This window comes from Polypterus senegalus, chromosome 10 (genome assembly GCF_016835505.1).
Source record: "Polypterus senegalus isolate Bchr_013 chromosome 10, ASM1683550v1, whole genome shotgun sequence".
NCBI classification, from domain to species: Eukaryota; Metazoa; Chordata; class Cladistia; order Polypteriformes; family Polypteridae; genus Polypterus; species Polypterus senegalus.
Window position 1 is genome coordinate 37,899,440 of NC_053163.1, and position 63,846 is coordinate 37,963,285.

At 36.5% G+C, this 63,846-nt stretch overlaps 1 protein-coding gene across 3 annotated transcripts; it reads left to right on the forward strand.

Annotated features, from left to right (window-relative positions):
- The first annotated feature begins 11,567 nt into the window (after nucleotides 1–11,567).
- On the forward strand, nucleotides 11,568–57,088 carry LOC120537091 (palmitoyltransferase ZDHHC15B-like). 3 transcript variants are annotated; one of them, XM_039765736.1, is made up of 12 exons: nucleotides 11,570–11,723; nucleotides 14,312–14,338; nucleotides 17,147–17,241; nucleotides 26,431–26,551; nucleotides 29,879–29,948; nucleotides 33,001–33,033; nucleotides 36,738–36,858; nucleotides 41,579–41,711; nucleotides 43,469–43,595; nucleotides 47,144–47,253; nucleotides 48,978–49,062; nucleotides 56,846–57,088. In XM_039765736.1, the coding sequence occupies exons 1-11, from the start codon at nucleotides 11,606–11,608 to the stop codon at nucleotides 49,022–49,024; spliced, it is 1,002 nt and encodes a 333-aa protein (XP_039621670.1). In that variant the 5' UTR covers nucleotides 11,570–11,605; the 3' UTR covers nucleotides 49,025–49,062; nucleotides 56,846–57,088. The 3 variants fall into 3 exon arrangements, with proteins under 3 accessions (XP_039621671.1, XP_039621672.1, XP_039621670.1); XM_039765737.1 differs by lacking the exons at nucleotides 48,978–49,062; nucleotides 56,846–57,088 and adding an exon at nucleotides 44,782–44,815 and having other exon boundaries at nucleotides 11,568–11,723; nucleotides 47,144–47,234; XM_039765738.1 differs by lacking the exons at nucleotides 47,144–47,253; nucleotides 48,978–49,062; nucleotides 56,846–57,088 and adding an exon at nucleotides 44,754–44,815 and having other exon boundaries at nucleotides 11,568–11,723.
- The last annotated feature ends 6,758 nt before the right edge of the window (nucleotides 57,089–63,846 follow it).

Sequence of the window (63,846 nt, forward strand, 5' to 3'; positions counted from 1 at the left end):
AAAAGCAAATAATAAAACTCATGCTTGGGAAGAGTTGAGATTCCCAGCTTTTTCATGCAAATGCTGGATTTGCCTTACTGTTTTCAAATGTATAGGAATTCCTAATATGACACTCAAATTGTGAATTTTTGGAAAATACTGGAAGAAATTATTTAAAGAAGAAAGAAACTAGTACTTGTTTGGGAATGGTTCATAAAGGAGACTCTTTTAAGCAGATAGAAAGAAAAAAATGGCGGTACCAACATGACCCAGAATATCATTACAAGCAAGGAAAATATAAGGACAATATCAAAGTAATGTGACAAATAAATGCACATTGCAGGTCTTGACATCCTTAACAGAAAACAGACACATGAGAGAGGAAAGTAGGCAGAACTCAATGTGGACATTTTGTGTTGGTGTTCTCAGTGAAAGACCTCACTGTATGTAAAAGTGACTTTAAGGTTTCAATAGTTTTTCTGACAGTTATACGTAAAGTGTAACTTCTTAACGTCAGAATGTCAATACGCCCATCAATAATATAATCTTTCCATTACAAAAGTCAGTTTCTTTACTGGGCCCCCCATATATTTAATGGGTTTTTTAATTAAATAGTTCCAAACTGCAGAAATTCAGTTTTCATAATGAAAAAAATCCATAAATGCAATATATACAACACTATCCATCCATCCACTATCCAACCCTCTATATCCTAACCACAGGGTCACGGGGGTCTGCTGGAGCCAATCCCAGCCAACACAGGGCGCAAGGCAGGAAACAAACCCTGAGCAGGGTGCCAGCCCACCACAGTATACAACACTACCTACATTTTTATCTGCTACATGCTATAAATTCAAATCAGTTCAGTTTACTCTTGAATAGCACACTTTTTTAACTATCTTCTATGATGATGATTTTCAAACCACAGAAAATGGTTTGCAGTGACTTCAATTGTTTCATCATTCAGTTTTGAAAAATAAATACCATAAAGTACTGGACACTATGCTCTCCATTAACACCGGACAACACATTTTCAAAATCATTTAGTTACTTTTCTGAAATTCCTTTTTTCATATCATATCACATATAGTGAACTCAGATGTACACCCAGAAAAAAAATCTCTAGGTAGTTAGTAGATTGTTTTAAAACAATACTTATATTAGGCAATTATTATCCATAAAATGAATAATATGTAGGTGTGGCATTTTTGGTAAACAAAGGGAAAATGAATACTGTACTTTCATAACACCTGCCATTTGTAGCCATCTTTAAGGGCATTGCTTGCCACGGTCCAGTAGTAGTCAGCAACATTACACTACTACATTTCCTTTGGTTCCCCAACTCCACTGCTGAGATTTCTTGGAAATGTTTCCCATGCTAATCAGGCACTGCACCAAAGTTTTTAGGAAAAAAGTCCAAATGGGTGTGAAGAAAGTGAATTTTCAGAGACGTTCAGCAGCCTGTCTTTGTGACAGGATGAATGAAAGCAGCTTCTCAACAACGTCTTTGTAGTTTTCAGCTCTCTTGATTTACCAGAACATTTGCACAAACTTGTTTAAAAGAGTCCCTGAGACACCTTTTCTCACCATAGAGAATTTCATCACAGTGATCACCCCAGTGACGTTCTTGTATCTGAGCTCCAGTGAAAATCCCCTGCTTTAGTTTTACCTCACGCAGCCTTGGAAACCCTGTCCTCTCTCATATGATGTTCTCTGTATCTCAAAATCTAGAGCTAAAAATGATCATATTCATGTCCAGAGGTCAGTGTTAGGGGAAATTAGCTATTTTGGTCCAAGAAACATTTTGTCTGTTGACCAGTGTAACAGGCCCAGGATGTGTTACCTGTAGTTCACATGGCATGTAAAGGACTTTAAATCTGAAATATATATGTTTTTAATGGGCCTTTGTGTCAGAGTTTTGTGATTTGTTTTTAAAGTTTATTTATGTTTTGTATCCTGGTCTCAGAATTGATGCTTTTCATCCTTAATGGTGTATGTTGTGTACTTCCTCTGAGAGTAAGAGGCAACAGTTCTGATGTCTTTACGCACACCATTTGTCTTTCTTATGATGCAGTCATCCTTTTTCCAAATTTGCTTATTCAGTTACAACATACTTGGATGCACAGCAGTATAGAGCATTAGATAGAAAACAATAGTATATAAAAAACAATTTACATCACAGAACACAAACATACAAAAATCACATCTATATCTCCATTCCCTTGTACATTAATTGAATTTACAAAGTGTGGCAAGTTAATTCCCAAAATGGCCATGTAGTGTGTATGGGGAGGATGCTATGCTATGCTATGTTGCTATGTTTGTGTGACATAAGAGATTCAAGGAAGGACAAGAAAGATTTGAACACCAAAGCCAGAAATGGATCGTCCATCATGACAATCCGTTAAGCCATGATGCACTGTGTCCATGACTTCCTGGCTAAGAAATCAATTACCAAATTGGATTATCCATGCTGTTCACCTGAATTTGGAACAGCCCCTTGAAATTTCTGGGTCTTGACTGACATGAAAGGACAAAAATGTTTGGACATTTCTGACATCCAGCATAACGTGATAAGAAGGGAACTCAAGGATGTTCCAGAAACAGAGTTTCAGGTATGTTTCCTGCATTGGCAATGCCAATTAAATAAATGTAGCACTGAGGAAAGACATTGCTTTTAAGGTGATAGTAGGGGACACAGTTGGAAACTTATTAAAGGCAGAGTCTACACAAATGTTTGAATGTTTTTCTTCACACAAAAGAATCCTAGACATATAGAAAGAATTACCGAGTAGTGTGGTGGAGAGTAGGACTATAGGGACCTTTGAGTCTTGACTATTTTGGACAACTTAGGTGAATAAGATGGATGAGCTTGTTGTATGTAATTGCCTGTTGTCATCACAATCGTTCAATGTTCTAATTGAATAAAATTGAATGTCCTAGCCTTAATTATATAAAAGTGCTCTCGTCATTAGAACTATCAACATACATTTTGAATCTCATTTAATCCAATTCAGAGTCACAGGGGAGTGGATCCAATCCCAGCAGCACCGGTCACAAGGTGAAAAATAACACTGGACAGGAACCAGTCCTTCATAGGCATCATATCTGGGCCAAATTTGTAGTTCATCTTAATAAAAGGATAAGTGTCTGTGTGTGTTTCGGTCTGGTTGCTAAGTCAGTCCAAAAGACCATTTTCTTCTACTTTTTAATATAGAAATAATGATAAAAAACACTCATGAGAAGCATATTGTTAAAAAACGCTTCTTTGACTCGGCAGCAGCTTTAAAACTTACAAACATTCTAAGCAATCAGTCCGTTTATAGTGCCAACTACAATAGTGAGGATAATGTAAATAGTAAGGTGGAAAGATTTAATACTAAAGTGAGAGCTGCTGTTGACAGAGTTGCACCTGAAAAGACAGTGAAAAAATCTTCTAGCATTGTTATACCATGGAAGACCCAAAGAGTGTCTGATTTAAAGAGAACATGCCGCAGAGCTGAGTGTCAATGGAGGAAGACTAAACTTACTATCCACCATGAAATATTAAAAGTCAAAATAACAGAATACAATAACACTGTCCGTCTTGAGAGACGCTGCTATTTCTCTAAGATTATAAATAACAATGCTAGTAATCCTAGAGTCTTCTTTTCTACAATTGATCACCTACTAAACCCAGGTAACTCAAAGGAATGCCTCCTAAGTACTTCCAGTAAAACCTGTGAGGCTATTGCTGTATTTTTCAATCAAAAAATTAATGATATTAGAAATAACATAATATATCCCTCCAACACTAAGGATCCTCCTAAACCCCAGCATTCAATTATAAACAAATTAAACTCTTTCACTAGGATAGATTTACCTGATTTACAAAAATAATTCTCAATTAAAACCTCCACCTGCGTCCTTGACCCGATACCAACAAGGTTTTTCAAAGAAGTATCGGGCGTGCTAATTGATAATGTTCTTGACATAGTAAATTCGTCACTAGATACTGGGGTCTTCCCAGACTGTCTTAAGACTGCTGTAGTTAAACCCCTACTTAAGAAACATAATCTTGACCCTCGCTCTTGAAAATTTTAGACCCATCTCTAACCTGCCTTTCTTAAGTAAAGTTCTGGAGAAGGCAGTCATTATGCAGTTAAATGACCACCTCAATAAACATGCTATTCTTGATAAATTTCAGTCGGTTTTAGAACAAATCACAGCACAGAAACTGCACTCGTTAAAGTAGTAAATGATTTGCGGTAAATGCAGACAGAGGCCATTTATCTGTTCTCATCCTCTTAGATCTGAGTGCTGCATTTGACACCATTGATCATAATATTCTTAGAAATCGCCTTAGTCAATGGGTGGGCCTCTCTGGCAGGTCTTAAATTGGTTTGAATCCTACCTGACAGGGAGAAAATTTTTGTTAGTTGTGGGAATTACAACTCAAGACACATGATATCCAATATGGTGTTCCACAAGGCTCTATCCTGGGTCCGCTGCTCTTCTCAATCTACATGCTTCCGTTAGGTCAGATTATCTCAGGGCACAACGTGAGCTACCACAGCTATGCTGATGACACACAGCTGTACTTATCAATAGCACCTGATGACCCATTCTATTGATTCACTAACACAATGTCTGACTGTATCTCAGAATGGATGAATAGTAACTTTCTCAAGTTAAATAAAGAGAAAACTGAAATCTTAGTGATTAGCAATAATGGATACAATGAGGCTATTAGAAATAAACTGGATACATTAGGATTAAAAGTCAAGACGGAGGTAAAAAGCTTAGGGGTAATTGTTGACTGTAATCTGAATTTTAAATCACATATTAATCAGATCACTAGGACAGCATTTTTCACTTAAGAAACATAGTAAAGTTAGACCTCTTATATCACTGAAAGATGCTGAGAAATTAGTTCACGCTTTGTTTTCAGTCGACTAGATTACTGTAACGCTCCTCTCAGGACTACCCAAAAAGACATAAATCGTTTGCAACTAGTGCAGAATGCAGCTGCTAGAATCCTAACTAGGAAAAGAAAATCAACACATTTCTCCAGTTTTGATGTCACTACACTGGTTACCTGTGTCATTCAGAATTGACTTTAAAATTCTGCTTATGGTTTATAAAGCCTTAAATAATCTCGCCCATCTTATATATCGGAATGTCTGACACCTTATATTCCAAATCGTAACCTCAGATCCTCAAATGAGTGTCTCCTTAGAATTCCAAGAACAAAACTTAAAAGAAGTGGTGAGGCGCCTTCTGCTGTTATGCACCTAAAATATGGAAAAGCTTGCCAACAGGAATTCGCCAGGCTAATATAGTGGAGCACTTTAAAACACTGCTGAAAACACATTACTTTATCATGGCTTTCTCATAGCTTCATCTTAGTTTAATGCTGATGCTCTGTATATTTAATTAATCGTCATTATTATTCATGGTATTCATACTAAAAATCCGTACTAACCCCTACTTTCTCTTCTGTTCTTTTTTCGGTTTTCTGGGGTGGCGACCCGCGCCACCACCACCTGATCAAGGCACCGTGATGTCCCTAAATTGCTGGATTAAAGACCAGAAGTCCACATGACCATCATCATCAAGTTCTTCCATGAGAACCCTGAATACCATGAGGACTGATTGAGGTCATTTATGTTAGGTCTCATGGCCTGGAAACCCTGCAGATTTTATTTTTTTTCTCCAGCCGTCTGGAATTTTTTTTGTTCTTTCTATCAATCCCTGGCCATCAGACCTTACTTTTATTCTATGTTAATTAGTGTTCCCTTATTTTAATTCTTATTTTATGTTGCCTTTTTTCTCTTTCTTCATCATGTAAAGCACTTTGAGCTACATTATTTGTATGAAAATGTGCTATATAAATAAATGTTGTTGTTGTTGTGTCTGCAAATTCATTGAAGAGGTCTGAGCTGTGTTTGGCCACAAATCCATTGGTGACCAAGGAGGACAGAAGAGGGCTCAGCTCTTTAGCCTGTGGCGTGCCTTTGTTGAGGATCAACACTGAGGAAGTCATCCTGCCAATTTTCACTTTCAGGAGTCTAACACAGGGCCATCTTACCTGCATCATAGGCCCCCGGGCAAAGTAGTGCACTGAGGCCCCTGTTTTGATAGCAAAAGAGAAACATAGGCATCAGAAATATCGTGGGCCCCTATGCTCCTGGGGCCAGTGCCCATTGTGCCCATACGTTAAGATGGCCCTAATCAGTTTAGAAATCTAAACTCCAGTTGCAGAGGGTGGTACTAAGACTCAGGTTTAGGAATATAGTGAGTCTTAATGGAATAATGGCAGTAAATCCTGAGCTTTAGTCTATAGGCATTACTCTAGTATGGCAGTTTGAATTATCTAGATGCACAAAAATAGTACAAAGTGAGAAGGACTTAGAATTTTTTGATGACTTCTTCTGATGATAAGCACCCAAAGAGTAGTGCAGACTATATGGAATATTACATTTAACATTCTTGCAAAACATTTCATCATAATGGGAGCAAGTGCCTCTAGATGATGTAAAATGGCTAGTTAGTCTACTTGTGTGTGCTTAGGGAGTGGAATGAAAATGCAGTACTTCAAGGAAAATTCAGGCAGATACAAGAAAAAGATGCAAACACCCAACAAGTAGCAGGCAGGACAGGATTCTCATCTCTGGAACTCTGAGACTACCATGCTGGCCATTCTGCTGCTGTGCTACAACAGTCAGTCAGTCAGTTATCGTCCAACCCGCTATATCCTAACACATGGTCACGGGGCTCTGCTGGAGCCAATTCCAGCCAGCAAAGGGCACAAGGCAGGAAAAAACCCCAGGCAGGATGCCAGCCCACTTCAGGGCACACACACACACCCTCACACCAGGGACAATTTAGAATCGCCAATGCACCTAACCTGCATGTCTTTGGACTGTGGGAGGAAACCAGAGCACCTGGAAGAAACCCAAACACACGAGGAGAACATGCAGACTCCACTCAGGGAGGACCCAGAAGGCAAACCCAGGTCTCCTTACTGTGAGGCAGCAGTGCTACCACTGCGCCACCATGCCACCCCGCTACAACAGTGAAACAAATTTAAATCTTGATATATTGTGACCTGCTTTAGTGCTGGTGTGTTGCTACTGTTTCCTCCCTAGTAATTGATAAATCAAAGTGCACAATATTGCTGTAATTGGATGCATGGCATTATTAAATGACTGGTTGTTCCATTTTTTATACCTTTATCCATCCATTCCTCTTTTAAACCTGCTTATCCTGAGCAGGGTCACAGCGAAGCTGGAGTCTTTCCTGGCAAGCATCAGGCACAGGAACAATCAGTGGCGAGCACGCCAGCCCATCACAGGGTGAACACACACACATACATTGTGGAAAAAATATATTCAATCCAGAACCTGTTTTAAGCAGATAGAGACACTGTGTTTAACCATTACAAGATGAAAATTTTACATTGAACCAATTCCAAAACCCCAGACCCTGTGTTTTTATTGGGAATGTATAGTTTTGTACATTTTTTGCAGGTTTTCATATAATTTTCATTAATAAATAGGGAGCTCAGCCCCCTGCTCGCTTTGCTTGCCAACCCCCGGGTTTGGTTAACTGGTAATACAATTTAAAGAGATTGTTATTTTCATGGGAATTTTTACATATGCATTATTTTCACTTTTACTTTAAAACTTCAGTTAAAACAATATTTGGAATTAACTTTTCTTCAAGATCACATTGAATTTTGATTCCGTGTTTGGATTTACATTGTGACAATGCAACGTATAACTACCCGTGAGTGAATTTCGTTTCTTTCTCTTTAATAAATAAACCGACTTTTTCAAATGTTTGTCCCTGTGATTTGTTATTTGTCATAGCAAAAGCTATTCTAACAGGAAACTGTAAATGTCAATACGAATGGCATATCAAGATCTCCTTTTGTGTCTAATGTTATTCGCGGAAGTTGTACTACATTACCTTTCTTGCCGCTTGTTAAAATTTTATATGTCAGAATTGTTCAACCAATTTTGAATACACCTAATCTTGTTCCATTGCATAATCCATCACATACATAAATTATGCAATAACATTACGATACATCCTTCTTTCAACAGTAATTTGGCCGGTGGAAGACTGGACAGTGTTAACGCTTGTAGATTTTCTATGGGATATTGTAAGTTTATGTTTTCATCTTACGATCATACGATCACCGCCAACTACTTCAGCATAGTCTGTTGATACACATTTAATCAATCTGCCATGTAACTGATCGACAATTTTTGCGTTAATTCGTTTGACTTCATCGTTTCTCGCTACCATATTTAGATGAATGGGTGATGCTAAACTGGATCTTCGTAAATGTGTGTGTGTTCATAAGTAAGCCCTTTCATGGATTGTTGTCTGTCCAAGTTAAATGCCAGCATGCACCCAATGACCGTGATCTTGTTTGAAAATAGTTGTAAGTACGGCATGACTTGAAAGAATCTCATGGTAAAAGTATCCATCTCGTGGGACTGCCTTCCAAAACGTCTCTTCAAAAAGTCACGTCTCGTTGCAAGATTTGGCCTTATACTTTGAAATTTTTGTATGAAAATGGGCTATATAAATAAATGTTGTTGTTGTTGTTATCTGCCATTTGAGATGAGGGTTTATAGCACCAAAATGCAAAAAAATATCAAATAATCAACTAAAGATAAAATTAGATTTTGAATGTTAACACCAGGAGTGATAAATATATCTTACATATAAAGTTAAAAGTAAGTAGAACACCTCCCACCCACACACACACACACACACACACACATATATACAATTTAAGACATAAATTATATAATAAAGCAGGAACACAAAACTTTTGTCAAGGGTGTTCTTTTATAAATTTATGTGAACATCAATGTTGCTCAAAAAATGACTAGTCGTACCCGATATCTAATTCACATAACTGGTTGATGAATTCAACTGTGAGTGAGGGATGGCTGTGGACTTTAGGTGGTCCCCTCCTCCCACTCTCTCAACAATAACTGAATGACAGAGAGTGGATATGGTTGAGCACAACAAACATTGATAACTGGCTAACTTTAAATCTCAAAACACATCTGTAAGAAGAGGCAGACATGGCTTTTCTTTCATCACAAACACAGCTGTTTCAAAGCAGCAAAAACCATACTGACACTTTTTTTATATAAATCTTTTATTAAATCTGTTGTCACATTTGGTTTTATATGTTGGTTTGGCAAACTCAGAGTTTTGAATATAAACTATCTTAACAACACTGCAAAAATTAGCAGTAACATTATCGGTTTGCGACAGACCTCCGTCACTAAGCTATATCTCAAACAGATTTCAAGTAAGACCAGCTCAATACCATCAGACAGCTGCCTTCCTCTCTTCTCTAAGTTTCAACTGTTGCCATCTGGCTGCATATTTAGGTTTCCGAGGGTAAACAGCAACAGTTTTAAGATCTCTTTTATTTCCAGAGCTACAAATATATTGAATTCTGTTACTTGTACAGAAACTGCTGAATTCTAATTTAATATTTTATGTACTCCATCCATCCATTATCCAACCCGCTATATCCTAACTACAGGGTCACGGGGGTTTGCTGGTGCTAATCCCAGCCAACACAGGGCGCAAGGCAGGAAACAAACCCCGGGCAGGGCGCCAGCCCACCGCAGGTATTTTATGTACTGTTAAAGGTAATTAATCTTCTTTACAAGAATCTTGAATGTGTGTACGAATGATAACATTAGCTGTCATTGGCTTATTTTCCTATACATGTGTAACAATACCTTATGTTTTTTACTTTCCTGCTGCAAAAATATTTCCCTCTGGGATAATAAGGTCTGTCTACTACCTACCCAAAAAATCATTTCTAAATAATAAAAGATATTAAAACTGATACCCAAATATATCATGTGTGCCATTGGATGCATGACTGTGCACTGAGGTGATTCGGCATCCCATCCCGGGCTATAGTTAGAGTTATCATTGCCCCAGCTGGTAGTGCTAAACATACTGAAGTTTATCTGTTTTTCCCACAAGATTTAAGGCGCTGAGAGCATAACTGAACAAGTGGTATAGGAAAAAAAAGGTAAGGAGTACAGCGGGTAAGCTAATTTCTGTTTTCTGTTAAATAAAATGGAGCTATGTATTTTGAAATGTTCATGTTTGTTTGACATGCAGGTAATTTCATCATCCTTTGTAAAGATAGATATGAAAGGCACTATATAATAGATAGATAGATAGATAGATAGATAGATAGATAGATAGATAGATAGATAGATAGATAGATAGATAGATAGATAGATAGATAGAGATAGATATAAGATAGATCGATAGATAGATAGATAGATAGATATAGATAGATAGATAGATAGATAGATAGATAGATAGATAGATAGATAGATAGATAGGAGAGGCAATATAAGATAGATAGATAGATAGATAGATAGATAGATAGATAGATAGATAGATAGAGATAGACAGATAGATTGATATGAAAGGCAATATAAGATAGATAGATAGATAGATAGATAGATAGATAGATAGATAGATAGATAGATAGATAGATAGATAGATAGGAGAGGCAATATAAGATAGATAGATAGATAGATAGATAGATAGATAGATAGATATGAAAGGCAATATAAGATAGATAGATAGATAGATAGATAGATAGATAGATAGATAGATAGATAGATAGATAGGAGAGGCAATATAAGGAGAGGCAATATACGATAGATATATAGATAGATAGATAGATAGATAGATAGATAGATAGATAGATAGATAGATAGATAGATAGATAGATAGATATGAAAGGCAATATAAGATAGATAGATAGATAGATAGATAGATAGATAGATAGATAGATAGATAGATAGATAGATAGATAGATAGATAGACGCGCGTGCTGCCGACAAAGGATAGTTTAAGGATGTGCATACGTACAATCAAGTGACAAGAACTGAACAAAAGGCATGTGTATGCATTTAATTCTGCATGTGCTGAAATTTAATCCGCACAGTCTGTCAAAGAAAGCCAGTGATTATCGCAGTAGACCTTACGCAAGAAGAAACAGCTACCGCTGCGGGTGTTGTATCCAGTTCAGTCCCCCGGGACACCAACTGAAAAAAAATATAGGCATACAATTCATTCTGTTCAAATAAGAATGTAGTACATTTATTACGGCATCACTGCTGAGCACACCAGCTAATATCTTTGGCGTAATAACGTAATAACAGTTTCTAATTAACGCTATACATTTGCAAAATAACGCAGATCTTTTGCGAAACAAAGAATACATTTTTTGAATGTCGGGAATAAGTTTCTATAATGTAGTCATTTAGATAAAAAAAAGAATGGGAAATGTATATAAACATGTTTGAGCAATTCAGTTCAATAAAGGTATGAAATAATACATAAACATGAATACTTATTGTTGAAATGGCTTGTGATGATATAGCTTACAGTTTAAATCAATCGTTCTGTTGCAGTACTGAGCGATTTTAAAACGAAAGACCTCGCTGTGATTTATTTTGTGAGGACTTTTATTTTGACATAGTTGTCTCTCGCTACAACAGGAAGTAGTTCTTTTATTGACATTACCGTCGCCGTCTTCCTAGGCATTTTGTAGTTCATTGCGCACAGAATGGCTCTCTCCAGAGGGCTCAGGTGCTGTCAGCGGATTTTCTCTTGGGTCCCTGTTGTCATCATCACCGCTGTGGTGCTCTGGTCTTATTACGCTTACGTCTTTGAGCTGTGCCTTTGTAAGTGTGTTTTTTATTTTGCCTAATTAGTATTAGTAAGGAGGATGCTGTATGCAGTTTGATACGATATGCTATCAGGAAGTGTGTAATAGTCGAGAATCGTCATAAACCAAGCACGTATTGGCCCTAATTTGATTAAATTCTACCATTTGATATATCATACAACAATCGATCGAATATTCCGAATTTGTCAAATAGTTTTTAAAACGTAGTATCCCTCTTCAGATATTTTTCCTGATTCTGGTGATCAGTTTGTTGTATTTGTTTTAAGCAACGCAGTAGTTTTTATTTTAGTACGTCGATGCGTCTTTTTAATTTGTTAGTATATCACGAATAAAAATCAATTAGTATAACTTAATTATTTCAAGTGATCACTGCGACGTATTCATTTGTTTTTGCAAATCATGCACTTCAATCAAAGGTGGTGCAGTCTTACACCCTTTATTGTTGTTGTGTTGACATTACAGTTGTTACCATTCTGAGCGCATTTACAACAATCGTTTTTTAGGAAGCAAGCCGATTTAAGTTAGATGGTTATTTGTATTGCACGATCCTTTACACTTTGTGTGTGTGTGTGTGACATTTTCATATATCTTGAATCAGGGCTTATTTACCATTGTGTTAAAATGCATATATGCATGTATGTGCATAGTAAAACATTTATGGGTGGCACAGTGGTGCAGTAATTAGCCCTGGGATCCTAGGGTTGGATTTCCACTTGGTGACTGTCTCTTGTGAAGTTCACAGAGTGTGTTTTCCTCTCACATCCCAAAGACTTGTGAATGAGTGTGATTAAAAATACCAATCCATCCTAGAGTATCTTGTAGTAATACTTATTTTATTATGTTTTTTGTTATGTTTATTTTCAAAAATTGCTTACTCTCCATGAAAATGCATTTTGTGCTAGTTTAGGCATAGTTGCTAAGTAATTATTAGCCTGTAGATCAAAAGGCTGTTGATTCAGACTCACGACTGACTCACTTAACCTGTCTCAGCAAAATAAATAAATACAATAATTTCGATTAACATTTCATGGTGTTTATTTACTTTAGAAAGGTGCTTTGTAAAGTCAATTTGTTTTGCTTTTTTTCTGTTTCCTTAGGAATTAGACTGAAAATGATTTATTCTATTTTAATCAATAATGAAATAAAAAATTAAGGTAAATTGTAAAGCTAACATTTCATACAGAACAGACACGAAGTTGATCATACCTACTAGAATTGTTTGGCAGTTCCAGACATATTATGCCAAGATTCTGCAGTTATACTGTTTTGTGTATTAAAAACACATTCTTTTTCCTAATTACACTTTATTAAACAATCAGTTGTTAGCTGTATTTTAGAGACTAAAAGAGATCAACCCCTCCTGAAATGGGTGGGAAGGTGTAGGAGTGTCAGAGTGTGTGACTGCACAGGCTGCCCAATTTCCATAGTTATCTGCATGTTAAATTTGGAGAAACAATATGAGAAGCCTTTTTACGAACAGTAAAGGGAATTTGCTGAAATTATTATTACTATTATTTTCAAATACAGTACAAAGGGATATTTTTACATTCTGATTTGCCTATTAAGTACATTTGTTTAGTTTATTAAAGTATATCAGTTGTTGACCAACAAAGAATCGTATGAAGCATTATATTCCAATAACTATTTGGACTGTTTTGCTTTTTTGAACAATTGCAGTCCAAGCCTTAGGCAAAAACAAAGTTTAACATTTTCAGCTGTGTTCTGTACAAATAAAGTGCTGGTGTTTTCAATTCAACGAAACATGGTTATATATGTTTATTATTCTTGTTTATGGTGGTGCCAGAAAGTGTTGCATGTTGATCAGATATGTAATTAAACATTTCACATGAGAGTACACTATGATCTATAAAGTTCATATATTTGTTCAATGCCTGAGCTTGTTTATTGCAATCCAGTATCACAGAGTGCTGGCTTTTTTCCTTGCCCCATGGGGTACAAGGCATGAATGAACCCTGAATGGTGTTGCCAGCCTATCACAGGTTACCAGCCCCCAGTGGGGGTACCACAGCAGATAATTTCCCTGAGGCTAAAAGAGCAACTATTAATTGATTTTTTTCATAAGCATTTAATTGTTTCTTAAATAAATCTAGAATTAATTCATCCTATGTTATTTTATCTAAAAGGAGAAAACTGAAAATGTATTAAGCAATTTCTTCTTATAATTTAGATTAGTTTGCATTACTTTTTGTTTTCTTTATTTAGTATCACCAGTTAATACCGATTTATAAACTTATTAGTTTATAACTAGTCAATTGCATTGCATAGATAGACAGTGGTTAAATAATATTTAGTTTAATAGCTAAGTTTTCATCTTTAGACAACACTCAGTAGATTTAGTTATTTGTCTAAATGACTCTTAGCATGGCTGAGAAAGTGAACACTAAGCTACAGGTAAAAAACAGAGACTTTCTTCTGGACTGTTAAGGAGGTATGGTCTATTTATCAACTGTAGTCTAACCTAAACAAAAAAGTAATGCTTTTAGTATAATAAAGAAAACAAATTTTAAGTTTTGGGGAAAAAACTAATAAGTAATGTTCTTCTTTTCTCACTCTTTTTTATAGTTACTTTGAGCAACACTTTGGAAAAAGGTAAGATTTAATGTTTAGTATTGATTTGTATGCTGATTACAAATAATTATAGATACCCTGTAACCCTGAATTGGAAACCTGGACTTATAAGTCTAAAATGTAATTATACTGTTTTCATAAATTTTTATTTTAAATATTTTTTATATAATCAGTATTTTTCACTTGTTCAAATGAAAAAGCTTTTAATTACTGATATATTGTTCAGCATGAAAACAGGTTTAACACTAGAATTACCAAAGCCTACAAAAAACTCGTAAACCAGGCCCACCTTAAATCCGTTCGCACCTCTCCGTCAGCGTCTTTTGTCTTGTAAATGTGTCGATAAGCGCAAGCAGCCTGCTATGCAATCCCCCTGCCACCGCAAAACAGGCAAGAAGTTCTCTCAGTTCAAGCCTGGGAGTGAGCTACTTAGAATTGTATTGGGAAAATAATTTCATGTGTGTTCTGTGTCTACAACAATCTATGTAAACACATCGTTAAAAAAAATGTTTTTCATGTTTTAGTAATAAATGACAAAATGTATACATAAGGGACACCACTCACATCTACAGTTATTCCCTGTTTCATATAAAAACTAACAGCATCAGATCTGGGGTGGGAGGGGGTGCATGTTGTATCGTGATTGTGACTGAGAGAATAAAAGTAAAAAAAAAAACAAACACTAACTTTTGCAAGTACTATACATTTACACCAGCTGTTACAGACACAAATCAAATGTATGCTTTTATTGTATAATATTAACAATAAGAGCAGCTCAGTACTCAAAACAATAAACTTGCGGGGAAGCTGGTTTCGAATTCACAACCTCTGGATTATAAATCAGCAGTCCTTACCGCTGCACCACGGAAGCTGTTGTATTGTACTTATACCTTTTGTGAAAGTGTTTATTTGATATTTGGCCATCAGCCTTCACACATTATACAGTTCATGTCTACATTTAGTCATTTATTACTAAAACATGAAAAACATTTCTGTTTTAATGATGTGTTTACATAGATTGTTGTAGACATGGAACACACATGAAATTATTTACTCTATACAATTCTAGGTAGCTCAATCCCAGATAATCAAGTATTGAACTGGGAAAACTACTTGCCCGTTCTGCGGCGGTGGAGGAATGGTATAATAGCAGGCTGCTTGATGCCTGGGCTTATCAACCCACTTACAAGACAAAAGACGCTAACGGAGAGGTGTGAAGGGATTTAAGGTGGGCCGCGTTTAAGAGTTTTTTCGTAGGCTTTGGTAATTCTAATGTTAATAATAAAGCACCAGCACTAACCATTACTTTATAATGACACTATGGTCTATACAGTATGTGTAATGAAATATTGTTTAACAAACTTGTTTTCAACAAAGTAAAAATATATTTTTTTTATTATTATTATTCTTATAAACGAATAAATAAAGAATTGTGTCAGGTCAGAAGTGAAGTATGGATAATCAAGAATATACGTAACTATCAGTTACAAAAGACCACCATAAACCTTGAACATTTCCAATAAAATATAGCCAATTGATTTTAACACTCTTTGAGAAGCATTAGATTAATCCAGTTGCATATTTGTCTGAAAGCATTTCTAATGATCTTACGAAGTCACAACCTGGATACTACCCATGTGTTTTTATTTGTCTAGATATCACATATAATAAAAATCTCATTCTAAACACACACATCCTAAAGTAGCACTGCTATTAAAAACCATTCATTTGCAAAACTTAAAGGAGGAGTGAAAAGTAATTAGGAGTATGTCGTCTTATACTGAATTTTACAACAAAGAAATTTGTTGGAAGGTAGTGACTGAACTAGACTCCTAATATATATATCTTCATGTAATATATATTAGCATCACATTGCATTGAATAGGTATACGAAGCATGATTGCACCTTGTAAAGATGTCATGTGTAAGGGATAGCCAGCAGCCCAAGCAATGGAAGGATGGGGGAAGGCAGCTTCTCTAGCACACTGCCTCATCCAGAATGCTAGATTGCAGCCCCCCTGGTTTACAGCAGTACCTCAGATTCCCGCAGGGCTCCATGAAAGTTGTATTCCATAGGGGCTGCCAGGGGAAGCTGCAGATCCCTACTATGAGTTTCCAATACACCAGGGAGTAATTCCAGGTAATGCTGATGAGCCACCTGAAATGCTCCCAGGTGTAATATGAAAGGGGCCACCTCACCTCATTTGAGGAAAAGGAGGAGGACAACAACAACAACAATGCTTGCGAGAAGAAGTGGAGGAGGCACTGACCCAAGAGAGAGAAATAGAGAGAGACAAGGAGAAGAAGGGGAGCGAGGGAAATTGCTTCCCCACCTAAATAATGAACATCTGTGTTGCAGAGATTTGTGCCTGTGACTGTCGTGTCGGGTGTTTGGGGAGCTGTGCGCCCCCAGGTCTTCACACATTTGTTTATGTCACATAAACCTTCAAGCCCTGCAGATAGCTAAGGAGTACAATTACTGTATAGGTAAACCGATCACAACATGAGCTTCTAACACAGTTATTGTGACATATGCTGAGTTTTGGAATGGGAAAATTAAGGAAAGAATTTATATTAGTTAAATAATTTTAGTTTGTCCTGGTATAATAGTTATTGGCTGCATTCCCACCAAAACACAGTTTTCAGTGTTCTTTTTTTAAACTGCAAATTCTGATTTTTTTTCAGTTCCAGAGCCTTGTTTCAGAAGAGAAGAGACATTTTGCTCAGGCTCCACTTGAAACAGTACTTTAAATCTCAGATGCATTTGTGTATGCATTATGTATTTACTTGCTGGTTAGCAACTTTCTCTCCTCTTTTTTTCTTTCACAGTTTGCTACCTCATTGCTTTCCATGTCTGCTTTGCAATGTTCATTTGGACTTACTGGAAATCCATTTTTACATTGCCTTCTCGGCCGTCAAAAAAGGTAAAATCTATTATATGAAAATAATTCTTAGCTTCAGTGGAAAAGAATTCTTAGCATTCTATTCTTTTATGTTTTTTTCACTTACAACAATAAAGCAGTGAATGCAAATATTTACATTTTTTTATATAACTGCTGAAGTGAATCGCACAATTAAACTCTATCTGCTGTCTCTCTCTGTACTGTTGCTGTGTTGCAGAATAAGTCATTTCTATTGGGATAGTTTCCCATCCATGCTGAGCATGAGAAGGGTATACAGAATATGAATGAATTATTACTTTGTTGATGTTATTCTGTTCTTTGATTTATATCACATTTTCAAATGGTGCTATAAAACTCAGTTTCCTGTATTTTTAAAATAGATTACTAAAATTTACACCTAAAATGCAGAAACTGTATACAGTGGAACCTCGGTTCACGACCATAATTCGTTCTAAAACTCTGGTCGTAACCCGATTTTGTTGTGAACCGAAGTACTTTCCCCCATAGGATTGTATGTAAAAACAATTAGTCTGTTCTGGACCGTATGAACTGTATGTAAATATATTTTTTTAAAGATTTTTAAGCACAAATGTAGCTAATTATACCATAGAATGCACAGCGTAATAGTAAACTAAATGAAAAAACATTGAATAACACTGAGAAAACCTTTAACAACAGAGAAAACGAACACTGCAAGAGTTCACACTATGGCGCTAAAAACACTTTTTTTTAATAAGTTTTAAGCACAGGGAAAAAAATTAACATTTGAAAAATCCGTAATTTAATAAACCACCAAGAAAAGTAACATTGCAACAATGCACGCTACGAGCTGATCGCTGTAAACAGAAGTGAAGTGGAGGTTAAAATCCAATAGAAAAAAGTCTTCATTAAATACAATGAGGTTAAAACAATGCTCGAATCTGTCTCTTTAAAAACAAGCCCGGTGCATTCTTTAACTGCCTTCTTGGCTTTATGTGTCCAGCCCTCTCTCACTCGCTCGTTCGCTTGCTCTCTTTCTCTCTCACGCGTGTGTCTTTCCCTCTCCCTCTCTCTCTCTCTCTCTCTCTGTCTGTCTGTCTGTCTTTCTCTCTCTCTCTCTCTCTCGCGCGTGTGTGTGTGTGTGTGTGTGTGTGTGTGTGTGTGTCTCTCTCTCTCTCTCTCTCTCTCTCTCTCACATGTGTGTCTGTGTGTGTCGCTCTCTCACGCTCGCTGCACATGGCACAGGGAGAGACTGAACACCTGCGGAAATCATCGGTGCGCACAAACCGAAAGATAAACTGGCTTGTTCTTATACCGAGTGTGTGGTCGTGAACAGATGCAAACGTTTGGCGAACTTTTTGGTCGTAAACCGATTTGTATGTGTTCCAAGGCATTCGTGAACTGTTATAAGTTATAAGTTGGGTTTTCTGTGCAGCACTGAAAAGAGGAATTGTTTTTTAATATTTAACTGATACTCTTCCCCTCACTGTTCAGCTCACTGTTTATTTTTACATGTTAACAGTCATGCATTGATATGTCAGTTTACATTTTCTGATAGCTGAATTCCTCCAGTCCATATCTTACCCGAATTGTTTCTTAGACTAAGGTGTTGCTGGTGAGCCAGGGTGGTTTGTTTTCTTGACTCAGTGAAACCATAATTGCATAGTTTTCATTTTGGGTGCTCATTAAATGTGAGTGTTAAGTTTTTCAGTCATTTTTATGTTGTTTCTTTAGTGTTAACCATTGTATACAGTGATGAAAAGTGCATGCAACACGAATATAATCTCTAAATGTTGCTTAATTTAAGATCCAGAGCCTTAGAACAATTTTATTTTTTTTTTAGCAATGAAATCAACAAAAATTTTTTCTCCAAAAAAACCATTATCTCCAAAGAACCTGATATCATAACCCCAGAAATAGTGGTAGCAGAGGTGGTGTTTTTTTTAATTTATACAGAAATATGGCTAAACCTGTGTATTCAAAAGCATATTGCTCTCAACCCTCAAAAATATAGGAAGTGTGATTACCAGTTAGTGCATGTTCTTTCAATTAATTTCTAAACTGTGTGCTGCCCACCTAAATATATTGCTGTTGTTAAATATCATTCCCTCTAACTGCTGAGAGAATTATTGATAATATAATTAAATTATGAAAATTAATGATGCCACTGTTTGAAATTTTCAGCAGCCTAAGTATGTGTCCCAGCTGTACTTTTGCCATTTTTTTTCCTGAACTTACATTTTCAGTGCAAGTTTTGATATACGTACAAAATTGGATTATGAAAACCTTCAAGAACAAAACTTATTTGAGCCCTGTGTGTACCATTGTTTTCAACTGAACATATTTTAAGCATTTCCAGGTACTAAGAAGTGATCCCCATTTTTGTTCAAAAACCACATAGACTGACATAATTAGTTTAATAATAACATTAATCATCAAAACAAACACTAATAACACATTCCCCTTCAGTAAATATTATTTAATAAAGCTATTTCTTAATGCTTTATTACTTTAAAAGTTTTTACATTCAGAGGAATGGCCTCTCGATCTTTTTTGGTCTTTTTCAACTATTTTACTATATTTTTGGAATCGTAATGCTAGCAATCATGCAAGAAGACACATTAGCAACACATCTGAAAAGCTAAGTGAATTATAAAACATGAATGCACAATTACACCTCACTGTAGCTTGCAGATGTAGCCCCACACTGTTTTGCAGGCTGCTGCAAGAACGGTCCCTGAAGGCAGCATAAGCTGTTAGAATAATTGAGACTTACGATTGCATGCAGCCAACATCTACTCTTGCCTGAAACATGCAGCTGCACTTCGTTATGCAGGGTAAAGCAAAGTGTACTTGAATAACCACGAAGATGATGAGGTGTTGGCGCTAGCAGTACATGCTTTTCAGACTTATTCTTCATAATAAGCTCAGCTTCTTTTTTGTTTGTAAGAAGAATAAACGTATTAAATATCTCTGTATGTAACCAAATTTACATAAGCAATTGTTTGCGATTCAGGGAATCCTGTAATAGAATATTCAGAGGATTTTTGACACTTCAGTATGAGGTTTTAAAAGGTATTTCAATCTGATAAGTCACACAAAGCCCTTTAACAACCTAGAGACAACAGCAGGTATCTGCATGTTTGTAAAAAATTTGAATTTATTTTGGAAAGTCGTTTTTTTGATGAATAACTTTTCACTGTCCACTTCTTTATATATCTATTGATCCAGTCATTTTCCCAAACCCACTTATCCAGGGCAGGGTCGCAGGGCAGCTGCAAAAATTAACAAAGGCTGCAAAGAAACTCCTCAGGGCTAGGATGCAGTTGATAGTAGACTTCTTAGGCTTAAAACTAGACTGCAGGTGATCATGAATCCTATTGAGGATGACCCTAACAAGGACCTTACCCAGTACCGAGAGCAGCGTTATCCCCTGGTAGTTGCCACAATCCAGGCGATCACTGTTCTCTTTCCAGATAGGGATGATAAGTGCCATTTTACAGCCAGTTGGGATGATAGCAGTCTCCCAGATGTAAGTAAAGATTGTTTGCAATGCCAGGAGGAGAGCCTTACCGTCTGCCTGGGAAAGTTCACCCCGGATATATCAAAGATTCCTGCAGCCTTCCCTACCCTCAAATGGTTCACCACCTGTGCAATCTCAGTGAGATTGGGTGGTTCACAGCTAATTGGAGGATCAGCCTTAATAACCGTGGACCCAGATATGTCTAACGTCCTAGCCAGAGGATCAGCTTTAAAGAGCTGCTCAAAGTAGCCAGCCCAGCGGGTCACAACTGCAGTGTCATCCGTAAGGGCCGTTCCATCATCTGCCCTGACTACAACTCTCTGAGAATCAGATTTAGATGTGCGTAATGCTTCGATTCAACTGTAAGCAGCACATGGATCAGTGGACCACAGATGGTGTGTCACTAGCTCACAGATTTCCCTAACAAACGTCTCCTCATCCCCCCTCAGAACACTTGCTGCCATCCTTCTCAGGTCCCAGTACAGACCAGAGTTGCCATCAAGCCTTGTGCTGCGACTCCTCTTGATGATTTCTGGGGTTCCCTGCAAGATGAAACACCACCTTCTAGGAACACTGGCAACACAAACACAGCCCTTAAAATCTTTCATAGTCTTGTCAGAGAACATTTCCCACATCACATTAGGATCGGCAGTCATACCCAAGTCTGCATTTACAATAGCATTTTTTTCTTCTGGTTTGGCAGTCTCAGAAATATGCCACTCATGTAAATGAGGAGGTGTGAGAAAATTTAAGGTGGTCAAGCATTGTGAATATTTTCGTAGGCTTTAGGGATTCTAGTGTTAAATAGCCTTAGTCAAGACAGTCTTCACCCCAACCTTTAATTTGTGTTTTTTACTTGGTCTGTAGAAGAGAGAGAGAGAAGGAACAGGATCAAAGGAGAGCAGCAGAGACAGCTCAGTGTGCCAAAAAGAGAGAGCATCTTTGAATTAATTCTGCCTGAATTAGAATTTACAGATATTGTTTTTAAGGAGCTTTTAAAGTGAGTACATGTTTTAGATAGCAGCCCAGAAGTTAGAATTTTTATAGTTAAAGGAATACTCAAATTATTACTTTAACCTAAAAGACCATTTCAGAGCTGCTGTTGTTTTTAGTTTACTAATTATTTCTGAACAGATTTAAATTATTTTTTACAAAGAAGGTTAGGGCTGTTGGAAGTTCTTTAACTAAATAATTTTTGAGTCATTTTATTAATTTTTTAATAACAATATTAAAAATTTCAAATTATTTTTTAGCGTTTACAAGAATTTTGATACTCTAGAGTGCATGCAGAATTTCCTGCTTGTGTTTGTATCTGTATGGTCCAAATACAAGTTTGAAAGATCTTTCTTTTTTGTTGTTGTTTTTGTTGCTTATTATAAGTTTGGCCAGCTGTATTCAGTACACTTGTGCACATTTTAAAAATCCAATTAAGAGTGATACTGACTGCATTCTTTAGTACTATTAAGTATTATCCTTACCGTAAATAATAAGTTAAGCCAATGTCACATTATAAGACTTGTAGACAGAGGTGATATCAACTTTGTCAGTTCATGTGACTGACTATAAATTGCTGGCCATATCAAACCATGTGATTGCATGACAGCTTTTCAACACAGTTTCACACTTTCAAAGAATCATGTGCTCACCCCTTTTTCTGACAGCCAATAACATGCTGCCTGACCAAGAATGTGCTATATAAAGGGTTTACAGGCACAGTGAGTTCAGCCAGAGTCTCGGGCCTAACCCACCCCCGCCTTTGGTCATTGAATATAAAACACAAGATCTTAGACACATGAGCCTCTCTTCTGTTTGATAGATCCAAAACACCCATGTTTCATAATCGTCGTATCTGCATTATATACATTATAATTCTGGCTGAGCGCTCATTTGTTGTCAATTTTCATGCACACAAGAACTGTCCCAGCAACTTAAGCCAAAATCAAATCTAATTGTTTTTGTCAGGGTGAGTCATGCACTAGTTGGAGTGAGTCACTGGGTATGTCTGACTACATGACTAGACTGTCTACAACTCGCTAAGATTAGTAAATGATGTCCATGGCTGAAAATCTCTGCAAAAGTCATGTAATGTGACATGGATTTTAGCTGTGAGCTAGGTCTAATTTAGTCCACTTCTTTAGAATAAATCAGATTTGATAATTGTGGGATTTAGTGCATATGCAAATGAATAATGATCTTTTAGCCACCTATTCATATTGCATTATATAAGGTCATCTGTATCCTGCAAATGATGCGTATGTACTTTTAAGAAGACGCTTATTGAACTTTGTTTATTAATTTGCTTCTTAAACAAATGCTTCTAGCTGCCCATGTAATTGTAAATTGGCTGCTTTCCAAATAATATTTAGAATGCACATTGTAATAAAGGAACGAAAACTAGCATAAAAGTAGACAACAATTTTATATGTGGAAGGTTTTTTACACGTGATTATACTACTACTATATATTTGCTGTCGTAACATGAATAGAAAGACATTGAATTTAATTAAAGATTACATTTCATAGGGGATAGGCTAAGAAAATTCCTTTATGGAAAATGGTAATAGGTATTTAATTTAAAAAATATTTGAAAGTTTACTGCTAAAGAATTTATTTCTGTTTGTTCAGCATATGTACTAGACTTCCACAGCATCGATTTTTAGGATACGTTACTACTAAGTACCACAGCTCATTTACTGTGATCTTCAGAATTTAACGGGTACACCTTAGAAGGTAATAAGAGTAGCTATTATTTTGAAATTTGTGCACACAACCCTTGGACACATACTCTGGTCCGCATTCTAGAAGTAGCAAAACTAAAATCTGTGCCTGACATAAATAAACAGGGTAAAAACTTGACTTATATGTGGAGGACTGAGATAAATGGTTTACCACTGAGTAGACATGCCAGGTGTTCTGGCTAGTAATTTTTGTGATATCAATAACTATTTTGGACAAATGCTGTAGATTTTTCCCCAAACACATTCACTTGAAACACTTTTCCAACAATGTCTTAGCATAATGCTTCTCCACAGTAAACATACTGTAACATGATTGCAGAACAGTTGGAAACACTAGCCATACCATTTCATTTTTTCAGGTGTATTGAAAAACTTTTTTAAAAAGTGAAATTTATGTTTAAAAATCAATACATTAAAATAGTTCAGAAATGTAATAGTAATTGTGAAGTTGTTTTGCATTATTTTTTGTTAATAAATTTTTGTTACACTGTGAACAAACATACACAGACAGTGATCATGCCAGATACTGTATAGTCAAATCACCATGTTTACAGATACCTAAAATGTGCAAATCCATCAACAACACAGCTCAGAATGTTTGGCTCCGTTATGGCTGATTTATACTTCCATGTTGAACCTACTCCAATACAGTTTATACTTCTGCATTGCGTTATGCTGCAGGCACATGCCTGAACGTTAGTCGGCGGTGTTTGTAGCACACAAGAAAAGTGAATAATCTGTTAAAATGCAGACAGTTTTTACCCTCCAAGATCACAGTTTTTGTTGCAACACACTTTCTTCTGTAGTTGAACATGTTTGTCCCACAAATATTTAGCAAATTATCTGCTGTGTGAGTGTGGGTGTGTGCATTGGTGTGACTTTGCACAGGACATTGTGAGGGTATGGTCTTTTAAAGATCCTATAGAACTACCGATTGATTAGGTGCTGGTGCCCATATAATGTTCCATGGTAGTGCAAAGACTTGATGCAACAAGTGGTGCATGTTGGTGAAATTTATTTCAGTTTATTCTTATGTAGTAGCCATCTCAGAGCAATCTCAAAGTATAGAAATTGGAATGGAGAGGTATGTGCCGTGTGATTCAAAAATTTGAATGTGCCCTGTCATTTCCCATTTCCTCATGTTATGTCATTTATAGCTTTACACGGATTGCTTCTGTGCTTCATTTTCTACAACAGAGATGTAAAATAACAATTAAAGAAAAACACTTTGAAACAGAAAAAAACAAAAAGGTTTCTGTAATGAGAAAAGTAGGTTTCAAACAATTAGATGAAATAGACTATTTGGAAAATATATAAAATTAATTAGAAATGAACAAATATATCTTCAAAATGTTGATGTAGATTATATTTTAGATTAAATTACATGTCAATTAGGCTTATTATTAAGATGAATCCTTCTTTATTAGTGCTACTTTAATACAACCTCTGAAGCTTTATTTACTTACACAAGTGATATGATCGGTGAAGGATGTATATCAATATCACCGTTGCTAAAAATGTATTGGGAAACGGTTGTCTTTTTGTTTGTGCGGGTGTAAACCCATACTACTACATGGATTAGCAAAAATGTGACAGTATGTATAAGATCTATGATTGATTGACCCAAAATTTTGGTCTGGTTTCTGACTTCTATCCATTGCTCCAGATGAGCAAATGAAACAAAGTAAAATAATTTACAATTAGATCTTTGCTGTGGCCTAAGCTATATACAAAAGAAGGAAGGCCACATAACATATTAACATTTAAATAAAATTGGCAATAATACTGTGATTTTTCAGAATGACAGATAAAAAACAGATTTTTTCACTAAGTAAAGCATATCTATTTGTGCTTACTTAAAATGTTAATATTTACATTTATTTATTTGTTTATCCACAGACTAGTAAATTAAAAATAAAGTCTTAGAAAACTAACAGAGATGATAACACCTTTTCACCTTTCTTCATTTATTTATTTTGCAAACTGACAAAACTGGGTATACAGGATGCCTTTACCTACCCTGGAATCAATTAACGAAACTGCTGTGGAAGAGAAACAATTTTGTTATAGGGCACCCCACTGATACAGAGCTAATTTAGATTCACTTGTCAAACTAACTTTGTCATGTTAGACATGTGGAAGATAATTGGACAACTGGGAGTAAACCTCTGGGACATAGGGTGGAAACTCCACACAAACAGTGTCCATGCCAAGATTTGAACTGAGAAACCTGGAGTTGAGAGATATTAAATCAGTGATGCACAAAAATCCTACACTGGTTTTGTGATTAAAAAAATATATTAAAAAAAGTGCTGGGCAGTTGCTTTCTTTCCATCCAAATGTGTTTGTTTCATCAGTGATTAAGACTCCTTTTTCAAATTAACACCAGCTAGTATGAAACGAAAGCTTCATAAATTAATGACACAAGGGGCGTCTATGAAAAACATATTACAAACTGAAAAAAGAGTCACATTAAGACATTGTGCAAGAATCCAATGTCTGCAGCACACACAAGACCTCTCCGGAGAGCCCATACATTAACAATGTGAATGTGCAGGATTTTTTCAGTACTTCTTGGCTACCATCTTGTGGTTATAAAATTATTGCAGTTTAACTGTGTTTGTTTAGGGTATGTTGTTTTTATGGTTTATATTCTATTGTGCTTTATATTTAACTTTTGTTTATAAGTATTTAAATCATTGTGATTTTTGTAAAGTTCTTAAAAACAGTTATAGTTACATATGTAAATACTGCATGTGTGTTTCACTGACAAATGTAAATGCAACTAGATATGGTTAATAAGAGCAAAGAGTGGTTTCTGAGAAATAATTCAAAGTTTATCTTCTTCGCCAGCTAGAATATCAGTTTAACAATTAAATAAACTTTCAGATGATAAAATGTATTGCTTTTTTAATAGTTTCATCATTCATCATCTGTTTATTGAGTGTGACAGTTGATCTTTTTTTGTAGTTTCATCTTTCATACACTGACAAAGAGAAATATGAAAATGAAGAAAGACCTGAAGCACAAAAACAAATTCTTAACGATATTGCTAAGAAGTTACCTGTGTACACTCGAGCAGCATCTGGAGGTCAGCAATGTTTTATTTTGTTATGTTTTATCAATTGACTAAAGTTTTAGTGATGGAACATTCTGTAAAGTTCTTTGGGGGAAAAAAATCAAAAATCAGTAAATCAAATATTTAATTGTACTTTTGATCTTTATGTACACAAAACAAGTTTCTAATTTAAATATTCACCTTTGTCGTTAATATTTAATTAGAATAATTCAGCAAGCATTTTTAAAAACCTTTGTCAATTAAAAAAATGTCTACACAGGACATACTCTGACTTAAACATTTCTTTTTGTCTTAACAATACTACTTGGATTAATTCAACGAATATTCTTGTTTGTTAGTTATTTGAATATGATTAGAAGTACCAAGCTTCATTGTTTTCAGTTAATGTACTTGAGTTTAATATAGTCTCAATTGTATTAGCAAATATATAAAACAGATGTACATAAATAACACATTTTAGTCTTTGAAACCTAAGTAGTGTTCAGTTTGTGAAACAGAGCAACATTGGGGTCATTAAGGCCTGCTTTGTATAGATAGATACATACTTTATTAATCCCAAGGGGAAATTCGCATAATCCAGCAGCAGCATACTGATAAAAATAAACAATATTAAATTAAAGAGTAATAAAAATGCAGGAAGATAGATAGATACATAAAAACAGACAATAACTTTGAATAATGTTAACGTTTACCCCCTCGGGTGGAATTGAAGAGTCGCATAGTGTGGGGGAGGAACGATCTCCTCAGTCTATCAGTGGAGCAGGACAGTGACAAAAGTCTGTCACTGAAGCTACTCCTCTGCCTGGAGATGACACTGTTCAGTGGATGCAGTGGATTCTCCATAATTGACAGAAGCCTGCTCAGCGCCCGTCACTCTGCCACGGATGTCATCCTGTCCAGCTCCGTGCCTATAATAGAGCCTGCCTTCCTCACCAGTTTGTCCAGGCGTGAAACATCCTTCTTCTTTATGCTGCCTCCCCAGCACACCACCGCGTAGAAGAGGGCACTTGCCACAACCATCTGGTAGAACATCTGCAGCATCATATTGCAGATGTTGAAGGACGCCAACCTTTTAAAGAATTATAGTCGGCTCTGACCTTTCTTACACAGAACATTAGTATTTGCAGTCCAGTCCAATTTATCATCCAGCTGCACTCCCAGGTATTTATAAGTCTATACCCTCTGCACACAGTCTCCTCTGATGATCACAGGGTCCATGAGGGGCCTGGGCCTCCTAAAATCCACCACCAGTTCCTTGGTCTTGCTGGTGTTCAGTTGTAGGTGGTTTGAGTCACACCATTTAACAAAGTCCTTGATTAGCTTCCTATACTCCTCCTCCTGCCCACTCCTGATGCAGCCAACAATAGCAGTGTCGTCAGGGAACTTTTGCACGTGGCAGGACTCTGGAGTTGTATTGGAAGGCTGATATACCTGTATATAGGCTGAACAGGACCAGAGAAAGTACAGTCCCCTGTGGCGTTCTGTGTTGCTGACTACAATGTCAGACCTGCAGTTCCCGAGACGCACATCCTGAGGTCTGTCTGTAAAATAATCCACGATCCATGCCACCAGGTGTGAATCTATTCCCATCTCTGTCAGCTTGTCCCTAAGGAGCAGAAGTTGGATGGTGTTGAAGGCGCTAGAGAAGTCCAAAAACATAATTCTTACAACAGCACTGCCTCTGTCCAAGTGGGAGAGGGATTGGTGTAGCATATAGATGATGGCATTCTCCACTCCCACCTTCTCCTGGTATACGAACTGCAGAGGGTCGAGGGCACGATGGACCTGTGGCCTTTAGGTGGTGAAGCATCACATGTGATGTCAGAGCGACAGGCCGGAAGTCATTCAGCTCACTAGGACCTGATACCTTTGGGACTGGGGTGATACAAGATGTTTTCCAAAGCCTTGGGACTCCAGGCTTAGGTTGAAGATGCGCTGTAGAGGACTCCCCAGTTCCAGTGCATAGGCCTTCAGCAGTCGTGGCGATACTCCATCTAGACCCGCTGCTTTGCTGGCACGAAGTCTCCTCAGCTCTCTGCTCACCTGCGCTGCTGTAATTGTGGGTGGGGATGTCCCTCCTATGCTGGTATCAGCAAAAGGATGGTTGGAGGATGCAGTACTCTGAGGTGAGAGTGGGTTAGGGTGGTCAAACCTGTTAAAGAAGTTGTTCATTTGGTTTGCTCTCTCTACGTCTCTCTCGATGGTGGCACACCGCTTCGAGCTGCAGCCAGTGATGATTTTCATCTCATCCCACACTTCCTTCATGCTGTTATTCTGCAACTTCTGCTCCAGCTTTCTCTTGTACTGCTCCTTCGCCGCCCTGAGCTGGACTCGGAGTTCCTTCTGCATGCGCTTGAGCTCATGCTGATCACCGCCTTTAAAAGCCCTTTTCTTCTGGTTCAAAAGGCCCTTGATGTCACTTGTAATCCATGGCTTGTTGTTAGCATAGCAGTGTACTGTTCTTACTGGAACTACAATGTCCATATAGAAGTTGATGTAATTAGTAGTGCAATCAACAACCTCCTCAATGTTCTCACTATGTGATCCCTGCAGGATATCCCAGTCCGTAATTCCAAAGCAGTCTCTCAGAGCCTGCTCTGCCTCAGGGGACCACTTCCTGAATGAGCATGTGGTTGTAGGTAGCTCCCTCACTCTTGGTTTGTAGTGAGGCTGAAGCAGAACCAGGTTATGATCTGCTTTCCCAAGCGCAGGCAGCGAGGTGGCGCTGTATGCGTCTTTAACGTTTGCATACAGTAGGTCAATAGTCCTATTTCCCTGGGTGTTACAATCCACATACTGGAAGAAGGCAGGTAATGTTTTGTCTGGTGTTACATGGTTAAAGTCTCCAGCGATTAGCACAAGTGCCTCAGGGTGCTGTATTTGTAACTTAGCAACCGCGGAATGGATGATGTCATTCGCTATCTCCATGTTCACTCAAGGGGGGATGTAAACAATAACAACAGTCACATGTCCAAACTCTCTGTGCAAGTAAAAGGGACCCAAACTTACGGCCAACAGTTCGATGTATATACATATTACTTGACATAGTACAAAGTGATAAGGCCGAACCATGGCCAAATTGAATTACATCATGCCTCTAGCTCATTCTAATCATTGCTCAAACATGTAAATCTCTTGCACATATCTGTATCGTATGCTATATACAATGTATTAAGTTGTAGCCATGTGATTGAGGAGTGGATAATTTGTATTAATGTGCAGATGTGTATAATAATGTGGCCATTGAGTGTAGTTGACTAAACTTGTAATTAGTTCGACCTATGATCGTGTGCAAATGGTATACATCAGAAAATCTAAATGATTTTTGTTGTTTTCCAGCTGTTCGATTCTGTGACTGGTGTCAGGTAATAAAACCTGACCGTTGCCATCATTGTTCTGTTTGTGAAATGTAAGTCTCATATTTATTACATTTAATCACACTACTGTAAATGTTTGAGTAATATTCTTTATTTACCTGTTGCTCTTTATTATGATCATCTGAAGCTTTAGTGTTCAATAAATATTAAAATATACCAATTGCATTTAGAGTCTAACATAATGTTAACATTCTTAAGCTGCCTATAAGTCATACTTGCACAGAGTAACTTTAAAATTATCATTCAAATTAACATGCACATCTGTAAGCATGTTAAAGGAAAATCCATACTAATAAAGGAAGGACATTGAAACTATAGATAATAATTAAGTATAGAATTTGAAATCAGATGTTGGATCCATGTACAGACTCTTTTCAGCTAGAGATATCTAAGATTACATTGTATCAATATTAGAATTAGATGTTTTATATATATATTATATATATACTGCTCAAAAGAATTAAAGGAACACTTTTTAATCAGAGTATAGCATAAAGTCAATGAAACTTATGTGATATTAATCTGGTCAGTTAAGTAGCAGAGGGGGATGTTAATCAGTTTCAGCTGCTGTGGTGTTAATGAAATTAACAACAGATGCACTAGAGGGGCAACAATGAGATGGACCCCCAAAACAGGAATGGTTTAACAGGTGGAGGCCACTGACATTTTTCCCTCCTCATCTTTTCTGACTGTTTCTTCACTAGTTTTGCATTTGGCTACAGTCAGTGTCACTACTGGTAGCATGAGGCGATACCTGGACCCTACAGAGGTTGCACAGGTAGTCCAACTTCTCCAGGATGGCACATCAATACGTGTCATTGCCAGAAGGTTTGCTGTGTCTCCCTGCACAGTCTCAAGGGCATGGAGGAGATTCTAGGAGACAAGCAGTTACTCTAGGAGAGCTAGAGAGGGCCATAGAAGGTCCATAACCCATCAGCAGGACCAGTATCTGCAGTATACGGGCAAGGTGGAACAGGATGAGCACTGCCAGAGCCCTACAAAATGACCCTTCAGCAGGCCACTGGTTTGAATGTCTCTGACCAAACAACCAGAAAGACTTCATGAGGGTGACCCAAGGGCCCCATGTCCTCTAATGGGCCCTGAGCTCACTGCCCAGCAGCATGCAGCTCGATTGGCATTCGCCATAGAATACCAGAATTGGCAGATGCACCACTGGTGCCCTGTGCTTTTTACAGATGAGAGCAGGTTCACCCTGAGCACGTGACAGAAGTGAAAGGGTCTGGAGAAGCCATGGAGAACATTATGCTGCCTGTAACATCATTCAGCATGAGCAGTTTGGTGGTGGGTTGTCTGCGGAGGCATATCCATGGAGGGTCACACAGACCGCTACAGGCTTGACAAATGCACCTTGGCTGCCATTAGGTATCAGGATGAAATCCTTGGACCCATTGTCAGACCCTATGCTGGTACAGTGGCTCCTGGTGCATGACAGTTCCTGGCCTCATGTGGTGAGAGTATGCAGGCAGTTCCTGGAGGATGAAGGAATTGATACCATTGACTGGCCACCACACTTTCCTGACCTAAATCCAATAGAACACCTCTGGGACATTATGTTTTGGTCCATCCAATGCCACCAGGTTGCACCTCAGACTGTCCAGGAGCTCAGTGATGCCCTGGTCCAGATCTGGGAGGAGATCCCCCACAACACCATCTGTCATCTCATTAGAAGCATGCACCGATGTTGTCAGGCATGTATACAAGAACATAGGGGCCATACAAAGTGCTGCGTACAATTTTGAGATGCTGCAATTAAATTTTAGCAAAATGTACTAGCCTGCCACATAATTTTTTCACTCTGATTTTTGGGGCGTCTTTGAATTCAGGGCTCTGTAGGTTGATCATTTTCATTTCCATCAAACGATGTGGCATCCTTTCATTCCTAACACATTACCCAGTCTATATCAGTATAGATATCCAGGAGGATTTCTTTTTCCCATTGAGATATGATGTGTTTTCAAAGTGTTCCTTTAATTTTTTTGAGCAGTTTATATATATATATATATATAAATTACTGAAATTTATCACATTTTAATAAAATTACTGAAAAACTGGAAGTACTGAAAAAAGTGAATCAAAACAACATACTTGAACATTGTTTTGCTTCCCATGCAAGAACATGCTAAGTCAGCCTTCTTGAAACACTCAAGCTTTGATTATAGTATCACCACCAAAGCTCACCTACTGTTCTTATAAATGAAATTAGAAGAGAATCAGTCAGGACTTGCAAAAATAATTGCAAGCACAACAAGAGAGAACTGCTGCAACTTTACTTTGTTAAAAAGCGATGCTGAAGAAGAATATTCTGAATTTAATTGTCAGAATAAAATTAACACACCCACATCACATAGCCAACTTTGTGCATCTGCACAAGCAAACCACTAGCATGTCCTTTATGCTTTTGTCATGTTACTTACCCAATCGACAAATATTTCATGAAGTATTAATAATAGAGAAAACATTTACATTGGAGTCATTTGAATGAAAACTTTTATTAGCCCATCACACTATTAATATTGGCAAAATTACTAATACCACCGGTAATGTAAAAGCTGCAGGCTAAAAACTATCGCACATTTTGCACTTTGCCTACATTATAGCTATTATTCCACTGTTTTTTATAACATAAAGAATGTAGCATTAGTGAAGCATAAAGTGGAGGGGTAGACCACAAATAGAGGAACAAGAATTATAAAACATGATAAGGAAAAAATATGTAACTGTGTTTTGCATCTTATGTGAACTCTTTGAGAGCTAGAAAGTGCAACTGACTAAAGGTACACTCCAGTGTTAGACACTTTTTGTACAAGTGTGTAAACTTGCTCTTTAGTAGTTGGACTATTCTAAATAATGTTTACCACTCAATATTTACCATTTATAGTTATACTTCTTTATATATCTTAAACATTTACCACAATGCTCTCATTTTTATGAGTTTTTTTAAATCAAGCAGCAAATGATTTTAGGTGTTTTTTTTTTTTTTGTTTTTTTATATGCATATTTCTTTCCCATGTTGTTTCTCTTACTAATACATCATTTTACCTGTATTCTTTTTATTATTTATAGGTGTGTTTTAAAAATGGACCATCATTGTCCATGGTATGTATGTGTAACAAAATACTATAATGATGTAAATTTATTTTTGAAATAATTTTGTAGTTGTTATTATCTAAGAGATGATTCAATGAAAATTGTTAATCAGTCATTTTATTGAATTATTATTTAATAAAAGCAAAAGAAACACAAAGCAAACAGAGTATAAGGACATTTGTACAAACATTCAAGAACAATGCTTAAAGTCTGAGCCAAACAAAAGAGAAAATAGTCATAGAATTGAAAATGTAAACATTAAAAAAATGCATGAGAGTTTTCAAATGACACTTAAAACATATTTTAGAAATAGAAATGCTGATTATTTACCGTTAATCCGTACAATTAACACATTAAAAACTTCTATGATTTTTTTTTTTTAACGCAACTCCTAAATGCGTTACTTTTAATCATGGCTACCAAGGACTTTCAGCCAGTGTTGTCCAGCAAAGCATACTCGCATCCATAATAATCTGCTTTTCAAACCTTTGACTGACCTTTTACTGAATCCTTACAATGCTTTATAACTTGTCCCACTATCGGATAATAAGGGACCTATTCATACATCCCCTGTCACGTGTGCACACATTCCTTTATAGAAGCAAGCTAAACTTTTGCGCACCTGCTCACTTTCTCACGAGACTTCAGCTGTGCATTCTGACAAAAGTCTCCTTACTCCTGGGTCTTCTTCCCATGCTCATCAATGCTCCTTTTGTAATCCCCAGCCAACATGCTTCAATAAAGCCACAAAACCGCAATTTTCAAAACATTTTCGGCTTTTCCCTTCTTGGCGCTTTTAATCTAGCGCCAGCAAGCTAGGAGGTGGACAGGTAATGGACAACCCATCTCCTTAAGTGCCCTTCAGGGCAAAAACACCTCAATGCTATCCCCTCAACTCCAGTATATAATCCAGTCAGATCTTGACTGTAATACATTTTGCCAAGTTTGCCGATGTTTGCAAAAATTTCCATGATTTCTCCGAACTTGAGGCGAAGCGAACACCATGGAGTTTGCTCGTAACTAATGGACATGAAGAGAAACCTTTACTGAAATGGTTTAAGCTCCTATAAAACTAAACTGTTGCATCCTCACACAGAAGTATTGCCTTTTTTCACAAAGTTGTTGGCTATTTACTTCAGTAATATTGTACACACGTGTGCTCCAGCCATCTAGTGACGATTAGTGACAAAAAGGTTAAGCACATGTATAATGTCCCTCTATTATAAAAAAAAAATCCTGGAAAGGAAAAGCAGGGCGACGAGACGTGATCTTCTCTGAAGTTCTCGGAAGACACTTAAAAGACCCCCGAGATGCAAACAATATCAAAAATGAGCACAGCCAGCAAAACACTCAGTCGTGTAAAGGCATGTAGCACACAAAGATCCTGTGCTCTCAGCACATATAAAGCGTATAAGGACAATACGTTCTAGATGAAATGTCAACGACTAAGCAAAGAAGAAAGAGCAGCGTGGAGAAAAGGGACCCAAAAGTGTTGGAGAGAAAAAAAGGCAGATACGAGATTATGAAAGCAATGGAATTCGAAAGGCACAAGCAAACAATGGCGCGATACATGTGCAGAGAAGGGTAAAGAATATGAAAGCAGTAAAATTCGAAAGTATTGTAGCGTCCCAGCCAGGTTTGAAGCCTTTTTTGTTTTAAGTGACTGTTAGGTTCGATTGAGGGAAGGCAGAGTACAGCACAAAAGACTGATATCAGGGTATTGATTGATGCGGTAAGGGGAGGGGGCGAGACCCAGGGGATGAGGGGTTAGAGAGGGTGCTAGAAAGTTGTGTTTGGCGTTAAGAAGTCGGCGATTGTTCAAGTAAAACTTTTGTGACACTTTATTACATCAGTCGGTACAGTATCAAAAAAAAGATAGTAAAGATCGCATTAGCGCAAACAAAAGGCAATTAATCATCAGGACCAGGTGTAATTGAAAAAATAGCAGTTCAAAGCGAGGTCAGAAGTAAAAGGCAAAGAGCTGAAAGCAAAGTCTTTTCGCCTTCACATCATTCAATGCACAAAATGTAGATTTACACAATAATGGACCATAAGCTATGAGAATGTGCGGTCCCACAACAATTAAAGCAACAACTATTTAATTTTAAAGAAAGCACAATTCAGTCAGGTGTATATTTATGATCACGACAAAGCGATGCAAATTTTAACAGGCGACAAAAAAGGTAATGTATATATTCCGCGAATAACATTAGACACCAAAGGAGATCTTTATATGCCATTCGTATTAAAATGTTTGCAGTTTCCCGTAAGAATAGCTATGACAATTAGCAAATCACAGGGATAAACATTAGAAAAAGTCAGATTATTTATTAGAGAAACAGAAACAATATTCACTCACGGGCAGTTATACGTTCCGTTGTCACAATGTGTCTCCAAAAACGGAATCAAAATTCAATGCGATCTTGAAGAAAAGGTACCTGTAATTCCAAATATTGTTTTTAATGAAGCTTTAAAGTAAAAGTGCAAATAATGAAATTTAAACAATTCCAAAGGAAAAGAAAAGCTTTTAAAATTGTATATCCGATTATCAGTAAGAGACACTTTAACTTGCTCCCAGCTCTTAAAACAATGACAAGTGACAAGCAAAACCCGCAGTTCGCAGCAGGTGATCCGACCACTTCTCTTTGCGTGCATTCAGCCACCCTAAAGGGGGTAATGGTCATACAGCATATCTTCAGAGCTTGTAGTTGATCTCTACATTTTAATTTAAAATATGCTTTTGTTCTACTATACCCAATGAAATAACAAAGGCTTAAAATAAGGAGCACTTCAAGCTGCACAATAAAATACATGCATTGAATCCTGCTTTATGTTCTCTTCCTGACCTGGAATGAAGTAGTAATGAATAATTTGTTTTCTCTTTCTTTAAGGAATATAGATTAATTTTCATTACAAGAGAGATTTTCAAATCTCTGTTAGAGGGAAAAATTATGCAAAATTAAATACAGCATTACATTTAATAATAAGTAACCATTACATATTTAGTTAGTTTTTTGTAAGTAATAAGTAATGTAACCAAGTTACTATTACAAGGAGCATTTCCTGATCCTTTGAGGATGTTTGCTTTCTGTTTCTGGATAATTTTTTATAAAAGTGAGCATTATTTTTAATTACAAATGTTAAATAAACTGGTGTTGTGCATATGCAACTGGCTGAATAAATAGTCAGAAATCAATAATGTCTTATTTTTCACTCTTCATATTATTTTAAAAACACCATTATTTACAGAAACAACCAATGTGGCTAGACTAGTTTGCTTTGTGATGAGGCTTAAAAAAAACCTTACTTAAAAAAAACTTAGTGATTAGTGCTTTGCTGTTTATTGAAATGTTTCTGCTATAAAAAGAAAATTTAGTAAACTAACTGGAATTAGTCAATATAAAATTAATATGCTTAGGAAAGTGTTTTTTAAAACTTTTGTATTAGAATGTAATTAGGTATTTCTTCTTTTTAGAAAAATATCAATATGCTTAATGGAAATACAAATAAAAATAATAAGCAGTGCATTTTGATTAAAAAATGTAATCCTGAAATGACATTTTTAATCAAACATCGTCTCTAGATCTTATCAATAATTTTGTATTACAACAAACATAAATGCTCTGTTGCTTAATATTTTAGTAATTTTCTTAGGCTTAATGATGTGTTCCTTTATAACATACAAATTGAGGGTTTTTTCCATCTCATAATAGGGTAAATAACTGCATTGGCTTCTCAAACTACAAGTTTTTCCTACTTTTCCTTGCATATTCCATGTTATATTGCATCTATGTTGCTTCCACCGTTTTGCAGTATTTCATTAAGTATTGGGTGGTAAGTACCAAAGTTTTTTAAATGTTTTACCATCTTGTTTTAAAACAAATATTTTTGACAGGCAATGTTCCTAGCTAAAAATACCATGTTGTTTCTTAAACAACCATTTGAATTCTTGTGTTTCTGGCAAAATTGTTTTCTTTTTTCTCGAAGAGTGTGTGCAGTTGGATTAAAAATAGATCTTATTTACACAGCATGACCACTGATAATTGCTACATTGTTTAACACTTTGTTGTAAAAACTGTGCATTTCTAATTTTAGAGAATATATTTGGTGAAACTTTTTTTTATAAATTTAAAAAAAGAAAATGGTGCCTTTGTTCGACATTTAAAATGGAGTCCAAACGTAGACCAAAAATATGCCATCTCTGAGATATGTTTATGACAATAAAAGAATATTGAAAATGGTATATTTTATCACACATTCATGGCACTGTTTTTCTCAGAGTAGTATTACACTCTGCCTGTCTATTCAAAGGTGACCAACATGGCTGGGGTTTTTATATCAACTAGTCGAAGTGCCCATCGTTGCTAGTGTCAGTTAACCTTCATTTGGAAGTAATACCTAGCTAAACACAACTCACAGGTCTTAGACAAAAGCAGTAATCCAGCAAGACAATTAAACTGTTATCCATAATAGTCAAGAAGAAAACAATGTATGTACCTGCGGTCTTTGAGAGCACTCTTTGGCCAGTAGAAACATTGTTTATGCTGATGAGGATATCCTCCATCAGCTGTAATGAACTACTGCTGCCTAATGGGAATTGTATTCTCCACGTTGGCGATTATTTTTGGGTTGCCGCCTCCCGTTATGACCCCTGTCCCTGATATGACATATAGCATACAGTTAAGTCGGACCAATGGTAAGCACATGCAAACTTACATGAAAATGGGTTCAATCATTTTTGCATGTTTACAGAACAAATAAAAATATGTGCAATAGCAAACAGCATAAAATTTTATTTATGCAAATAAAGAAATGACAGCACATATGTAAAGCCACCTTATCACAACTCTTCCTTTTTTCCCCCAAAATACTTAATAATAAAATTTAAAAAACTAAAGTCTGTGCAGTTTCCTTTCACATCCTTATAGTAATCGCTATAATTTGAGGATAATTTTCCAGTTATCAGAAGTTTTGCATAGCTTCAGGGTGCATATTTCCTTAATTTAGTGTGTTGAATTCTGTTTTTCTCCTTTTTTCTCTTATTTTTTGTCTATTGGAGCAGTTCATTTTGATTTTTGATTTTGTAGATATGTGCTCTGATCTAAGGGAGATCAAAGGAGGTGGTGCAATCAGCAGACCGCACCAAATATGACTGAAGCAAGCAGGGGTCTTATACTGCAGCACAAGAGATCATTAGTGGAATATCCAGAAAAAGTACTAAAGTTATAATAAATGGATCATTTAAACGACTTAACACTAAAGTCTTATTGAAAGTGCTTGTTAGCTTATTCTAACACTAAGGGAGGTGCTGAAATGCATAGCATAGCAAAGACAAGATCATGGATAAACAGAGAGAAATCTAAGACACTGATCATCAAAGGTCCAATTAACAGAAAAAAGCCCTTGCACTATCTACATTTGTTTTTTCCCCAAGCTAAACTACAAAAGGTGTCTGATTTCTTTTCTGAATCTTCAGATACAGTACTTGTCATGCCACAATTTCAAATAACGAGTTCATGATGAAGAAGTGCATAATTGTCAAGTCCTATTGCAACACTAGTATGAAGCATTGTTGGCATAATCAACATGGTGATGACCATAATAAAATAGTAGTGTCCCCAAGAAAAACAAGCAATAAGATAATGTCATAATGACATGCCTTTTATAAAGATCTTATATATTGAGGGGGCGTGTAAAAATGTAATAAATCTACAAAAAGTAAAAAAAAAAAATAGTAACCCGGAAAAACTCAGTGGAGATGCTGAATGTATCCTTGTATTCATAATTTGGCATATTTTTAGTATACAATGACAATAAAACACATTTCAGCTATTGTTAAGAAGGCTCACCAATGTTTTTATTGCTTTATAGTATAAACCTGGCAAAGTTTGATTTCTCTCTCTGTTCTCACTAACTTATGCGTCTACAGTGGAGCCCATCGTGACTGGCTGCATTGCATCATCCTCCTCCTTATCCTCCTCTGCAGCTCATAATAGAATCTGTTTGACTTCTTAAAAACTAAGCCCTCCAGACTTTCTTTGGGGCCCATCTTGTCATTTGCCATCAATATGTAGCACCATGTGAAACAGTTATTTGTGCCCTCTGGAAAATGCACCCTGTCACTCCCTTATTTCATAACCTTCATGTCTGCGTGTGGGAACCAGTGTGTTGGGGGATTTGCTTAACAAAATTGGGACTTATGAAGTGGCAGGGAATCCAAATCATCACAGAGTATAAGACCACACCACCTGTCTGCAGAGGTCATGCCTCTCTTTTAGATGTTCTAAATAACTTAGACACACTGTTTGATGCCCTAAACAACATACCTGCTAGAAATTCAATCCTTCCTCAGGTGGAACAGGTATTTTGATTATCTAAAGCTGATATTAGAATACATTTGTTGAATGTAAACCCACATAGAACTGCGGGACCAGACAAACATACCTGTCTGAGTACACAGAGGATGTGCAAGGTCAACTGACAGGTAGCTTTACAGACTTCTTCAATATTTCCCTGGTGCAGTCATCTTTATCAACCATTACATCCGCAAAGCCTTACAGCGTTGTGGAGGATTATTAACACCACCACCACTCCTCCTTCAAAAGGTCTCTCTGTATCATCCCTAACTGGCAGAAGATTCTGCAGCATCCAAACAAATTCTACAGCAGCTTCTAACGATGACTGTCTGGGCTTTCAACTCTGTGCTGCTCCCAACCACTCAGAACTGCTCCTAGTAGTTTATTTAAGTATTGTTACAGCATAAGAATTCACATTAAAATACTCAATGGATAAGTATGTGCACAAATCTTTTGTCATGCAAAAAATAATGATTTTCAAGGGGGGTTGAATACTTTTGTGCTCTACTGAATTTATTAAGTAGCCACATAACCATGATGGGCTGAATGTTTGCTCAAATGTCTTTTAGTTTGGAAACGTATCTGATTTATTCAACCAAGGATGTTTGCACACTCTCCTGATGGGTGGAAACGAGAAGCACTCTTACCAATAGTACAATTTTATAACTAAACCTTCCCACAATTCTTTACTGTACTTAGCCTTGCATACAGATACTACTATCACAATTTCTGTTAAGTCACCATGTAGTTCTGCCAGGTGGAGACAAACTAGAGCCCTTTTGATTACCTGTGGAAAGTGGCATCAGCCAATATCTGGGTATGTTTGCCCCTGGAAAAAGGCTACCACATTCAGCACACAGATGCTTTACAAACACAAATAACTTGCTGCATTAAGCAATTCTACTAAACAAGATTGGTTGTCAAAGGAACCACAAATCATAGTTATCTATCATTTTGCCATATTACAGCCAATAACAGTGTTACTCTATCACAATTTCAGTGTGGTGTGATTCTTATTATTGTCATAATGACGCAATGCACACTCCTTTATGATTTTATTATCATGTGACAATACACATACAACAATAAAAACTACATTGTATTTCATGTATAAGTGAACTTTTGTTTTCAACTTCTACTGATAACAACCAACATGTTTTGTTTTTTGGTGTGTGTGTGTGTTTCGATGTGTGTGTTCCAAAGTTAAGCTATATGGGGAAAAGGGCAGAATGAACAATATCCTCCGATGTAAAGAGATGCTTGTAGCAGCTCAGAGAATGCATTTAAATTGTTGCATTGGCAAGTAAATAAAATGAAACAGTAAAGTGATTAATTTAGTTTCTCAATAGTCAGTAATCCCACATTCAGAGTGATTTTTCTAGGCATTTGTTCAAAGTTAGTTCAGTTTAGTTTGGAATTCCAGCCACTTTCCTTCCTAAGTAATTGCTCCAAGGGATCTTTTACTGCTCAATTTATTGTGAGAATTTCTTCATGTTTTGAAAAATGTGATGAAAAGGCAATGTCAACATACACATACAGTATTAAAAAAAAAACAATGAAGCAAAATATTGGCAGATTTTTGTTTTAGTCTTTAAATCTGTTGTGCTTGATTTCACAGGTGACTGAGAGGACTGTGATAGTAGTATGAAATTAAACATGTTGATTTTACGAATCAAGAGATGAATTGATAAGAAATGATCCAGTGGGGAGCATGATGTCACAGTGGTTAGAGCTGTTCAACCTCATAGGTCCAAGGTTTGAACACCAGCTTCCATGCTGCCTGTGGGGAATGTACACATTTTCCACATGTTTGCATGTTTATCCTTAGCTATTCTCCCATGTTCACAAAACATGCATGCTAAGTTAATTATCAGTTCTGAGGTGTCTATTTAGAATTGATGTTGACATTGCTATTAAAATTTGTTTTAGATCACAAGAAAGATAAGAAGTGCTAGAGATTTACTTGCTTTATTTTTACTTAATATCTGAACAACTGACGGGAAGCTTTGTATTAAGTGATAAAAACCATTAGGAAAACATTACTCAAAAGTTGTGCCAGTATTGTGCTTTAGCAGGCCACTTCAAGAAAAAATACACAGTATTGGACTGAAAAGGAAATAACTGTATATCTTTACTTAGACACCATGTACATTATAAAGCTTACTATTTTTTTCTAAGATCATCTTTTTTAATTGCAGGGTGAAATTCACAATGACCGTGCCAAGTTCCATGTACTCTTTCTGTTGTTTGTTGCACTTATGTTCTTTGTAAGTCTCATGTTCCTTTTTGGTTACCACTGCTGGCTTGTGTCAAAAAATCGATCCACTTTAGGTAAGAAGAGTTTTGCAGTTCTTTAATAATATGGTCTTCATAAGTTGAATTAATACAAGTGTTTTTCCTCTTACTGCACTGATTGTTTTGGTTTTTTTAAGGTATTCGTGTCATCACTTTTTTATATAACGCTTTAAAAATATTATTAAACAATATTTTATGGGTGGGTCATTCCATTTTAATTCAATTAAAAAAAGTTTGCATCTCCATTTTTTATTTTGGTGAAACTTGATTGAAGATTATTTGTTGAATTAAAATTGAATTGCCCAGGTTTGCTTTCTGTTTTATTCTTTTTTAAATCTGCACGTCCAACTATTAAACATGTTGCACTGTCATACCATACTTTAAAAGTGTATAATTTAGTAAATGCAAGTACACTCGTTTTTTTCACTTGTCATCATTTTTTGTTCCTTTTATAATTTTATTTTTTTAAAACCTTTTTTATTTGCATTATCTAAATGGCATGTCGGAATTTCATCTAACATATCATAAAAAGATGCTTTGAATCTAGAAATATTAAGCGCTTTTGCATAAGCAAACATTAGTTTTCAGAATTAACACCGCACAAAGATTTTTGTTTAACTGACCGCATTTTAAAGGTAATTGTAGTATGCAAGACAGACTATAAAAAAGGCAAGACTGCATTTTTAGTGTTTTTGTTATGTTTTTGCAGTTAGACACTTGGAAAGTCCACACTGATCAATAATTAAACAGTCGCAAAATTTGTTACTATTGTGTCTGCTACATGGACAGCCAGTGCAGTTGTTGAGACATATGTCACATGCACAATGTTTTGCATTGGGCCTGCGTTTTATTCAGGTTTGGCTAACTGGATAGACTTCTATGGCTCTGTAATGTAATAGAGTGGTTCAGTCAATGGATGGATCAATTGATCCATACTCAATAAAAATAATGTCAAAGGCAATGCGTGTTTATAAACTAAAAGAAAAAATGAAAAAAATCTAAATGCATCCTGAATATTGAAGTAACAGAGTAGAATTATGTTGTTAGAACTGTTTACATCACTGTTTAACTTTTTCTTCACTACATGTGGTTTTGTCAGTCATTGTTTAGAAGACAACTATAATTGCTTTCTACGTTTTCTGAAGAGTGCATTACACTGAAATGGGGATGTTGTAGTAGCATCGTGGTCAGTGCTATTACCTCACAGCTCCAGAAGACTGACTTTAAATTCTAAGTCACTCATGTCTGTTCTGTGGATAGCCTGGTTTCCCTCACAGGTCTATAAATGGGTCCTGTGTGGATATGTACATTTCTATGCTCTGCAGTAGATTGCTTTTCTCTCCTGGCTTGGTTGCTGTCTTACACCCAGTGTAGCCAGGATAGGCTCCAGTCCCCAGATCCCTGAACTGAATTAGGTAGATTTGAAAATTAATGAAAGGATGCTTTAAGATGAAAAGAGTTGCCAAGAATATTTTGTAAAATAGGAGAAATAAATGAGAAATATACATTTTAATTTGATTTTTATTGTAAGTATGCAGTGTGAAATGTGATCAAGCTGTTTCTTTAAATGCAATTATTTGTTTCCATGTAATTTATTTATGCATTTAATTATTCATCATATGCCAATTATATACTTTATTTTAAACTGAGAAACTCCTTGTCAAGATTACTTGATGATTTCTACTTTAATTACTGATCTGAAATTCATACACAATAGTTGAATGTTGTATACTGTCTCAATGATACAATAACCTGCACTGAAATCTTTCCTAAAATTCCCCTTAATATTCTAGAGGCATTCACCTCCCCAGTATTTCTGAGAGGCCCAGATAGAAATGGCTTTGATCTGGGTACGTTGAAAAATTTGGAACAGGTGTTTGGAAAGGAAAGACAGTATTGGTTTTTACCCATTTTTACCAGGTATGATGTAAAATTGATTTACCTATTATTTATTTTTGCAAGATTACAGTGCTGCAGAATAAAAATTGTCCAATTTAATGTACGTTATAAATGCACTAAGTGAATTTAGGGTTAGGAATAGCCTAATTGACACATTTTAAATGAGTTAATTATCTTATATATTTACCAGTTATTTTTAAATAAAAGTTGAATCAAAGTAAGCTTTCACAGCTGAGCCATTTCAGTTTAACGAAAAGAAGGTTAAGAGAAGACATTATTGAAGTTTTTAAAATTATAAAGGGATTTATACAGTGAATCAAGACTGTTATTTTAAAATTAGTTAATCAAGAACACAGGGACACAGTTGGAAACTTGTTAAGGGTAAATTTCAGAACAAACATTATGAAGATTTTCTTTACACAGAGAATAAGTTAGCAAGTAGCTTGGTAGACAATAAGACTTTAGGGACTTTGAAAACTAGATGTCATTGATGTTGTTTTGGAAGGACAGGTGAGCTTTGTTTGGCTGAATGGTCTGTTCTCATCTAGATTCTTCAAATGTTCTGAAACAAAAAGCAGTCTTCGCTTTTGGTTTATTTCTGATTACAGCTAGGTCCACATGTGATGAATTTTTTCCAGTGTTAAGGACTTGAACACATGGCCCCCAGACACAATTGATGTGTTCCTCAATTGTTATCCATGGAATGCAAAATCATTGTCTACAAAAATGCCTTCTGAAATGCTTAAGAATATTTTGATGTGTTTTAAATAATGTAGAATTACAAAAGATACTTCAGTGATTTTTTTAGATCTGTGTGTAATTGTAATGCAGCTCATATGCTCAAGAAGAAATCATTTTAAAGAAAGAAACTCTTGCAATCTTAAAAGTTATTAACTACAGTATGCAATATACCACTTATGTGCATAACTAGTTAGAAATATGTGTACTTGTAACTGTAAGCTTTCACATGTGAATGGAACTGCTCTAAAATGATATATCTGCCTTATTGTACCATGTCCCAAACACTTCTTCTGGATAATACCCTAGCCCTTTTAGGAGTCTTTGGTAAAATAGGGAAACTAAAGTAAAGATGAAGACTAAAGAGGATCTGCTTTAAATTGAAAATTCTCTTTACTTCTCCTCTCACCTTTGAAACCTTCACTTCTGTCTCTCTTTCAGATGACCCTGATCTCCTTTCTTATTCTAGGTCTACAAACTGCATCCTGGATCCTCCAGCTACAGTATGTCTGTTTTGATGGCTTGTTAACCATTAACCACTGCCACTCTGTCTCTTTAGTCTGGCTCATTTTCTCCTTATCCTCAAGCTTGCAAGAGTTCTTCGTGTGCCAAAAAAGTCCTGAATTATTCTTTTCTTTACATCTGGTTACAAATCCTACTCTCCTGTCTACAATTCTTGGGTTCATAGTTTACTCTGAACTTACTTGTAATATGACTAATAACTCTAAATTTTTCTAGTGACAGTGGTTTCCCTCTAAATTGCTGCTTCTTGATCTCATGTTTGTGTTTTTATTGTTCACCTTATTGTCTTCCTGAAAGAACTGAAGGCAAATATTTTTACTAACTTGTTATGTTAGAATGTTATTTCTCCAACTCTATGAAGTCTGTTGTTTTCAATAGTGAATATTGTTTGCCTTTCTGTGAGAGGCCATCAAAATTGTATACTCTTCTTTTTAACTTCTATTGTACTTTGTTTCATTTGAATATGTGATTCAAATCAATGTGAACCTCATGTTCAGATCTCATGCTGATGGGAAGAACTCGCCATATTTGAAAATCTCTCCTGGATACATATGTTTATGTAATAGATGATAGCGTACTTCAGTGACCTAAATGCCAGAATGTAGACAAACTTCCTGTATGCCAGATTGTAGACAAACTTCCTGTAGATCAATGCACATCTAGTCAGATCAAGCTTTTACTTGAAGGAGAGCACAAAATCCCTTTCACAAACAATCATATTTACTATGTATTAAGAGGAAATCTTTTAACATCCTGTTTATCTGTTCAACAATGACATATCCTAACAGATGTTTTATTGTCACATAGGACGCACCCATGAATGAAAACTCTTTAAATAGATAAACAGATTGTTAAACAATAACATGTCCTAACATATAGTTTCCTTATCTATGTTTATAAATCAAATTCTTTTGCTGTCATATGCAGACATACTCCTGAAGCCATTGCATTCCTTTACAACTTTATCACCACTCAAGGAAAATACTTTTTCTTGCTTATGCAATCACACTTCTGTATTTTGGTTGACATTTTCACCTTAGGTATAGTGCGCTCCTTGAAGGTAGTCCTTCAACTTGGAGAACTGTTATACCAAGGTTATGTCTCGGGAATAAAGTTTGTGTAGAATCTTACTGATTCCAAAGACTTGCAGAGCAGCCTTTCATTTGTTTTTTCTTCTTTTTTTAATCAATTTTATTTCAAGAAAGTAATAGTGTAAAATCAAGGAAATAAAATTTGCCAAACATATAGAGGAAATAGCTATAAAATCAATATAAAAAACAGAGAATTTAAAAAAACAAAGAAACTGAGAAAGAACAAAAACCAACAAAACAATAAGGTGGTATTCTTTAAGCATAAAATCAGACTTAACTACATTTTCAACATTAAAAAAAACAAAACCTTGGTAGTACTGGCTTTTGCCCTGCGCATCCTTGGTGCTGGGTGCTTCCAACACCTTGATTGTTGTTTGAATTCTGGGTAGTAGGTTTGTATACAAGTTTCAACCTCAGTTATGAAATTTTGAATATTTTGCTCTTTGAATTAAAAAGTGTGTTTCTCCCTGGAATGTTGAATACAATAATGTTTCATCTTAAGCAGAGAAACATCCATGTCTAATTGTTCACGAAGAACAAATTTAACTGACACAGAAATACTATATATTTTACATAACCTATAAAATTGAAATGATAAGGTTTACAGTCTTGTCCTTGTTTTTGTTGTTCTTGTCGTCTTTTCAAAAAGAAAAATTTTTTATGACTGCTTTTTTATTTCCAAACTTTTTTTTTCTTGAATATAATTAAATGATCTGTGTTTTGGTATAATATCAAAGAAAAAATATTTTTAAAACAAAACCAAAATATATTTCTATGTATGTGTTTAATTTCAAATTGCATAAATTATTAAAATGTCCTTTATATAATGGTAACATGTATATGTATTTAATTTAAAATGTTGAGTAATGAATTCTAAAAGATACAGGTTTTTTTTTTCTTGTCTGTATATTGACATGACTTCAGATGTGTTTTTGTTGTCTGTTATAGATTTGAGGCATCCTACTAATCATAGTCACTCACTTTTTTAGATTTGTGTTGTTCAGTGTTTTACAAAATGTAGCCTTTAAAGAGATTTTCTGTAAATTCTATTCTAGTTTGTCACAACACCACCATTTAGGTTTGCTTTTTTTAAACTTTATCACAAAAAGCAAAAACACCATGGGGAAAAATGAGCAAAAATCATACTTTTTGAAATCTGTATTTGTCATGTTTGAAGCCAGTCTTCTTTATTTGATATATATATATTTCATCTTGTAGCCTCGGTGATGGACATTTTTTCCCTATGAGGACGCAAAGTGAATCCAGCAGTCCATTGTTGTCGACTGAACACCAGTGGGAGGATGGGCGATCGGATGAAGAGACCAATCGTAAGTTGAACTAATTAATATGAATTATGATTTTTAAAGTAAAATTCTTTTATCTTCACATATGCAGTACCATGAAAATGTATTTCTTGTTTGAATCATTGCTCCCCAACTCCACCCCAAACCCACTTTTGTTTCAAAGCACTAAAAATGTATTTTTTTTTTTTACTCGTGTTATTGTTTTATTTTAAAAAACATAAGAAAATTTTTTTGCAAAAGAGTGTTGTCCCTGTGTTGTGGAAGCTATGTGTTTGTAGTGAAAAACTGTTTCCTAACAAGGACCCGGTTTACCATCCAGTTGGCCTTCACTGGTGAATCCTTAAATTAATAAAGTTAAATGAGCATTATTCAGGTTGTGACTCTGTAAAACAGCTGTGTAAATGAAGACTAAATGACATTCGCTAAAAGTGATGAATAGAGTTAAAATAATATAAATGCATAAATTAGCTAAAAGATTTAAAATATGCACTGTGGGCACTGTTTTTTCAAATATCAAACATTACATCTTGCCTGAAGAAGGGGCCTGAGTTGCCTCGAAAGCTTGCATATTGTAATCTTTTTAGTTAGCCAATAAAAGGTGTCATTTTGCTTGGCTTTTCTCTTCAAATATCAAGTAATGGAAGCTCCATCAAACCGCTCAGACACTGCGTAGAAAAGGTCATCCCTCAATATACTCTGCACAAATGAGTAAGCATGAGAGAAGCCAACAGGCCAACAATCTCTTTGAAGGCAGTACAGAGTTTAGTAGCTCAGACTGTACTAAAGGAGCGTCAGTCAGCCGTATCAAGATCGCTTTATAGAGTAGGCCTGTATGAGATAGTGTCACAAAAATATGTCTGGAGTCTGCCAAAAAAACACAAAATTCACCCAGGTACAATATGGAAAAGGTTTAGATGAGACTAAAGTAGACTTTTTTGGCCAAAGTCCAAAGAGAGGTGTGTGGTGCAGGTGTCACACTGCCCACATTTCAAAAAACAAGTCAAGTCAAGTTAGGGAGCATGCACTGGCACAGTGTGTTGCCGCACCATACTGAAAATTAGTATTGTAGTAGTAGCATTTAAGCCATGAAGCTGCTTTTTTGTCAGGAGGGGACTGGGTGTCTGGTTTAGACAAATAGTAGAGAGGATGATGGAAAATAGTCTTACCGTTGTATTTCCCTGGCGAAACCCTTATCTCGATACAATAGAGATTCTGTGACACTGTTTTAAAACTTTGGTGCATAAACATTAACCTTCTATCCTTTGCAAATCTAGATGTCTGGAAGAACAGACCAAATTCACTCACCAACAATGTTCAAAGTTGATAAATACATACCCCAAAAGATTTAAAACTATTCTTAATACAAAAGGTGATTCTACAGAGTATTCATGCAAAAGGACATAAACACTGCAGTGTGTTTGTTTTTTTTTTTACATAAAAGTGTCACTTTAAAAAAAATCTTGAGTTTCACAGCCTTAAACTAAATCACAAAAAACTAATATTCTTTTATTTAGTAAAAGTAGAATCTTTAATGCAAAGCACTGTACATTTTATACAATCTTAGTTCTTATTACTTCTTTGAGTAATGAGTGTCATTCTCTCAAACAGTCTCTTCTGCATGCTCAGTATGTAGTTCTTTCGTTTGCTAACGTAGTGCCAAAAATTAATTTTTATAGAGATTTGTTTATTGGTTACAACTGTATTTTCTCATGAGAAGTATGATTTATATCCTGTATGGTCTTTTTCAGCCCTGCAAATTGAAGATCAGGCAGTCACAATGGAAATGGAGACATAACGTACTGTTCAATTTGCTGTACCTCTCTTTATTTACAGGTAAACTTCCTCAGAGCTAATTTTGTAACAGATTTAAATGGGTGCTTGTCAGCCTGTGAGACTTCTACATGTTGTTAACATAAGGTACATTGTGCAACAATTCTAGAGATTTTAACAGGACGGGGACTATGGAGAAAACCAAGTACTGTACCGTTACAAACTTTTCCTTTTCAAGCTCTATAACTTTTTTTTTTAGTTTTGTGGAGTCCCGCAGCATTAGAAATGTATTTGTTAATAATTTGATTGTGACATGACATGCCTGTAGAACCTGTGTGCTGACAAATTCACTGTGATGATAAGGGCCAGTGTGACACTGGCTTTTATTGGGTAGGGTTATCATTTTACTGTTAACTAAGATGACCAGCAATCAATAATTAACTGGCTCCCACAGAGGCAAAAGTAATTTAATTGTTCTTTGCTGTAGTGTGTTGACATTTCAGGGCAGAACACTTAAATCTTTTTAGGGTGTCTTGAGGCATAGTGAACAGGCATGCCTTCTATTCTGCTGCAGGAAAATGATTTTAACTTGCCCATCTGTGGGTGACACAGTAATGTAGGGAAAGAAGGAGTTAGTCACTTATTTAATTAATTATCTGTAATGCCTTTGGCAATGTTGGTAAATAATTAATAAGATGTCTAAAAGGGGTGCACCAAGTTAATGTAGGTTGAATGAGGGATCTTTGTTTCGCTTTCAAGCCAAGACACCAGAAATACAGTATGATGATATCTGCACAATTTATAAAAGAGATTCATAAACTGGCAAACATCTACATTTAATACTTTCACGTTCTCTGTTGTGCTCCAAAAGTGGCGATATTTATTTTCAAAAATAACCTAAACATGCCTTTTGAAATAAATAAAGTAATCATTTATTTGTAACATAACATTAATAGTGTCATGACCTTCCATTAATGCCCAATTAATTGACCTATTCTTAACAAAATGCTCTTTAACAAGTGTGCCCCTTATCACCTTTTGTCGTTGCAATCGCCATTGAACCATTGGATGTATACTTTCGAAACTCATCAGAGATAAAGGGGATTTTTAGAGAAGGACTTCAACAGAAAATATCAGTATATGCGGATAATATTTTACTGCATACATTGGACCCAGAAAATTAAAGTGCCAGCAGTCTAAAAGCATTAGCTGATTTTCAAAAGATATCTGGGCTTGAAATCAATTTGAAAAAAAGCGTGCTTTTTCCAGTGAATTCTCTAGCACATAATATCAGACTGGACACCTTCCCATTTATCTTAACAAATCATTTTAAATATCTAGGGGTAAATATTACAAATAAATATTCAGCTCTTTTTCAACAAAATGTTGCTGTCTGCATGGAAAAAATAAACAAGACATGACTAGATGGTCTATCATCCACCTTACATTAGCAGGGAGAATCTGCATTGTTAAGATTACCATCCTTCTCAAGCTTCTCTTCCTATTTCAAAGTATTCCCATATACATTAACAAAGCATTTTTTTAGGAAACTAAACTCAGTCATAGCTTCATTTATTTGGATTTCAAAACATCCATACATCCAAAGGGCGATTCTACAATGACCTAAAGCAGAAGGGGGTATGGCACTACCCAACTTTCAGTTTTTTTACTGGGCGGCAAATATGCAAGCTATAAAGACCTGGACATCAACACAAATTGATGAACATCCACAAGCCTGGTCTGCAACAGAAATAAAATCTTGCAGTATTTCTTTATATTCCCTGCTCTATGCCCCAGTAAATACAAACTACAGTCATTACACTAAAAATACCAATTACCCTTTATTCTCTCAGAATATGGAAACCAACGTAGGAAGCACTTTAAGACAGAAAAGCTTTTATCTGTTGCACTTCTACATAACAACCACCTTTCCACCCTCTGAAACATATACACTATCCATTGTCTGGGAGCTGTCCAGGATTAAAACACTTGGAGACGTGTACATAGATAATGTATTTGCATCCTACAAACAGTTATGCTTCAAATACAACTTCTCATCAACACAATTCCTCCACTACTTTCAAGCTAGAAACTTTGTTAAACAGAAACTGTCCAGTTTTCCTTACCTTCTGTCTTGAATGCCCAGATAGCATCTGTTTTGTCTTGGTAGAGTAATATTTTACTCTACTTTCCCCTTTTGTATTATTAATATGTAGCCTTTGTCAGAATGCCTCAAATCTCACAGACTTCCCACTGTTTATAAGATATTATAGTATATAACTTCTCCCCTCCTTCCCTTCTACATCTATAACCTCAGGCAGTTAGGTGTAGTAAAAGACAAGCAGGAGTTAAGTTACAATTAAATAATGTATTATTGATAATATTCATAAATAATAACAATATGCAAAGTACATTTGAATATTGGAACCATACAAACTGATAAATGGTGATGTGTAGTTTCAGGCGGCACACAGACTTGTTAGTTACTTAAAGTGTCTCTAGTTAAGGCATCATTTTGTGGTCAGCCTTCTTCAGAACAGGCAGCATGCCAGACTCAATATGGCTGCCAAGCTGTGCTTTTCATTGTGTTGTCCTTTTCATTTCATGGTGTGAGGTGGTCTTTCATCAGTTTGGTAAGAGAGCGAGAGCTTGGTAAAGCAAGCAAATGTATAGGTTTTCTGTCCAGCCCCTACAGCTAATAGGGTGTTGTGGTAGTTAACAGCTTTTGATACAAGCCAATTCCAAACAGCCATACTTCAGACCAACCCTGTCGTAAAATTCGCTTTCCTGACTTAGTCCTGGAGGGATGTTGGCGGGGGTGGGGTGGGAAGGTGACATGAATGCTTCTCACTAATGTAACACTAATGTTACATTGCTTTGCCCAAGTTACAAATAAAGACATAAAAAATATTTATCAATATGTATGCAAAATTTCACATCACAACAGCATCTCTACAATTTATAAAAATATTTTAAAGGCTCTTTCTTTCAAAGACTCCAGAGTAAATTGGGGAAAGAATCTGTCACTTAATATTTCAGAAAAGGAGTGGACGGCAGCTATGTACAGAATACACTTGAGCTTCATATGTGCAAAACATACAGTCATTTAAATCTTCAACTTAAAATTATTGAGCGCATTTATCTCATTTATAATTGTCCAAAATATTTCCAGGTCATGATCCTACCTGTGAACGTTGCAGTCAAACTCCAGCCTCACTGGGCCACATGTGTTTGGGCATGCACCAAATTAACACCATTTTGGACAAAAATCTTTGCATGAATATCAGACAGCCTTGGTGTCACAATCCCTCCTAACCCATTAATAGCTGTGTTTGGTGTACTCCCAGACAGCCTTAAAGTGGAGAAGGACAAACAAACTGTAATTTCCTTTACTACACTACTAGCACATAGACTTATTTTGCTCATCTACAAGAATCCCACCCCACCACTCTTAAGTCAGTGGGTAACTAATATTCTATACTACTTGTAGTTGGAAAAAATCTAATTCTCACTTAGAGGATCTCTTCAAAACTTTTTTTTAAATATGGCAGGATCTAATCAATAACATTTTAGAATAAGCTTCTGGTTCGGGGTAAAGGATACCTTTCTTTCTCCTTCTATAGAGTAGCTTTGGTTGCTGACTTGTCTCTTGGGTGGGGGTTGAATTTTGCTTTAATTTGTTAAATTTGATTTGACTGTTTGAAATGTTATCTGTTTCTAATTAAAATCAATAAAAAATAAAAAAATGCTCTTGAATACAGTGAACCCTCATGGAGCCCAAAACTCAAACGAATTGTCCAAAAACAGTAAGGCAATGTAATATACACAAAGTCCCAATACGGTGATCCAGAAGCATAGTCAAAAAACTGAGCAAGAAGATCAAAATTCACTAAATCCGTAATAAGGAAAGCACTGCAAAACACAAGAACTCATCACTCCTATCCATATTCAAAATAAACTGCCAGGATGTATAGGAGACTCTCTTGAGTTTTAGAGTGAAGGGCAGTTCCTGACAGTGATTGGTAGGTGGTCCTTCCTCTTGGAACTTAACCAAGACATTGTATACAATGCAGATAATAAACAAAGGAAACTTGTGTGTGAGTTGCTGCTATGAATTTTCTTATTGAATTTAGGAAGAAACTTATAATACAGCTAGGCCTTATTCTTCACAAAGGTTACTACCTTTCAGTTACAGTGACACTTATACCATAATACATTAGTTGGCATTGATCTGTTTATTTAGTTACATTTAATAGTTCTACAGATCAAAGTAGGTGTACTTTATAGATGTAACTGATGATTTGTTCCATTCCTGGTCACCTTTCTCAAGACATGTGGAAAAATATTCAATGTGTCTTCTTTCTTTGTTTTAGGAACTTGTCATGTTGTTGTTGGCCAAATGTTGTCTTCTGAGCAACTTGTAATCAGTCTGTTACCATTTTCAGCCAGATGAACAGATGACTGTAATGTATACAGCCTCTCTCTGTGCACTTACTTTTCCTCAACAATGTTTGAATTAATGGCACCCGCATCCAACTCTAATACAGACATGTTTCCACCCTTCCACTCCAGCACAGTTGCCTTTTGGAGTAAAGGGAGTGCATCAGCCTCTGTTATAGCCATTCCCTATAGACTAGGGGTCCAGCTATGGACAGCCAAAATTATGACAAGGTTGAGTGTAGTGGATTTTATGAAAAGAAAGACAATCTGGGTTTTACAGGGGTTTTCAAATTAAGGAATTGAGACCATGCCATTGCTTTCTTGGATGCACAACTAGATTTCATAGTAAGAGACTAATGCATCCCTAATAAAGCATCACTGAAATAGGGTTTGGGCAGTAAATTGTGACAAAATAGTATAAACCAGACCACTAGGGTGAGCCACCAAGCCCTCAAACACACCAACACAAACACATGTCGTGGATTAAAATAAAATTATTTAAGTAAATACCTTCAACAAGACTACTTTGTATCATTTACAGAAGTACAAAACCCCAACTATCATTCTATTCTCTCCGTTTCTTTCTTCTTCTTCTCCTTCCACTCTTCCAGGTGAGTTTCATCCTCCACCTCCCAACTTTGCCCTTGAGGTGTGACAATTGGAGCCTTTTTACATCAGACCCAGGAATACTTGAGGGGTAACAGTGTTGCATGTTGGAAGCACTTCTGGGTCAGGTGGAAGTTCTTTAAAGTAGGGGTGGTCTGTTCCTGCAGCTCCTCCTGGAACCCAGCAGGGCTGTCTCAAGGGACTGCAATTCAAAGCCTGCCCTCCAGGTATCCATACAGGCACCATAGCCCAGGCAGACTGCCATCTGTTGTATCGGGGGAGAAAATAGTCTATGCGCAGAGTCTCCCCCATCCTCCCATTATACTGTCCTCCAACCCAGGTAAGGAACCTTGAACCATCCCAGCCCATGCTTGGTTTCTATGACACCAGATATGGCTAATGTAACAGTTCCTCCTTGTGCTTTCTAAAATAAAAATTATTAGTATGAAACCTGCAACAGAATTTTAGATCATTTGCTAAATAACTTGTTAGGAACAGTCATATATGTCTCGCGCATATAGCCAGTGATTACTGTGATCCCTACCATGTATTGGTGTAACATTATTAACATGTCTGATTTCCCTTTAATGACTTAATTTTGCTCTACATTTTTGTTTTTATATTTTTTTGTTAGCTTTACATTTACATTAAAAAAAAATTTTTGATTTATTTTTTTTTTTTATTTAGGATTTTTTCTGTTAACTGCGTACTTACAGAAATATATACACCTAAAGACAGTGGTGCAGTATTTCACTTGCTTCTGCATACCTTTATCTGCCAGAGGCTGTATAAGTTGGATTACACCATGGTTGAGCTCCAGAAACCTCTGAGAAATTAGCCAAAGTACAAAAGTGAAAAGAAACATGGACAACTGTCTTTTGAAAACCCAACATGGCTAAACGCAACCCACAATGAGACAAATTCTGTAATCTATCAAGGCGGTGAAACCGTTACGCAAAATTGGTTGACTAGAAAACACTATATTTGTGGTCTTAGATAAAATTCTGCTTTGGCCATTAGGAAACTGTGTTCACTGATGATGATGTTCTTCCATCTTCCTCAGGCATACTCATGATACCATGATGATGTTCTCCCATGATCTTCAGCATACCTTGTGGGAACTGTAGTCTTCGCAAGTTGAATCCACAGTAACACACATGCAAAATTTCATGAAAATCAATTCAGCCATTGTTATGCAATTGGCGAAAAAACAAACAGACATACAAACAGCTTACAATTTGACTTCTGAGACACTAGGGGGGCTTTGCCATCTGCTCGCTTCACTCGCTAACCCCTGTGCCTGTGCTGTGCACTAGCCTCGTTGCGGTTCTGTCTCTCGCATGTGTGGATGCAGATGTATAATTTAAACAAATTTTTATTTTCATGGGAATTATTACATATACATAATAGAACTAACAATTCTATTTTAAGTAAATAAAATTACTTTTTCGTAAGTTTGGCTCTGAGATTGTCTTTGCAAAAGCTATTCTAATGGGAAACTGTTAACGTTTTAATATGAATGGCATATCAAGCTCTCCTTTGTTGTGTAATGTTATCCACGGAAGATGTACTACATTACCTTTCTTGGATACATCCTTCTTTCTACAGTAACTCGTGCGGTGGAAGATAGTCTTTGTGATATTGTAAGTTGATGTTTTCATCTTCCGCACGATCACTGCCAACTGTTTTAGCATAGTCTATTGATATGCATTTAACCAATTTGCCGTGTAAACTATCGTCATTTTTGCCGTTAATTTGTTTAACTTCATCGTTTCTTGGTGCTAGGATTGCCCATGTACTCATTTTTTATGTTGATAGCCCTTCATGATGAAATTCTTCCATAAGATTTGCACATAATACTTCTTCTTTAATTTTTTAAATTTTAATTTTTAAGAGCTGAGAGAGTAGAAACTGTGTCTGTCAAAAGCATTCACTCGAATGAGAGGTGAGATTACCGTGTGCGTGGTTGAAAATCGTTGAGAGCATGACTTGAAAAAATCTCATGGCCAAAGTTTTGTCTCACAGGACTTGAAAAAATCTTCCAAAAAGTCTCATCACATCGCAGGATTTCTTTATATAATATAGAGATAAGTACCATTGACTTAACCATGGCAACACTCAAGAGAGATTCTACTCCTGGTGAACCAAATGACTTTCTGCATGTATGATAGTGAATTTTAATCCAGATTACATTCAAAAGCATTCACATAATTAAATGGATTGCTTTCTGTGTTTCTAACTTGATTTCAGGCACTGGTTTATGTTTGGTAGTGGCAGTGTGAGTGCCAATAGTGCACCAATATTGAGACAAACAAGTATTATATGATGAGGTTTCTTTTAGTTTTTCTGTTGTTCATTTGCCTTATCTCTTATGATAGTGAAACATTATATTGTCATGACTTGTTTATGTTGATCATGCAGATGCATTGCTTTGCTGTGTGTTAAACATAATTTATTGGCTTACATATATAGATGCTGTATAGTTTGAAAGTATAATTTTAGTGCATTGTAGTTGTAAATATGTGTACGCGTTATGGGCCTGCAGTCAGTGAAATTGACTTGTTCTGGGAGCTGCATTACGATGTACAGTAGATGCCAAAAGGAGTTCTTTTAACAAAAATGTTTAGCACTCAGTGTTTATATACTGTACAGTACAAATAGAGACAATTAAAGGCTACAGATTTCTAAAGAAGAATTTTAGATAAAAGGGAACTATGCTGTGCTTTGAATAGAAATCACAATAATAACGGGCCTGTGTCATTTTTAAATTGTAAATCTCATGGTGGTGTTTTATTTGTAGGAAAAGAGTCCTGGAGTAATAAAGTGGGAGAAAAGAGGAAGACCATGTGAAGAAGGCAGGATTCACTTTGGTGGGTGAATGGAGCAAGAAATACTGTAGAAAGCAGCCAAAAAGCTGGTTACATTTTCTTTTCCCCTGTTTTCTGGGGTTTTTATATCTGCTAATATCCCTTGTATGATTTGTTTGTCCTCCATTGTATTTTATTTGTATTTTATCTTTGTTACCTTTTTGTTTAAAATAAAGACTCCATTTTATCACATTGCTCTACTTTTGTTTCTTTCTTTTCAGTCAATTTAATTGACTTCCTTCTTTCTTCATTGACTGCACACTGATTATCAAAAACCTATTAATAAATATTACAAACTTTCCTAATTATTCACACTAAATTAAGGGTTTGGATATTGAATTAATTATTTTACACCAAGAGAAATACTGTTGCATTATGGTGATCAGGCCTTTACCTTCAAATAAAAACATTACATTTTACCCAGAAATGTGGTAGAATGTTTTTATGCTCACTGAGGAACCCAGAGTTATAAGTATTAAGGTTAATGGCATATTTTTCATGAGTATCTTCAAAACAGACGATTCATATAGTGAGAGATTCAACTAAAGCTAGTGGCACATTACACAACCTCTACGCAGAGGGGATGTTAACTTTGACAACTGCCGTTGTTGATCTTATTGCCCAAAGTCTAAGGCTTCTAAAATCATCCAGTACTTTACAGTGTACTGCTAAGTCCTCAGTGTGCACTCTTCTTCTTTTGGAACTTGGATCAGAACTGTGCTTTCTGGCAGCCTAACTCCCCAGTAATGCCTGCCAAGTGTTTCCTGAGCCTTTCAGTGTGATGAGTTGACTAACTATTTTGTAAACACTTTGTCTGCTATAGCCTCATGACGTCACTTCCACTTCCTATCTTGGTACCTTATTTTGTATAATGTACATTCTTAGGCACCACTGTGTTATCGTGGAATTTCGTCTTAATATACAGTGGAACCTCGGGTCACGACCATAATTCGTTCCAAAACTCTGGTCATAACCCGATTTGTTTGTGAACTGAAGTATTTTCCCCCATAGGATTGTATGTAAATACAATTAATCCGTTCCAGACTGTACGAACTGTATGTAAATATATTTTCTTTAAAGATTTTTAAGCACAAAAAATGGTTAATTATAGCATAGAATGCACAGTGTAATAGTAAACTAAATGTAAAAACATTGAATAACACTGAGACAAACAACAGGGGCCTCATGTATTAACGGTGCATACGCACAGAAATGTTGCGTAAGAACTTTTCCACGTTCAAATCGCGATGTATAAAACCTACACTTGGCGTAAAGCCACGCACTTTTCCACGGTACCTCATGCCTTGTCGTGCAAAGTTCTCCGCTCGGTTTTGCAAACTGGCGGCACCCAGCGTCAAAGCAGTGCTACTGTTCTTGTGTGATTACTCATTATTTTCATGACGCGGCTTTATAAATACACAGAAACTAACCGCATATTGTTTATTAGTGTAATGCATCTGATTGTAATTAACTCGTAACAATATAATGGTCCAGGGAACAGCCATAGTATTCCAAATACCATAACTGCTTTAGCGTTGTTACTCTCACTTCTTCTTCTTCTTCTTCTTTCAGCTCCTCCCGTTAGGAGTTGCCACAGCGGATCATCTTTTCCATATTACTCTCACTGCACGACTCGGAGTATTTATATCACTGTATCTGAGTGTGAATCACAGCAGCAGCTGATCAGAAAGAGAATTATCGGTATACAGCTTTAAGGACACGCTACCTCAGCCACTGCAAAACGTTTTAAAGCCTTTCCTGTACGGACCTCGCGGTTCAGAAACAGTTTAATCCCAAGAACTTTAAATGCACTCAATCAATTGCTCCTTGTAGAACGGTTTGTACTTATAAGTACAATCACCCCACTGTAAACTTGCACTACAGTTATAATATCGCACAACCTGAGCCACTTTATAAAGCGCGTATTTACATATGATGACGATATCATTTTTAAGGTGAAATGCAGCAAAATATGTTTGTTAAATTATACACATAAAACTTTAACTTCATTTAAATAATCTATATTCTTCACTGGGAGTGTCGTGAAGGATAGAATAATTAAACATGTACTACAAAGATATTTCAATGTTCTTTAAACGTTTTGAAGAATCGGCTAAGCTTACAGATGGCTTAACTTCTATTACAGAGCTGATTGTGTGGCGATCGGTTACTTGGGGAAAGAAAAGCAAGGACTCTTGGGCGCCGCCAATATATATTGAATATAAAACAGAAAGAGAAAATAACAACACAGCTAAAAACGCAGCGACAAATTTTGACAAAAGATAAATGCTTGTCATGAGCACGAGGCTCATGAAACACATGTTTAATAATGTGCTTTAGCTCATATCATCATGAAAATGACATCACGTATACATCTCAGTATTTTAGTTATTCAGAGAGCTGTAATATCACAAATGTAATGGACTCTGTGTCCAGTTAGAGGAAGAGAGCCAGTTTAAGAAGCAAGTAGTGATTCACACACATAGATCACATACGAGTAGAAGATCAAATACAAAACAAAAGCATTTAACGTGCTACTTTAATTACGATGTAATTTTGGGAAACTGGTTAATTAAACGATTTTAAGATGAAATGTATAATGTTCTACTAAATGACAAAATAAACTACGTGATTAAAGTGGAAAATTCGAGATTAAAGTTGACATTTCGTGCTTTTTCCCCACCGTGTGCCTTTTTTCTCTGTACCCTAATAAACTTTTATATGACACTCAGACAGTGGGCTACAACTCTTCTTTTCACGGCAACTTTGATATGTGACTTCTTTTTTATTTCCGGCACTGTGCGATTTTGTGAATGTGAGCTTTCAAGTTTCTCCAACACGCTGTGTCACTCGATCAACTTCATTTTGTTGATTATACCACGGTTTATTTGAACAAATAGTATGTTTTTCCTTTGCCTCCACTTGGTATTCGCTGAAATTCTTATATTTTCCCCGTGCTTTTCCCATTGTCTTTTCACAGAAGGCTGCGCTTAAGGGCGATTTATATTAATTTGCATATTCAAATAGGCGTAATTCTGGGAGGATTTGGGGCGTTACATAATGCGCGTGCACGAGCGTTAGTTTTCACGCTGATCGGGATTTATGTAACGAAAGAACGTGGAAGTTGGAGTACGCACAGATTCCTGCATCTGGATTTTTCTGTGCGTAAGCACATTTCGGCTTTTGTGCTTACGCCATGTTATAGTGCGAGTTCTACGCACGGCGTTATACATGAGGCCCCTGGGCTCCCTGCTCAGTTGCATGCGAGCTTGTGCTCACTCTCACTCTCTCTCCCTCTCCCTCTCTCTCTCGCTTTCGCTCTTACTCTCTCTCTCCTGCACCGGCTTTCTCCTCCTGCTTCCTGCCTCCTTCTTCTTTTTCCCTTTAGCTGACTCGCGCTTCTGTTTATGAAGAGGACATGGTAGTTGTGGCAATCAGCAGCTCCTGGAAACAATTATGGATGCGGACCGCTTCTCACCTGTGCACTTAGGTGAGAAACAGCCACATCACGAACTCCTCAGGAAACCGCTTCGGCCACACACCACCACGCCCCCTCGCTAAGCCGCGAGTGCAGTGATTATTTATTAAAACTGGCCTTTTTGATGGGAGCTGTGGACCCGCTATACCACAGGAGGAAGCTGGGTTGAGAGGAGGTTACAGTTTTGAGGGAGAGTCCCTCTGCGTGATGCACCGAGAACAATTTACAGTACAGGGAGAGATTGAACACGTGCGGAAATCATCGGCGTGTACGAACCGGAAGGGAAACTGGCTTGTTCGTCACTCAAGTGTGTGGTCATGAACAGATGCTAAAGTTTGGCAAACTTTTTGGTCGTAACCCGATTTGTATGTGTTCAGAGATGTTCGTGAACCGAGGTTCCACTGTAGCTGCTTTATAGCGCCCAATGCACAGGATTATCTGCTCATGGACACCTGCTTTAAGCAAAGAGACTTCCTTAAGCATAAGCTACGCCTGTGCCAGTCACCAAAGCAGGCATCCACACACAATGCTGCTACTGTTGGAAAATATCTTTTCCTCAGCTGCTAACCCAGGTGCTATTAACACTATACCTTGAATATTTTTGTCATAAAGGTGTCTGTTATTTTGATTTGCCTGTGCTATTGTTTCTGTTGACCATATTGTTTATTGGAGTGTTAGATGCCTGCTTTATAGCACCCCACGTGTACAGCCTTACCTGCACGTGGGCATCTGCCTCAAGCAAAGAGACTTGCAAGCTCTGCACAAGCGGACCAAACGGTTGTCTTCAGATCTGAGCCACTCTGCTTTCTATTGAATTCATCTCTTCTCAACTGCTAACCCCTGTGTACCTTAACCCAATCAAACAGTATAAAATTAATATTATAAAGCAACATTAGTAAAAATACAGTAAAATCGCTGGCAGCAAAAGTACAAAATGTAATTGAAAAGAGACTTTAAAGGTTAAGAAATGTATTTGAAAAAGTGTCTTATTGAAAACACTTATGCAAAAAATGAAGGTGATGGAAGAGGAGTCTTCAAGTCTGGGTGCAGAGCTGCTTTAGATTCGTGTTCAGTCCGCAGAGGTTCTTCTCAGTTTCTTTGGGATCTTCTCCTTCTCGGTTCTCCTTGCTTTTCTATCTCCTGCTCTACTCTGCTTGCCTTCCTTCCCTACCTTCTTTCTTTCCGCCCAGCAAGTACCCAAACATAAAGGCCTAACTTCACCATTAAATTAACAATGATTACAAGAATTATCAAATGAGTGTTTGCCTAATGAAGACTTTTCAACGTTCCTTACATTTTTTGAACACTTGGTGGTCCAAGGTAATTGCAGATTTAACTTTCATGAAGGGGTTTATTGTGTGGTTTGATACGGCTGTTATATACAGTAATTTCTCCTCGATTGCGGGAGTTGTGTTCCAGAACCCCCCGCGATAGGTGAAAATCTGCGAAGTAGAAACCATATGTTTGTATGGTTATTTTTATATATTTTAAGCCCTTAGAAACTCTCCCACACTGTTTATAAATATTATCCGCACAGTTATACAGTAAACCTTCGTTTATCGCGGTTAATCCACTCCAGACAGATAAATAAATTTCCAGGATTCTTTATTTATAAATCTGATATTTTCGCAGTTAGAGCATAGAAAACCTGTTTACGACCTTCTAAATACGTTTTTTAACATTATTAGAGCCCTCTAGACATGAAATAACACCCTTTAGTCAAAAGTTTAAACTGACAAGACAGAGATGACAGTTCTTTCTCATAATTAAAAGAATGCAAACATATTTTCTCTTCAAAGGAGTGTGCTCGTCAGGAGCAAAGAATGTCAGAGAGAGTGAAAGAGACAGAGAAAAGCAAACAATCAAAAATCAATACGGGCTATTAGAGCTTTGAAGTGTGCGAAGCACCACGCGAGAAGCATATCTTATATCATTGAGGAGTTTTATTTAATACGTAATACATGCTCTGATTGGGTAGCTTTTCAGCCATCCGCCAATAGCGTCCCTTGTATGAAATCAACTGGGCAAAGAAACTGAGGAAGCATGTAGCATAAATTAAAAGACCCATTGTCTGCAGAAATCCGTGAACCAGCGAACAATCGGTGATATATATTTAGATATGGTTACATTTAAAATCCGCAATGGAGTGAAGCCGCGAAAGTCGAAGTGTGATATAGCGAGGGATTACTGTATGTTTAATTATTCCATCCATCGATCCAGGTCACACCCACCCCAGCAAGCATCAGGCATGAAGCAAGAACAATCCCTGGATGGGGTGCCAGCAGTGCCATCTTAACAAAGGAGCCCACATGGGCCCATCCCATCATAATCTTGCATTACATATGAATTCAAATCACGCGCCATCTGCGAAGAAAAAGAGTCAAGAAACAAATCGGCAGAAATAGATTAGAGTTCAGCAAACTCTACGTGGTGGTGTCCAATTTCAGCATGGTGGTACTTGAATCAAGCAATAGGTCACCACCACATAGATTTGAGCCCTCGTTCACACGTATCCTGGTATTTTTTTTAACAGGAGTTTTCGCCCTTCATTTAAACAAAAAATCTCGTCCGTACGTGCATCATTTTAAAAGAATTCTCCATCCACATGAAAATGCAAAAATCTGTTATCAAGAGCATGAAACAGACATAGATAACAAAGTGAATGTCATTTAGATTAATGTTCATCGCCCTTTATTTTTTCAAATGTGTGTTCAACATGAAATTTACGAATATATGGGCATCATGAACACTACCAGGCCATTTTACTACGACGTCAATAAATGAACAGCGAGGGGAGGTTTTCTCTTAAACTACAAGCCACCTGTGATTGCAATTGTTTAAGTAATCCATGGAATTTGTGGATGGCTGCTTTATTTCTACACGAGTCCTGGTGACACCGTTACAATTCCTCTACTTTCGACTCAGTGACTTAATTGTATATACACAGGGCCCAAGTGGACTGTAGTTGCTTCACACACACTTGCCTTTCTCTTTTAGAAACCAATTTTTGTGACCACCCAAAGATGAGTGCCCTCTTGCGTGCTCTCGCCTACTAAATAGTGGAGTGTGCAGACAGCTTTTTTGACAACACTGACAGGTTGATCTCATTACAGTTGTCTTTCCTTTGGTGTGCAGGCGAAGGAACTCACACAAAGGCAACAGCGATGTCCTTGAAAATCGAAAATTCTCGTCAGCAACAACAACTTCTTTCTCAAAGTTGTCCCACTAACTAGAGATCTGTGTCGTCGGATTGTTCGGATAGCCTATTCTGACGCCTCTGTTGCTCAATATACATGTAGCATTTACTGTTCAGTATATTCAAGGATGTGAGCCTGTGGAATGTTTTATACCAATATACAGTGTATACCAAATTTATACCAATATTTTCTCATGGAGCAAAGACTCTAGCAGACACTGTCATGGATTTTTCTTAATGAAAATGAAATTTCCCTCTTA

Excerpts from the sequence above, each read along its gene's own strand:
- LOC120537091 (XM_039765736.1), top strand. The coding sequence starts at position 11,606 with ATGGCTCTCTCCAGAGGGCTCAGGTGCTGTCAGCGGATTTTCTCTTGG. Across the intron at positions 29,949-33,000 it reads CATTGTTCTGTTTGTGAAAT|GTGTGTTTTAAAAATGGACC; the intron begins GTAAGTCTCATA and ends TATTATTTATAG. Across the intron at positions 36,859-41,578 it reads ATTTCATTAAGTATTGGGTG|GGTGAAATTCACAATGACCG; the intron begins GTAAGTACCAAA and ends TTTTAATTGCAG.